Raw genomic sequence first — 61,254 nt, forward strand, 5'->3', positions numbered from 1 at the left:
ATTTATTTTTGGTGAGGTATGTTTTTATGTATTTAAAAAATACATTTTCGTATAATATATTATTACCTTGTTATAATCATAAAATATAATTTTATGTTTTCTTAACATCTTTAGTTAATTTAAAGCGAATATAGAGTACTTTTTTTATTTACATAAATACATTAACGTGATAACATATTTTACGAAAATGCATTTTTACGTTATGTTAACGTCTTTAGTTTTTTTTACATAAAAAAATATATGTCATTTTGCTTTGATCCTAAAACATATTTTTATGTTATGTTTAAGATCTTGGCAATGTAATAACATACTATACAAAAAACGTATTTCTTTCTATATATTTAAAAAATACGTTTTTTTGTATAATATGTTATTATGATTTTTTAAGATTGTAACATTCCGTTAAAAATAAATTAATAATAAATAAATAAATAAATAAATAAATAATCCATAAAACCTCAAGATGTATTTTATATATATTTTTATTTTAACCATAAATCCATAATAATTTAACAGTGTTAGCCAAAAGGAGTTAAATGTTATAATTTCCAGAGATTGGGATCTATATTGTAACTTTTGGACTTGGATTGTAATGAAATCTAGAAGCTAGGGGTTGTTTGGTAATTAATGGGCTTAATTTGAAAACAAAAGGGGATGGAGGGACTGGAATTGGTAAAAGGGAAAAGTTATAATTTCGAGAGATTGGGATCTACGTGAAAGCAACAAAAAATAAAAAATTAAAAAATTAAAAAATAAAAAATAAAAAAAACCTTATTTCTTTATGAAAACATAAAAGTATTGTTTAGGATCATAGCAATGTATTAACATATTATACGAAAACGTATTTTTTTTAAATACATAAAAACATATATTTTACATAAAACAAATACTTCAAAAAATATATAAATTGTTTCTAATTTCTTTACAATATGCTAAAAATATATTTTGTTTTATTAAAAAAAGTTTTTCTTTTTGTAAAAATATGTTTTTTATTTTTATTATTAATTTATTTACGATTTGTAGATAACAGTAATTTGTTTTCGAAAATATAAAACAAGTGTGACTCTAGTTTAGTTGGCTAAGGTTTTGGCTAAATAAAGGAGAGGGGGAGGAAGTATCAAGTTTGAATCTTACTCCCCTCATTTTCTATAATTTATATTATTTTAAGACAAATTACAAAAATGGTTCCAATGGTTACCAAATGACACGAATTCACTTCCTTTATATTTGAAAAGAAGGAAATGCCCTTACGAATTCATTCCCTATCCGTTGAATTGTAATAAAGTTAGTAAAAAGAGTCATTTGTGCAAGTTTTGCAAACCTTAAGGACCATTTGCATCAAAAAAATTAGCAGAGACTGACTTTGTGACTTTTGGTAAACTACAAGGACCATTTTTGTAATCTTGTCTAAATAATATTAACAACGAATAATAAAAATAAAAATAAAAGTAATAATAATCATAATCATAATAATAAAACAATTGCTTACAGAATACTCACACTAATAATAATAATAATAATAATAATAATAATAATTGAATATAATAAATGTCAATAATAATAAAATATGTAAAGAAATAATAATTAATAAATAATAATAATAATAAAAGAGAGAGAAATGAAAATAGTTTCCTATGGATTATCTACGAAAATTAAAAAATCTCATATTGTTTTCACTATTTTTTCACTTTTGTAAGTAGTCTGTAGGTACTTTCCTATGAAATACCTATGGATTATTAAACTGGAATGAAAAAATCGCTTCTCCAAATTTTCATCGTTATTCCATAGGTAATTTCTTACGGAATAACTACAGATTATTAATCTGGAAAAAAATTATATTTCGTAGGTAATGTTTAAGTAATTACTAAGATTACCTACAGAACATATTTATATCGCTAATTGGTAGCTTTTTTGTAGGTAATATAGGGCAAAAGTTTTTGTGGTTAATTTGTAGCTAAATTGGCCGGTCTTGAAAAATAAATTATTATTAAAGGCTCAGAACAAACAAGAAAAAAGAGTCATTATCTTTATTATAATTTTGTATTTTTAAATAAAAATATATAATGAAAAAAATTGGACCTTTGGCCCCCTCTAAGCCCCCATGTAAATTGTAGGTAATTACCTACACATTTTTTCCCGTAGGTGATCTCTTCTATTGATAAATTGCATTTTTCTAGTAGTGTTGTGGCAATATGAAACTTCTGATCTTTTGGTTGATATCGAACTATCTAAGAGGGCTCTCAACTGAATGGCTAACTAATTTAAACAGATTGAATGGCAATTTAAACGCTTCCTGTAACTTATCCTACCAAGTACATCATTGGACTTGTGAGGATTGCATTTATTGATAGGACCATTTGTGTTTACTAAAAGAATAGAATATCGGTTACCTTGTTTTGTGTTACCTTTGCTTCCTGTAGATGCCACCTGAGTATAATCATGTATTAGTTTAAGCTTGTCTTGATTTATAGAAGTGGGTCATAGCAGTTTTAAAGTTTGCACGGACATATTTTAATTGTTCAACTTATTTTCCTAAATTTGGTTAGTGTCAGATTCCTACACCTATCACATCGAGTATCAATTCTGCTCTGATTCTTCTCTTTTTTCCTGAATTGCATATTGTAATCTCGGTTGAACTACAAGTTGCATTAACTTTGAATTTTGGAAAAAAAATCTTTTGACTCAATTAAGTGCAACGATTTTCAATTTTTACTTTAGAACGCCACAAATTCAAGTGGTTGTACTATAAATTGGCTGCTAGAGTGTCATTAAACTTGTTGCTTATGTGATTGACCCATTTGGATCAACCTACTGGTTTTTGTTAATTCATTATCTTTTTTTAATCTCCTCCATGCATTCTTTCTCTCTCTCTTTTTAGCATATGCTTCTGGACACAAAGCTTAAACTTTAACTTGTATTCATGAACTTTTCGGGGCTACTGAAGATAGTGCCAACATGAAGATGTTGGTACTCAGAAAGCTCAATATTTTGGTTTGAATATATTTTTGCAGGTGATTTGATTACAACCTGAAAGATTGTAGATCACATCTTATTTCAAGTGGAAACCAGTTGATATAAGATTTGATACACAAAACATTGTTTCATATGAATACTTAAGTTATATACCTTTCACTCTGAAATCATGCAGCAGCGCACCTACACTTTTCTTTTATTGTAGCATCCTATTGTTAATTCTTCCTGTCATAGCATTGTATTTTTAAAAGTCTACCTAATTATAGCAATGTCATCTAAATAGAAAAGGTTACCCTCATCTTTACAATTGATGTAGATTACTCACACCTACCTCAAGATAATTAAAATGGTTTATGCAACAAATAGGAATTTATTTTCACTTATGTGTATTATAACATCAATTTTTTTTTTATTTTTTTTTAAATTTCTATTACAGTGTTGTACTTTCTATTTATGAATTAGTTTCCTCGACTTGCCTATGTAGTCGTAAAGAGTTTTTAATTGGGTGTACAATATATAAAAGCAAAGTTTAAATGTGTATTATAATTATGAACTTTTTTATGTTTTACTTAAACATTAGAAAAACTTATAAAGAGGTTTTAAAGTAAGCCTGAGCATACCTTAAACCTTGTTTGGATCTGTTCTTGGCTTTTCTGGGTTTGATTCAAATCGGATTATAAAAAGATACAGTGGATGTAACTGTCAAGGCCTAAGGGAATACGATAACATGACGGATAAATTAGTACATAACAAACGAGTTTGAAGGGTTTGTGACATGATTTAAGACATGTTATGTTTAAATGCCAACATGTACATAATAAAAAATAATACTACCTCCGTCCCAATTTAATAGTCTATTTTTGATTTTTGAAGTTTTTTTCTTTAGTTTTGATCTTAAATATTTTTGTTTTTAATAAATAATACTTAATGCAAAATATATGAATGAATTGTATTTTAAATGTTTTTTCAATGTTATAAGTTTTATCAAGTAATATATATCACAAATAAAAATATTTACGGTCAAAGTTGAAGAAAAAAGACTTGAAAAGTCAAAAATGGACTATTAATTTAGGACGGAGGGAGTATATTAATTAAAAACTAAATATATAAAAGTGTAAAAGAAATAATAATGGTAAATTTGTCTTTTTATTTTGATTAGGGACTGAAGACTCAACAAAACGAAATCTTAATCCGAGTTAAAAATATAAGTCCCTGTTAACAATATAAGTAAAGACCAAATATATACATTACCCCAAACCACAAAACTATACAGTATACACAGACTATTCGTGTAGTTTAACGTAGAAAACATAAACAGAGTAAACGAGGATTTTTGTGTTAGGGTTTCAGGGTATTTGCCTTGTGATTTCTTGGAAGGTTAAGAGGTACGTCTCTCTCAAACCCAGGTTTCCATCATACACTCATTGATTTATCAACTTCCATTTGCTAACTGCACAATTTAGAAATCAGGGCATTCGAGTTTCATACTTCGTGATGATTTTACTTAAATCATTATCGTTTTTCATTTGATTAAAGATTGATAAATCAAGACAATACCAAATAAGCAAACGACTGTACTATCAGGAGAAGATGTTTTTCTTCTTCTATAGAGTTTTTGTTTGATGTATTAGTAAAATTGCAATGATGTGTGGGGTATTTGATATTTATATAATCAAATAGTTCTTATTAAGTCTTAAAGCAACCCATTTGACATTATTGTTATTATTTTAATGCTAGTCAATATTTTTTACCTGTTAATTGGTGATCTCACAATAATACTATTAGTATATCAATTTGGAATTGGGAATTTATTTTGTCTAAGCAGACGAAAATTCCTATTTCATCATTCATATATCACTTCTTTTATATAGTTATGTATATGAAACACAATTCTGTGTCTGTTCTTATGGTGTTAAAGCACAAAACCTTATTTAGGGCATTTATTCACTCGTATTGTAAGTGTAAAATTGGGTTCCCAGTTTGTTAGAAGGGGAAAATGCAGAGTACGATATATATATATATATATATATATATATATATATATATATATATATATATATATATATATTCTTGTCACCTTTAGAAGAAAGCATGCATATATGGTTTCATCATGAGACTTATGTTAACAATCATATACTTATCAGCTAGCTAGAAGAGTTATCAAATTTGCATACAGCCTGAATCCATCTACATAAGTGATATAAATATTCAAGATGTGATTTGATGATGAACTGATGAGGTTAGAAAATCAAATTTTGTTCATGAGATCCGTGAGGGAGACCATCAAATGATAAGACCAACCTTATAAGGAGCACTACCTGTTGAATTACTACTGATGTGTACTAATATGTGTTCGATCTCCATATTTAGTTGCATTAGGACTCAACATGTATAAGAAGTATTCTTCTTTAGTATCCAATCAATTGATTTTAATTTTACACTTTGAAGTGCAGACTATCATTTGCATGTGCTTTACCGGATAGCAGAGAATGGAGTTTGATCGCAATAAAGTTGGACGAGTGGTAAAAGAAGATAGATTGAGCAGCTTACCAGATGAGCTTATTCATAATATCCTGTCTTCTTTTGACATGAAATTTGTTGTTCAAACATGCTTGTTGTCATCGAGATGGAAGCTTCTATGGACATCAATGCCATGTCTCAACTTCACTAGTTGGCAGTTTACTTCTTTACCAAAGTTTGCCAAATTTGTGAATCATGTTTTGTCTCATCACAACCATCAAGTAGAAGTGTCTTCTGTAAAGCTACATTTCAGTGGAGCAGCTAGTCATGTTTTTGTGAGAAAGATTGCAAAATATGCATTCTCTCACAATGTCCAACAACTAACTATCACTAGTTGTCCCAAATACCGCCTTAAAAGTTACCATGCTTCCCTATTCAGCTCTCACTCCCTTAAACATTTCACATTGACTTGCCATCATATGCAACTTTGCACTACAACTAAAGCACCTCTGGATTTTCCAGCATTAACAACTCTGCGTCTCAGTAGGTTCGTATTGTGTAGTGATCTTTTCTCCAATTGTGTAAACTTAAAGAATCTCACATTAGAAGATTTCTCTGTCAAGGATGTGGAAGTATTTGACATCATTACCCCTCGACTTTCTAGTCTCAGGCTTGCCCATGGCAGCAGTTGTTCAGCAGTCATCAATCTGATTGCCCCTCAACTCGAGAAACTCACCGTAATTTGTTGCTCATTCAAGTACTTGAATGCTCCACCAGGACTTTCATCTTTCGACTACTGGGGCGATTTTCCCTTGAAATTCTGTAAAGATCGATTTTACTCTCTAAACAAAGTGTCTGTCTGTTTCAATTGTTTTGGTTTGCCATATAAAGAGAAAGATGCAATCAAGACTATTAACCTGCTTCAAGAGCTCCATAGTGCGAAATATCTTACACTTAACGTGGACATAGTTAAGGTATGTTGATACAATAGCGGGTATACAATCTATATATATACTTTTATCCATCTTTTATATACATATTTCTTGTAATTTCTTTGCAGTGTATTTCCTCATTTCCGGATTTGTTGTTGCACCATGCATCACCTTTTAGCAACTTAATCAGCTTGACCATAGATTACCGCTTGAATAGGGATGAATATGGAGAAGAAATATCTACCGAAGCTAGAAACTTCTTGCTTGAGAACTCTCCAAGTGCCGCTTTAATCATGAAATCACCCTGAGGTGTCGCTTTTATCGGAATGATATACTCATAACAATAATTTTCAAGTATCTCGTTTATATTTGTTTATAGCTTTTAACTGTTCTTTACTTGCAACTTTGCTCATTTTATGTAGTCTTTGGCATCATAATATTGCTTTTTTTTTTTTTTTTTTTGGTTTTTAGTGGCAATATGAAACTTCGTCTTTTGGCTGATGTCTAACTTTCTAAAGAGGGTTCTGGATTGAATGGCTAACTAATTTAAACAAATTGAATGGCAATTTAAACTTATCCTACCAAGTACATCATTGGACTTGTGTGGGTTGCATTTATTGATAGGACCTTTTGTGTTTATTTCAACACTACAAGAAGTGTTGGCATTATACACGACGCCTTTAGCGGCGACATAGGGCAATAGCGGCGACATGTAATTGACGCGTTACATGTCGCCGCTATTGCCCTCTGTCGCCGGTAATGCTCGCAAACGGCGATCCGCGTCAAATTACCCCATCCGTCCAATTTGTTTTCAATCCAATGGTTGTAGAAAACGCGCTGATTTTTCCCTCCAATGTGTTGCCGTTATTGCCCTAATGTTGCCGCTAATACCCTTCCGTCGTCGCTATTACTAATGCCGATCACAGATAACCCCCTCCAGTTCCTTTTTCGGTGACAGTTTTTTATGTTCTCTCCTTTCGTTCTCTCGTTTCTGTTGCTGCTTCTCATTGTCATCACTTGAACGAGTCGACTAAGTGGAGGATGAAGGTAAAAGCTGGTGCTAGCCCATCCTACCGCCACAAGAGCGCCACACCTTCCCCCAAAACCTCCAAAACCGGCGACCCTTGAGCTCAATTCTGAAATTGCCCATATTCAAGGTCAAATACTTCCTATTTTCTATTATTTTTCTGTTTTGGTGCTATGTTGGATGATACATTGTTAGTAATTTTGAGATAAGAAGTATTTGTGCATTTTGTTGGATAGTATGCATTTTGTAATTTTTGTTATACCACCTATGTTGCTGCTTCCTTATTTGTAAGTCCACTCCATCCATCCCCTTTTAATCTGTTGATTTGTTTGTAGATCACTGATAAACACAAGACCATTCATATTTTTTTTCTTGCTTCTTATTTGCGCATGAACGACGAGGAGGAATCGGGAGGTATCAAACCTCCTGATTTAACCAAACTTCGTTACAAAATATATATGATCACCCCCTCAACTTCTGATTTGTACGGTTTTGGTCCCTGGCTCTAATCAAACTCCATGGATTTGGATTTCGACTGGGAGATCACATATTCTTCTATCGGGAAGCGTGGTAATTGGTTCACATGAAATTGGGATGTATTTGTGGAACAACGTCCCTTTCAACGTATCTGGTTGGGACAATGTTTCCCCCGCCTTAAGGAACGCAACAGTTGTGCATCTAAAGGTAACTTGGATACAATTTTAAGTTTAGTTGTGATTGTTATTTAATTAACTAATTTTTTTATATTTTGCAAAATAAATTTGATTTGGATAAGGTTAACATGGATCCGGAGCGTGTTCAATTGTTGCAGAGCATTGATTCGAGTCTTGCAAAAGTTTACAAAGGCCGAAAAAGTAAAGCTTATTCTTATTTTAAGGAAAACGGGGGGCCTGTAGATATCTCAGCCGCATTAAACAACCCCCCCCCCTAAGGGTATGTCACATGAAAATTAGGCGAAGGCAGTCGAACATTTTCAAACACCAGAATTTTTAAGGCGTTCGGCGTCAAACACAGAATGATGTGCAAAACAAGTAGTTGTAAACAGAGGGGGGTCGAGCTCATACAACAAGGCATGTTTCAAAGAAGTAAGTTATGATATATTTAATTATTTATTTAAAGTATAAGTAATCTAATTTTTAATGTTAAATAAGATATCAGTCGAATCGAAGTTTTTCATAAGGCTAATTCGAATCGCCAAGGGGTATTTTATAGTCCTGTGGTCGAACAACAATACGTAAGTGGTTAATTTGTATTTTCATATAAGTGTTTATATCATCAAGGGTATTTAGTAATCTAATTTTTATGATTTTTATTATTTTTTAAAAATACAGAATGTTTTACTCGAGGAGATCAACCAATGAACCCAAGCTACTTCTGAAGCAAGCGGTCTAACACCAACTGATATAAAAAACTGTTTTAAAAGAATATGAGGTGTTCGACGCGGACATATCAGAGGCATTAGGCGTAAACCCCCTACCGTTGTGTTCATGTACGATCAGGAACAACCAGTGACACAAGAACAACCACAATCATAGGTAATTGTTAGTTATGATTTGATATGTTGATATTTTGTAGTTTGGTAATTTTTGGAAATACAATGCTATAATGGAAAGTAGAATGCTATAATGATATGTTGGTTATGATTTGATATGTTGATATTTTGTAGTTTGGTAATTTTTGGAAATACAATGCTATAATGGAAAGTAGAATGCTATAATGGTATGTTGGTTATGATTTGATATGTTGATCTTTTGTAGTTTGGTCATTTTTAAAAAGTACGATGCTATAATGGAAAGTAGAATGGTATAATGATATGTTGGTTATGGTTTGATATAATGGAAAGTGCATTTGATATTTTGATATTTTGTAGAATGGTATAATTATAATGCTATTATAATATGTTGGTAATATATTTTGTTTTCTTTATAGTTGAAAATGTTGCAAACAATACTAAAGGACTCGGCCTGTTCTGCAGCAATGGAAGAGTTGTAACACCCGAAATCAGAAAGATCAAGAAAGGAAAGGAAAACCATAAGTTAAAGAGGGTCGAATCGTCGAGTCCAGGGAGGAACTCGGCGAGTCGGAGCGGGATCCGGGTGTAAAGTAAGTGACCGACAAGGCGAGTCTGGTCTGTGTTGGGAAACCCTAATTTTGGGACTTGGTACCCTATTTAAGCATCTTATTCTCTTCCCTAGAGCTCATTTGCGGCCCCTATAGTCCAGAACCCCAAACCCTAGCCACCATAACCGTTTTTGGAGCAAGATCTACCCTTGGTGAAGTAATTTGGAGCTTGGAAGAGAAGAGATTCATAGTGGTGCAAGAGGAGGCCTTGGATCTAGAGTTGGTGGAACTTTTTCCAGCATTTGGAGGTAATGAATCATTATCCTTGGCTTTCTCCTTTCTAGATCCATCTTTCATGGAGTTTTAAGGTTTCTTTGAGAGTATGTGATGAGAAGTGGGTGCACAAGTTAGATCTGGAGTTGAAACTCCAGATCTGAGCTCTATTTGGACCAAAGATGCAGAAAGCCCTGTTAGTTGCTATGCAAAAGCCATTCCCCATGAGTTAAGTTCCTTTCTATCTTGGTTTTGGTATTATGAGACAAGAAGCATGTAAAGGTAGCAACTTTATGTTGCTAATGGACTATAGGAACCCATATCTATTGTTTGGAGCAAAGGAGTAGCTTTGTGACTCGAGATCATGAGAATACACGAAAGGACTCGGCGAGTCGGGCTAGATACCAGACTTAAATCGCATAGCAACTCGGTCTGTTGAAGATTGCCTTGGACTCGGCGAGTCAAGTCATGAAACCCCAAAACCTTCTAGTTAAGACTCAGATTAGTGAGTTGAGTGAAGACTCAGTAAGTTGGACAGGACCGAACTCGGAAATCAGTAGACTCGGCGAGTCATGGTCTGACTCGGCAAGTCGAGTCGCGAATGAAAGGGGTTTATGAGCTTATGAACTCGGCGAGTCAGTAGGCTGACTCGGCGAGTAAGGTCAACCTGGAAGGTTGACTGTCACCAGGACTTTGACCTTGACCAGAGTTGACTTAGTTGACTTTTCGAGGACTGTCAGACTAAGTGTCATGTTGATATTGGTAGCTCGGAGAGTTAGAGGAGCAGCGACTCAGAGGGTTGTCGGTTAGCAGCCAGAGGGTTATCAGCAGAGCTCAGCAGTTCATGTGAGTTTCCTTCCAGTAGGAACGGGTCTAAGGCCACAATGCCGGCCCTTCTAGCTAGCAGTAGTTTCCGGACTTCAGTCCGATGTAGTAGTTAGTATGTTTGATGCCTTTGTGGCTCAGACAGGATTTATGTGTTTTGTGTTTCGGGCTACGGCCTGATGCAGTATGCAGTTTATGTGTTCATGCTAGTGGATATGTTTATGCTATGCTATGTTTAGTCAGTTTTCGAATTTCGGTCCGATGCAGGGGGCAAGGCCCCAGTTAGTCTGGACTTCAGTCCGATGCAGGGGACAAGGTCCCAGTTAGTTTCCGGACTTCAGTCCGATGTAGGGGGAAGCCCCAGTTAGTCCGGACTTCGGTCCGATGCAGGGGACAAGATCCCAGTTAGTTTCCAGACTTCGATCCGATGCAGGGGGCAAGGCCCCAGTTAGTCCGGACCTCGGTCCGATGCAGTGGGCAAGGCCCAGTTTGTGCTTTATATGTTTGAATGGTATGTGGTAGTTTGGGGGAGCTCACTAAGCTTCGTGCTTACGGTTTTCTGTTTTTGGTTTCAGGTACTCAGTTTTTAAAAGAGGAGCTCGGAGAGGTTGCAGTGCACACACCATACTCAGTTAGCCTGGGAATGTTTTACTCTGATAATAAGATTATGTTTTAAATTGATACTCGGAAACTATGTTATGACTTATCATACGGTTTTTTTTATAAATATGGTTTTAGTAATGTTTTAAAAGAAATTTTTAGTCGTGATTTTGGGTCGTTACAAGTTGGTATCAGAGCCTTGGTTTGAGGGATTCGGACACATTTGAGATTGTGTCTGGACTCAAACTAAGGGAGCGATAAAAAGGTTTTCAAAAGAAGAACATTTTTGAAAAGAATTTTGGTAAAAGGAGTTGAGAAAAGAAAAGAGTTTTAGAAAAAGCGAAAGGAATATTTAGAAAGAAAATAACTTGAAAAAAGAAAAAGGGTGGGGTGCAAGCAATCAGCCGAGCTCAAGTAAGTACTCCCAAATTACCCATACAAGTTTATGATCATCAGTTTCAGTTTCAGTTTTAGTTCCAGTTTCAGTAGAATAGCATGCTAGTATAGGACTAAGGATCTAGGAGGATGCCTTATGTGTCTGCTTTATGTGTTTCAGCTTGATAAGAATTGCATGTTAGTATTGAGTAGACAGTAGTAGGATATCTTGTGTAGGTTATGTATGATAGTATGAGCTTAGCATTGTATGCTAGTACAGTTTCTTGTTATGAGAATAGTTTTGCATGAGTATGTTTCCTTTATCCGAATGTTGCTTGCTTTGGGCTTTGTGGGACTCTGAGTGATGGGAGTTAGCCATTAGGTGAATACGTCACATCACATGTGATCAGGGTTGAATAATCACAGAGTGCTGGATTTGGCCCTACTGCGCAACTCTCGTTTGAGTCTAACCGTTGTAGGGACGAGTCTTTTACTCGAAGGATTATCCGAGCCTCATTACATGTGATGGTATTCAAGTGGTGGCTAATTGGCATTACAAGGAGGCCTTCAGCAGCTGAGGACTGGTTTGGGTGGAGTCAGAAGTTCCCTAGGGCAAGCCTAGGAAGGTAGTAGCAGAGATCAATAGCAGTAGAGTGACTTGGTGGAGTTGAGGTAACTCTTGAGGAAAGTACGGATAGATGTGGAAGGTACTATGGGCCCGTACTACTAAAAGCAGAGGATCTGTACTCGAATCAAGAGGGGCCGAGACAAGACTAGGGAACTTTTAGAGTATGTGAGAGATCCCTCAGCTGCGGTGTGTATATTGATCAGGAAGTGTTATATTTTCAGCATGGTGACATTGCGCGAGTTACCAGTTAGCAGGTCAGGTACCGGGGAGGGATCTGGCTCGGGCTCTGGAGCCAGGCAGCTTGATAATCAGATGAGGAATTTCATTTCTGCAGAGATTATGAGCAACATCATTGATCAGACTCCAGTAATTTTCGGCTCGGTTAGAGAGGTCATCGTGGAGCTTATGGACAGTCATCTTGAGGCCTTTAGGGCCGGGATCGTTTCAGGACAGATTGGGGCTCGTCTAGATCCCGATTCTTATGGAGTTCAGGGATCCATCAAGGAGGGAGATCCCATTTCTAGTTTTTGCCATCAGGGTACATGAGTGAGTGGGGCACATTGTCTCCAAGAGAGACCTCTGCATGATTGGATAGTTGAGGAGGTTTCGCGAGCCATTCGCGAGGATCTGCCCGACATGGTCATGAGGATCACTGATAGGTTGACCGTGAAGCTCCAGGATCAGACAGTTGTTGTTTAGATGACGGATAGGGTGACGAGGTAACGCAGGAGCGAGAGACGGGTAGGGAGTCGGAAAGGAAGAGGAAAACGGATGAGACTTAGGTAGCCACAGGTTCGGGCAAGAGGCCCAAGGGGTCGGATTTGAGATCGAGGGACTATCAGAGTTGCAGTCAATGCGGGAAGTGTGGTAGGGCGCACAAGGGTGCGTGCAGGCGTAGAAGTGGTGGCGATGCTGGATGTTTCAAGTGTGGCCGGATTGGCCATTTTAGCAGAGATTGTACTGTTACCATCGCCTAGGAACTTGACCCGATATGTTTCCATTGCAGTCGGAGGGGCCACAAGAAGGCCCACTGTCCGTGTTTGTATACAGCAGAGCAGGTGATAGCTCCTGCCCCTGTGACTTCGAGTACCACCAACGATTGTCGGGGTCGGGCAAGGGCACCCACGGCTCGGAGCAGAGTATTCCGGATGATTTCAACAAGGATTCGTGCAGCACTTGCTGTTGGGGGTACGTATCTTTTACCTTCCTGTCAATTATTATTCATGATATTATTGTTATGTTGTTGCATTGATATCAATAAGCATATGTGTTGGGGTATTATATTACCTGCTTGTGACAGAGTTTTATGCTATCTGCATACCTTGGAATTAGAATGGCAAATTGGAGGTCGTCCCCTCTAGATCAGGTTACTTCAGATGCGGTGACTGTAGCATGTATGTGTAAGAATCAGTGATGTCTCACTACTTTCGAAAGGTGTCATTCGGGATTGATCAGTTAAATCTTTAGTAGTGACAATTTAGAGCTTCTATTGAGGTAGCCAGCGGACAGTAGGGAAGTGGGTTGGGGATGTGCACCCCAAATGCAGGTTCTCAGGATGTAGTCCCTAAAGCAAATACAGTTAAGGATTGAAGGGTGCTCAGTTAGATAGCAAGAATGGTTCGGATTTGGTAAAAGTTAGTTGGAGCGCCGACAGAGGTAAACGTTGGCGGATAGCATATCGCCCTTTTAATGGAAGGAAGGTTAGGGAATCCTTTCAATCAGTGAGCAGTAAGGAGTTAGCCGAATCAAGTAGGGGAGAACCCTCCGAGTATACAAGGGTAAGAGCACGCAGACCCAGAATGAGTACACGACCTCGGAGAAGAAAAGATAGTAGTGCATTGATTGATGGATTGAGGAGTTCAGGATTGGGAGTTTGAGGAACTTCCCAACAGTTAGTTCATGTAATCGAGATGGTTAGTAGCTGGTTGGGAATCCAGGATTGTAGGAACGTCTGTAGTACTCTAGTGATTCGGAATGAGGATCTTGAGAACGGTTAGCAAGAGATGCTTTCGTGTTAGTAGCCAGTGGCAGAGACGGCATGCAAGGTTGTGTGGATTGAGGAGTTGGGGGTTTGGAAACTTCCCAACGATAGTTTCATGTATCCGGATTAGTAGAAGGTTGGTTTGGGAACCAAGCCGAAGAATTCCTCGACGGAACGCTAAGTGTATCAAGGATATAAGATGTCGAGGTTGATGCAGCATTCGATGATTAAGGGTTGGTTTTGAGAAATTAGGATGAGGAATCACTAGCAGGACTAGGGATAGTCAGGATTTCCTCGGAATAGTAGTTAGTAAAGCAATCAGATAGTAGTAGAGTGTTGTAAGTTTGCGGGTGTTGCCGTAGCATTCACTAGCAATCAGATAGTAGTAGTGTTGTAAGTCTGCGGGGGTAGCCGTAGCATTCACTAGCAGTCAGATAGTAGTAGTGTTGTAAGTCTACGGGGGTAGCCGTAGCATTCACTAGCAATCAGATAGTAGTAGAGTGTTGTAAGTTTGCGGATTTAGCTGTAGCATTTGTCAGGTTAGTAGATAGCATGAGCACGTTGTTTGGACGCGGGGGAAACAGTAGTACCCACCAGTTCGGGTGCAACAGTGAAGATATGGGAATCCACGGGTTAGATTTCGGATTTCCCAATTGGTTCAGTTATGGTTAAGCCGGTGATTCGACAGTCGGATCGTCACCACAGTTAAGAGATCAAGGTAGCAGTGGACCGTTTAGGTTCGTGTATGTTAAGGGCTACCATTAGTCTGGGAGCCATCATGTTTTTAGTCAGAGGCAGTAACGACAAGGGAAGTATTGTAAGAGGCAGCAAGTTGACAGAGGGTGCTACGCCTCTCACGGCAGGGTTGGATGAATCTTTTTGCGCAGCTCTCGTATGAGTCTTAACCGTTGCAGAGATGAATCTTTCACTCGAAGGATCATCTGATCCATTCGCTAGGACGGGTGCTCAGCACCAAGTTATGGAAATAAGAAGCATTCAGTATGTACCAGCAGTAGTGACCAGCACTAAGAGTGGCTGGAGTGATGGACAAAAGGGTTAAAGTCACCAGGTAGGGTGTTTGAGGCGAATTGCAGGTCAGTTGACCATAGAGAACTTCGAGGACGAAGTTTAGTTTAAGTGGGGGAGAGTTGTAACACCCGAAATCAGAAAGGTCAAGAAAGGAAAGCAAAACCATAAGTTAAAGAGGGTCGACTCGTCGATTCCAGGGAGGAACTCGGCGAGTCGGAGCGGGATCCGGGTGTAAAGTAAGTGACCGACTCGGCGAGTCGGCAAGTTGACTCGGCAAGTCTGGTCTGGGTAGGGAAACCCTAATTTCGGGACTTGGTACCCTATTTAAGCATCTTATTATCTTCCCTAGGGCTCATTTGCGGCCCCTATAGTCCAGAACCCCCAACCCTAGCCACCATAACCGTTTTTGGAGCAAGATCTACCCTTGGTGAAGTAATTTGGAGCTTGGAAGAGAAGAGATTCATAATGGTGCAAGAGGAGGCCTTGGATCCAGAGTTAGTGGAACTTTTTCGAGCATTTGGAGGTAATGAATCACTATCCTTGGCTTTCTCCTTTCTAGATCCATCTTTCATGGATTTTTAGGGTTTCTTTGAGAGTATGTGATGAGAAGTGGGTGCACAAGTTAGATCTGGAGTTAAAACTCCAAATCTGAGCTCTATTTGGACCAAAGATGCAGAAAACCCTATTAGTTGCTATGCAAAAGTCATTCCCCATGAGTTAAGTTCCTTTCTAGCTTGGTTTTGGTATTATGAGACAAGAAGCACGTAAAGGTAGCAACTTTATGTTGCTAATGGACTATAGGAACCCAGATCTATTGTTTGGAGCAAAGGAGTAGCTTTGTGACTCGAGATCATGAGAATACACGAAAGGACTCGGCGAGTCTGGGAGATGACTCGGCGAGCCGGGCTAGATACCATACTTAAATCGCATAACAACTCGGTGAGTAACATGGGTGGACTCGGCGAGTTAGATGAAGATAGGCAGGAACTCGACGAGTTGGAAGAAGAACTCGGTGAGTCTGTTGAAGATTGCCTTGGACTCGGTGAGTCAAGTTGCGAAACCCCAAAACCATCTAGTTAAGACTCAGATCAGTGAGTTGGACAGGACCAAACTCGGAAATTAGTAGACTCGTCGAGTCATGGTCTGACTCGGCGAGTCGATTCACGAATGAAAGGGGTTTCTGAGCTTTTGAACTCGGCGAGTCAGTAGGCTGACTCGGCGAGTAGGGTCAACCTGGAAGGTTAACTATCACAAGGACTTTGACCTTGACCAGAGTTGACTTAGTTGACTTTTGGAGGACTGTCAGACTAAGTGTCATGTTGATATTGTTGGATTAGTGTCTAAGCCTGTAACCATAATTGGTAAGTACTTGACCCGATTGTGCATGATCCTTTTGGGTTGCCTTCACCAAAGCAACTTGACTGGAGAAATAATAGAGAAAGAGGTTATTATGATTTATTGATATGTTATAAGAATAATATATTAAAGGAGAAATCATATTTGTTTAATTAATATTGGTCAATAATTAATTAGGAATTAATTTTGTGATCAAATGTAATTAATTAAACTAGAGGGGCTGAATTGTAATTATGTGATAGTTACAAAGTAGGATAAGGATTATCCTAGAATATGGGTGGACGAAATCTAAAGGATATGTATCCTTGAAATCGTCCAAAGATATGGGCTTCCAAGGCTTATCTTATTGTTACTTGTTGGGCAAGCAACTAGATAAGGATAAGGACTGAAACCCTAATCTCCACACCTATATAAACATCCCTTTGCCATAAGAATTCGCCGAGGCTTCCTAACGGGTTCTTAGGGCCGATTTCTACCTCCTTCATTCTCTCTCTCTATAGCCTCTCCAATTGCTTGTGGTGTTTGTGAGTCATTAGAGGCACTACACTTGTGGTGCTTGCTTTCAAGACTTAGGGTTTGAAGATTTAAGTTGTTATTACAATATAACAACAAGAGGTATGTAATCTAATCTTCTTGGTTAATTTCGAAAATAATAATCATCATTAGGATTTTATTATGTGTTCATAATGTTATGTATCTAATAGTGAAAACATAGATCCAATTCTAGGGTTGCATGCACACATATGATTGTTTGTATAAAACCCATCAGTGGTATCGGAGCGTTTGGCTAACTTGTTTTCAATTAGTATTATACAATTGTATGAACTTGACATATTAGGGTTTATTGCCAATAAACCCTAGGAGGCTAGGATTTTCGAGATTAGGGTTTCCAAACCCTAATTTGCAAAAGTTTGAAAAAGATTTTCAAATCCTTTCCTTAAGCCTTAAGATTTCGAAATCTACGGTTTTTCAAAAACCCTTGATTTTCAAAATTAGCCTCCTCCCCAAGATAAGATCCTAAATTTTAGGGATTTGGATTATCCCATATCTTGTAATTATCCTTTAATTGTTATATATGGTAATTAAAGATTTTGCATTATCCTATCCTTATTTTCGAAATCTATGTAGAAGTTTAAAGGATTAGGATAAGTTAAATGTTTAAATGGTAATTATCCTTATGATTTAGATAATCCCTTATGATTTGATAATTTAAATTAATAGTTTAATTCAAGATAATTATTAAATCAAGAGTTTTAATATTTAAAATTTTAATCTAAATGTCTTAAATTCGAAAATTTTAAATGAGATAAAAATCTAATTGTTTTGGAATTTAAATTGTTGATTAAAAGTTTAATTTTGAAAGTCTAAATTCTAAAACCCTAATTTTGAAAAGTTCAAATTAAACCCTTATGGTTTTATTAAATTAATTAAGTGGATAATTAAAAGAGAGTTAATAAATCCATAATAATATTGGTTAATTAAAAGTATAATTTAAACCACCTAGTATTTTAAAAAGTGTAAAATACTCCCTTATACTATGTATAACATTAAAAGTTTAAAATTATATATGTATAACTAAAATGCTAGTCTTACCGTTAGTATGCTTCATTCACGAAGCTGATCTAAAAGGGGGGTATAAGGTTATGGCCTATAAAATGGCCGTTTAATGGGTATCCACTCTTACCCACCGCTTCCTTGATTGGTGGAGGGTCGTTAGCCGAACGGGTAGGATAGGGCAATCCTCTTTTCATTAATAAGTATAATGAATCTACGTAAAGTAACTAAACGCTTTTACAAATTCCCAATCCTAGTTACTTTAGGCAAAAGTGAAATTGATGTAATCCCATGAAATTACACTTTGCACCCTTGCTAAGAAGTTAGTGGTGTGTGTGTGGTTAACCGGCACACTAATTGGTTCTAAGCAAAGGTGGCAAAGGGTGACTCAATGTTTGTCATAGTTCGATGGAGCATGTGTGGTTTACCGGCACATCGAATAGGTGACTGTAACAATGAGAGCACCATGTAGATTTGCATGGTTATTCACACCCACTTTGTGATCCTCGGCATCCCAGTCACAAACAAGTGGGGTATATCGAGATTTAAACATGCCATTGAAAAGTTCAATGAATCTCAAAGGAAATCTAGGAATTCTTAATACATTTAAAACTTAAGCCTTTATGTTTTTCATGGTGAAAAATTAGTGAATCGTCATTCACTTACCTCCAAATTATTTGCATGTTGGATTACAACATCCCTCTTCTAATGTGTAAATAATGTTGTTGGATCCTAGCCTTAATGACTCATTTGGGTGTTTCATTAAGGATTCAATCAACTAACTTGAATTTTCTCCCGTTTTGTAGATGTCTGACTCTAACCGTGGTCTTCCCGGATCCCAAGGAAAAGGTGTTCCTATTGAAAGTGATAGCTTGTTCCAAAGTGAAGGATCAATGTGGACTAGCTTGATCTCACTCCCTCCTCCTCCTCCCGTTGTTCTCCCCGACCCACAAGATCGAAGATTTGAAAGGTTCAAGATCACCGAGACCCTATTGGCAATGCAACATGAAGATGGTAAACCCGTGTGTGCTCACGTCCTTGGGATGAAATCACAAATCGATAGGTTGATTATGTTGGGTGCGTCTTTCCCCAATAAGGTGGCTATGGACTGGGTTCTTCATTCACTCCCTGAATTATATGATAAGTTCATAAGAGAGTATCATATGATGAATATTGACGTGACCCTCACTGACTTAACTTACATGCTTATTGTTGCTGAGTCAGAAATGATTTGGCGAAGTAATGGAGCATATTTGTCTAGTGAATCAACCAACCATGCTTCCATGGACGTTCTAGGAGAAGCCACGTGTTTCTGCTGCCAAGGGAAAGGGAAATGGATACGAAGCTGCCCAAAGGAACTAAAGAGTCTAAGAGATGGAAGAGTCAAGAAGTATGGCTCCGCTTCAGGTACAAAATCCACTATCTAACTCCATTAAATTCCTATTCTTTACATAATGTGATAAGATTACATTTGCATGTTTTGCAGGATCAAAGAAAAGAAAGGAAGGTTGATGGAACAGCAAGATGAGTCTGATCACGAAGAAATGGATTACGATCGCATGGATTCGAATATCATATTTTGAGCTTAGGAAGTTATGATAGATTTGTTAGGAGTATTTGAAAACATTGTTTTTCATTTGAATTTTGCGTTGTAAGGTCATGTTTTCCGCTGCTTTGATGAATAAAATAAATTTTGAATTTTATCTTATTTGTTTATCCTTGCAATGGCATATATGAAAAAAATTGATGTTTGTGTACTTCTACTATTAGCAATATGGATTTGATTCTTAATTAGGTTACTTGTGGAAGTATCAAAAGTTTACCAAATAGGGAGAGTTTCTCATCGCCCGAGTTTCAAGTGGATAGGAACTTGGAATCGTGCAACAAGTATTGCATGATGAATGAAAACTATCACATTTGGGAAATTTAGACTAGCTTTTGACAAAGTGTCAAGTGAAGAACTATGAGATCAAGTACACAAAGTTGTGTGTTGATAAAGTCCACCACAAGAGTGACAAAGATATTCGTCATGATTTACTAAAGTTTAGTGAATATGGTTATACTTATAAGATTAAGTATAATTCTGAATTGATTAAAAGAGTTTCAATCAATAGTAGAACGAATAAGAAGAATCAAGTAGGCAGAAAGATAAAAGTTTCTCCATTCTAAGAAGAAGGGATAGTAACTTTTATTGTGTTTTATGATAGGACTTAATGATTAAGAACCATATCTCAAATTATCCTATAAGTGATTCTTAGTACAATTTGTATGTCTAAGAAGAGGAGACAAGAATTTTGAAAATGGTTAAATTAAGAAGTCAATCATACTTCGTTCAAATGTCAAGTCTTAGAGTTATACTCCAAGATTGTGAATTAGGTGATAAGTCTTAAGAAGGGCTATAACATTCGTCAAATGTGAAGTTTGGAAAAAGGGTTTTCTTGTTCTGGCACATTTGAAATTGGTAAATTGTGATGTCTTGGATAAGACAAAGACCAACTAGGACCAATTATGTGAAGAGTTTTGTCTTGATAAAAACTACACTAACTCTTGAATATTTGTTTGTCGAGAAATGTTTCTTAACATGGGAATCTTATATGTCAAGGAGTCAGTGGGAGTCTTAATAGTCTTGAAAGGTTTCAAGAACAAATCAAGAATAGACCTTATAATACATCACTAGCACACGACTTGAGGTTTACAACCTATCGTGATTTTGTTTCTGTGCCATTCCAAATTGAGTTAATTATGCATGTGAGTTCTACGAGTTCTCAATAGATTGTATAGGGGCAAGGCACCTTGTTCAATGGAAAGTAAATTGAAATAAAGGGGTGAGCTGCTAAATAACTTGGAAGCAATGGTGGGACCCTTGATGGCAAGAAATTAAGAAGAGCAAGTTCTATCCATAAGAGTTTTGTCACTAACATTATCTTGTGATTATGGTTATGAAAAATTCACATGGATAAGAACGAATACACCACAAAATCTAAGTGTCATAAGGTTTCTTTCATTCATAAGAATGATTGTAAGGAAACACTTTCACTAAGAGAGATTTTGAGGATGGCATCATGTGATTTGGGTTTCTCAAATTCAACTTTGATTACGGCATACCTCTTCATAGTTCGAATTGTGGGAAATGGCAAATGGGTCTGAACATTTTAGACTTATTTATATGACTCCTAGAATCGTTTAGACATATACATATGAGTTGTCCAAGGAAAAGTGTATGAATTTGAGAAGCTTAGATAAAGTCTTATCGAAGCATCTAGTATTAGAAATATGAACTTAAGAAATTGTTTTCTAGAAGTTCAGCTGATTTCTGAATACATGTCGAAGCTAGTGGGAGCATAAGTGTTATGCTGGTAAAGAAATAATCATCATGTAAGTGGGAGCATGATTATTATGGTAAGTATTGCAAGTTAGTAATATTAATTATAGAAAACAAGAGTTATACTTTGCAAAGTTGTAAGAGTTGAAAAGTTGTTTTGCTATAATTAAGGGAGAGAATATTGTACTTTGTTCAAAATCTAAAGCTTAGATTGAGAAATTTTAATAAATTTAGTCAAAGGATACATAGTGTGTTCTTAAATTCCGATCATGATTACGGTATCCCTCTTCATAGTTTAAATTGTAAGAACGTGACACAAAATATTATGGCAGAAGATTGATAGAGTATCGTATCTTTATGTAAGACATTATGCATCATGTCCCATACACTTCGGGTATAGGAATAATTGCATATGCTATAATATTTTACCATTCTAAATTTTTCCAAATGTCTAGCGCATTAAGAAGGAAAAAGGACAAGAATTGGTATTGATTAAGATAATTAAACAACCATCAAAGGACGATCTAAAGTTCGCTGAGGATTGGTCGCTTGTGAGTAGTTGGAAGTATGGTATTGAATGGACCATATCGACATTATTATGAATAGATAAGATTCTATTAAGAATTAGTTGTCATATGGTAAATATGAAAATGTTTCCATAATTGGGAGTTGGAAATTAAGAGTTTATGTCTAGATTAGAAAATTTTATGCAAAAGGATGTTCAAAGGAATGTACTTTGATTAAGAGACATCACATCTATAGAATTGTTCTGTAACAATTTTGATAGAGTACCTTGTGATTTAGTTGGCTGAGTCTTTGTGATTTTTGTGTCGTGACTTCACAAGAGGATCATTGCATAAAATATTAGAATTTGACATATTCTAAAAGATGGCAAGAATTTGGTATTCTTAGACTAATTATAAGGATTGAGGATTGTGAAATGAGTTGCATTTGAAAAGTTTCAATTGAATAATTTCACAAAGTATGAACCATAGGAAACCAAAGTGTGCATGCTTGGAGCATGGGACAATTGTGGTTATGATTCAAGATATAAAGTTGATTATATGAAACATTAAACAATGGATAATGAGTAATCGATATGATGATTAAATAAAGGTGTTTTATTTATACTCAAGGGTTTGGGACCATATGGGATTAGTATTACTTTTTTGTTTCACTTTGCATGTTTTGACTTCCAGAATAATTGAGTTGATTAAGAATAATCGAATTATTCAAATGGACCACAGTCGGTCATACGTTGGAAATAGGTATAAATGAAGACTGTCATGAATTGGTTGTAGATTGTCTAAAGTGTATTAGACATAGCAAAGGTTTCCTGCAACATTCATGAGTGCTTATGAATATGATTTTGAGCATTGGATTAAACCCACGCTCACTTGGATCGCTTCATGGACTTTATCATGAGCGATTGGTGAGATGATAATATCTTGTATTCTTGAAACTGAGATGTGTGAGTTGTATCTTGCGAATCGGTTACATATTGATAATATGTAAACGCACCAGTAACTTGGTGTTATAAAACATATTGTTGTGTGTAATTTGGTGAGTGAGTGCAAGCAAACATTGAGTCGAAGTTTATCCGATATTTGTGGGCCCCTCGATGATTTAGTGATGACAAACGTAAATGCTCGGCCAGGCTAGGGCTAACGGACATCGGGAAACAACACACAGACTAAGAGAATGATTTCAATCCATGTCTCACGTCTATATGATATCTTGAATGGAGGAATATATGATCCCTTATCTAAAGGACAGGTTACTGATAAGATCAGAGTTCGACGGCGTCTTTGAGAGCTACGATTGCTAATCGGGTAGTACTTACTATTATAGTTACTAGACTTATCCAAGTGGGAGACTGTTGGATTAGTGTCTAAGCCTGTAACCATAATTGGTAAGTACTTGACCCGATTGTGCATGGTCCTTTTGGGTTGCCTTCACCAAAGCAACTTGACTGGAGAAATAATAGAGAAAGAGGTTATTATGATTTATTGATATGTTATAAGAATAATATATTAAAGGAGAAATTATATTTGTTTAGTTAATATTGGTCAATAATTAATTAGGAATTAATTTTGTGATCAAATGTAATTAATTAAACTAGAGGGGTTGAATTGTAATTATGTGATAGTTACAAAGTAGGATAAGGATTATCCTAGAATATGGGTGGACGAAATCTAAATGATATGTATCCTTGAAATCGTCCAAAGATATGGGCTTTCAAGGCTTATCTTATTGTTACTTGTTGGGCAAGAAACTAGATAAGGATAAGGACTGAAACCCTAATCTCCACACCTATATAAACATCCCTTTTCCATAAGAACTCGTCGAGGCTTCCTAAAGGGTTCTTAGGGCCGATTTCTACCTCCTTCATTCTCTCTCTATAGCCTCTCCAATTGCTTGTGGTGTTTGTGAGCCATTAGAGGCACTACACTTGTGGTGCTTTCTTTCAAGACTTAGGGTTTGAAGATTTAAGTTGTTATTACAATATAACAACAAGAGGTATGTAATATAATCTTCTTGGTTAATTTAGAAAATAATAATCATCATTAGGGTTTTATTATGTGTTCATAATGTTGTGTATCTAATAGTGAAAACATAGATCCAATTCTAAGGTTGCATGCACACATAGGATTGTTTGTATAAAACCATCAGATATTGGTAGCTCGGAGAGCTAGAGGAGCAGTGACTCAGAGGGTTGTCGGTTAGCAGCCAGAGGGTTATCAGCAAAGCTCAGCAGTTCATGTGAGTCTCCTTCCAGTAGGAACGGGTCTAAGGCCACAATGTCGGCCCGTCTAGCTAGCAGTAGTTTCTGGACTTCGGTCTGATGTAGTAGTTAGTATGTTTGATTCCTTTGTGGCTCAGACAGGATTTATGTGTTATGTGTTTCGGGCTATGGCCCGATGCAGTATGTAGTTTATGTGTTCATGCTAGTGGATATGTTTATGCTATGCTATGTTTAGTCAGTTTCCAAATTTCAGTCCGATGCAGGGGGCAAGGCCCCAGTTAGTCCGGACTTCAGTTCGATGCAGGGGGCAAGGTCCCAGTTAGTTTCCTAACTTCGGTCCGATGCAGAGGGAAAGGCCCCAGTTAGTCCGGACCTCGGTCCGATGCAGTGGGCAAGGCCCAGTATGTGCTTTATATGTTTGTATGGTATGTGGTAGTTTGGGGGAGCTCACTAAGCTTCGTGCTTACGGTTTTCTGTTTTTGGTTTCAGGTACTCAGTTTTCAAAAGAGGAGCTCGGAGAGGTTGCAGTGCACACACCATAGTCAGTTAGTCTGGGAATGGTTTACTCTGATAATAAGATTATGTTTTGAATTGATACTCGGAAACTATGTTATGACTTATCATACGGTTTTTATAAATATGATTTTAGTAATGTTTTAAAAGAAATTTTTAGGCGTGATTTTGGGTCGTTACAATAGTGGTTTCGCTCATTGCCGCCACCAAATAATGAAGACGAGTAGTTACTTTAGGATTTTATGAAATGTTTTGTAATTTGGAAGAATACTTTAGAATGTGGTATGGATTAATATTTTGGATTTGTTGTGTATCGATTAATATTTTGGATTGGTTGTGTATGGATTAATATTTCTATTAAAAGTTATCAGATTTTATAAATGCTATATTGTTTTTTTTTTATAAATTTAATGTTAAATAAAAAAAAAACTAAAACTGTTTTTGCGGCGACATCTTTTGTGGCGGCATACATGTATTAGCGGCGACTGGTCAATAGCGGCGACGATCTCCCTTTAGCAGTCTATAGAAGAATTCTAGCGGCTTTATGAAGAATTTTGTTGCGTTTTCAATGAAGTATCACTCTGTCAACATTCTTTTCTATAGTTATTTCTCTTATTTTCTATATAGATGTGTGTCACAACAATAAGACATAAAGAGGTGTTAGTGAACATAAATTGTAGCTTTATGATATTTATTTCAATGAAAAATTAGGTTACATATTTGGTTTTTTTTATTATTTTTTTATAATTTAATTTTGATAAGTTTGATCTAAATTTGATAATTGAAGCAGATAGGAAAGATATGTGCTAACGATTTTGAATTTGCATTGCCCTATAGAAACCAACTGTAGTCTCGCAGATCATTCCCTCATATCTTAGTAAGTCTTAACATTTCCCAAAATTCAGCTACAAGAAGTCATGGATGCACTTCTTGAATCAATCCTCTAAACCGATTTCATTTGTTTGTTGGATGTAGTGCCCAAAATACAAGATTTGTGAAATTTCATTATTATTTATTAGTGTTAACCTTTAGCAAATTATGAAACTAATATTATATTTTTGTTCATAACATGTTTTTTTTGTAATAATTTATTTGATCGGAAGATATGTATATGTGATTGGGTGTAGCCTGAAAAATCATATTTTAATTTTTATAAGGAAAAAATACTTTGAAATTGACCAAATTACAATGTCTGAATTTGATGCTTATGGTTATGACAATTCACTTTATTTGTAATGTTTATCGAATTTCTTTGCGGAATTTAATGTTGCTAGTACATGTAACAACTTATTGTTGCTTTTGGTTTTTACAGAGCTAATATGAAAAGAGCCACATGATCCTCCATGGGGGTTAGTACACCGAACAAAGTCAATTCATAAAGATACTACACAACATGTTTTAATCAAGAAGTCATATTATGTTGTAATAAAACAAAGATCACATAGATCATTTATGTTAAAAATTACTATATTAAAAAGCCAAATTGCTCTAATATAAATATTAAATATTTTTATCTAATAACTTTTGTTAAAAAACTTTAAAAATGAATCTAACATTTTTTTATTAAAATTCAACCTAAGACAAAGCCACATATTAATATGATATATATTTAATTTATGTTTTCCGTGTTTAACGTGGGTAATAATCTAGTGTTATGTTTAAATGCCATATTTTTCTTTTTTGAACATGTACATAATAAAAAATAATATATTAATTAAAAACTAAATATCTAAAGGGATAATGAATTAAAAGGGTAATATATTTTCTGATTCGTACACATTTAGTCACTAGATTTTTTTTCCGTCCACATTTATCCTTTCAACTTGTTAAATTGTACACATTTAGTCCTTATGACCGGCTACTTCAGGTTAGCCGGTAAAAATGACTTAATAGGGTAATATATTTCTCACTTTGTGCACATTTAGTCCTTAATGTTTTTGTACATATTTAATCCTTAATATTTTTTTGTTGCAAAATAAGTTATTTTAGTACTTATAAATAATTTCTTTAGGTTTTTCTCACAACATCTTACGTAGATAGCCCTGTGGTGGTGGGATAGGTTGAGGTGGGTCTGTTATATGTTGTAGTGCGGTCCAGCTATAAGCTATAGGCACGGATGCTCGAGAAGAGCGGTTGGGTTAAGGCGACATGCCGACAAATCCTAGGCATTCCAGTCCGATGACTGATTGGACCTGTTGCATGTTGGCATTCCAGTCCAATGACTGCTTGGGCCAAGGTATTCCAATCTGATGAGTGTGGGGCCGTTATACATGATAATACATTTGTTGTATCACGTATTTTGGGGGGAAACTCACTAAACTTTGTGCTTATCCAGTTGTTTATGTTTTCAGGTTTTGTCGTTGATCGTGGGAAGGTGAAAACATGACAATACACACTCATCAACAGTATTGAGGATTCCATGTTACTTATATTACTCTAATTTTCGATAAATGTATTTTGGAATAAACGTTTTTTCTTAATAATAGATTTATAACTAGAGAGTTTTGTCTTATTTAAAAATGAATTTTTTTTTTTTGTGAAAATGAGACGTTATATTTAAACATCAACAACCCCACACACTTCATCAATGATTATCCCACGTAAGATGTCGTGAGAAAAACCTAAAGAAACCATTCATAAGTACTGAATGAGTATAAAAACAAAAATGACTTATTTTGAAACAAAAAAGTATTAAGGACTAAATGTGTACAAAAATATTAAGGACTAAATGTGTACAAAATGAGAAATATATTACCCTATTAAGTCATTTTTACCGGCTAACCTAGAGTAATCGGTCATAAGGACTGAATGTGTACAGTTTAACAAGTTGAAGGGGTAAATGTGGACGAAAAAAAACTCAGTGACCAAATGTGTACAAATCGAAAAATATATTACCCTTTTAAGTCATTATCCCTTTCTTATATTACTCTTATTTTCGATAAATGTATTTTGGAATAAACGTTTTTTCTTAATAATTGATTTATAACTAGAGAGTTTTGTCTTATTTAAAAATGAAAATTTTTTGTTGTGAAAATGAGACGTTACATTTAAACATCAACAACCCCACACACTTCATCAATGATTGTCCCACGTAAGATGTCATGAGAAAAACCTAAAGAAATCATTCATAAGTACTGAATGAGTATAAAAACAAAAATGACTTATTTTGAAACAAAAAAATATTAAGGACTAAATGTGTACAAAAATATTAACGACTAAATGTGTACAAAATGAGAAATATATTACCCTATTAAGTCATTTTTACCGGCTAACCTGGAGTAACCGGTCATAAGGACTGAATGTGTACGAAAAAAAAAGACTGATATCCGACAGTTTGTATCTACCTAGCGATGTGATATTGTTCTGGAGTTACAGGAGGTCGCTAGACGGCGAGAGTTAAAGATTGAGCTGCAACTGAGGGAGCAGCGGCCGGCCCCGGCACAGTCGCAGCCAGCGCCGAAGCGGTCAAAGACCGCTGATTTGAGGTTTGGGAGTCAGTAGAGCCGCTCTTGTGGAAAGTGCGGCAGGGTTCATTCCGGGATTTGTCGAGCCAGTAGTGGGTGCCACAGGTGTGGCAAAGAGGGGCACTATGCGAAGGATATTCTCCAGGCCGCTCCGATACCGAGTATGAAGTTATGTTACTATTGCGATCAGGTTGGCCATGTGAAGGTCATCTGTCCGTTACTCGCCGCCAAACCAGCGCAGGCTCCAGCGCCGGCTACTTTGAGGATCACGGATGGGAGACCAGTCAGGGCAGAGCCTCCAAAGGCTCAGGGTCGTGCTTTCCAGCTTACAGCGGAGGAGGCCAGAGCAGCACCAGATGTGGTTGCTAGTATGTGTCTATCCTTTATCTCGTTTTCTATATCTGTTGTATGCTTATCTGTTGTACCTGTGATTAGGTACGTTTTTAGTGAACTCCTTGCTTGCTTGGGTCTTATTTGACTCGGGGGCGAGTCGGTCCTTCGTATCTCAGTCATTTAGTAGGGAGTTCAGTGCGCCAGTGGGCGAGTTAGAGTGTCCGTTGCGAGTATCTATCGCCAATGAACACGGGGCTTCTGCTTATTTACTTTATCGAGGGTGTGAATTGGAGATTTTTGGGGTGTCCTTTCTGATAGATTTGATTCCGATCCCCATGGGGGAAGTGTGCATGTTTGTGGGTATGGATTGGCTTAGTCGGTTCGGTGCTATGATTGATTGCAAGGGTCAACGAGTGGTAGTTCAAATCCCGAGTGGGGGAGAACTGACTGTATATGGCGAGGGCACCAGAGTAGGATCAGGGTTTTGTTCAGCTGCCAGGGCTCGGCAATACATTCAACACGGGTGTGCGGGTTATCTAGCGTATGTGGTAGATACGCAAGTCAGGGATCAGATTTCGGTTTCCGATGTATCGGTGGTCATGGAGTTTGTGGATGTGTTTCCGGAGGAGTTGCCAGGGATACCTCCAGAGAGGCAGGACGAGTTCAGGATCGACCTGGTGCCAGGTGCGGCCCCTATCGCTAAGGCACCGTACCGATTGGCACCACCAGAGATGCAGGAGCTATCGTCGCAGCTACAGGAACTGCTGGGCAAGCAGTTCATTCGACCTAAGTTCTCCATGGGAGCGCCGATTCTTTTTGTCCGGAAGAAGTACGGTTAGCACCGGATGTGTATTGATTACCGGGAGTTGAGTTAACGGTGAAGAACCATTACCCACTCTCGAGGATAGACGATCTATTTGATCAATTGCAGGGCGCATCTTGGTTTTACAAGATAGACTTGAGGTCTGGGTATCATCAGGTCAGGGTCAGAGAGGAGGATGTGGAGAAGACTGCGTTCCAAACTCGATGGGCATTACGAGTTCGTGGTGATGCCGTTTGGGCTCACCAACGCACCAACAGTGTTCATGGACCTGATGAATCGGGTCTGCAGACTGATGCTTGATCGCTCGGTCATAGTGTTTATAGATGATATCTTGGTGTAGTCCAAGACCCAAGAGCAGCATGAGGAGCATCTGCGAGAGCTGTTGGGAGTTCTAAGACGAGAACGGTTGTACGCCAAGTTCTCGAAGTGTGAGTTTTGGTTACGAGAGGTCCAGTTCCTCGGACATCTCGTTAACCAGGAAGGGATTTTGGTCGATCCGGCCAAAATCGAGGCGGTTATGCAGTGGGAGATTCCAAAATCCCCCTCAGATATTAGGAGTTTTCTGGGATTGGCAGGGTACTACCGGAGGTTCATACATGATTTTTCCAAGATTGCAGTACCCCTCACTCGTCTGACGAGGAAGGGGGTGGATTTCCGGTGGGGCCCCGAGGGTTTTTGAGACCCTCCGTCAGCGTTTGTGTGAGGCACCAGTCTTGACACTCCCGGAGGGAGTTGAGGATTTTGTGGTGTTCTGTGATGCATCGATCATATGTTTAGGGGCGGTCCTCATGCAGAGAGGACGAGTGATAGCCTACGCATCGCGACAGTTGAAGCCGCATGAGACGAGATACCCCACGCATGACTTGGAGCTGGGGGCGATGGTGTTCACCCTCAAGATATGGAGATATTACCTCTATGGGGTCCGTTGTACCATTTACACGAATCACAAGAGCTTGAGACATATCATGGATCAGCGGAACCTGAACATGAGGCAGAGCAGGTGGCTGGATGTAGTCAAGGACTACGATTGTGAGATCCTTTACCATCCTGGTAAAGCAAATGTGGTTGCGGATGCCTTAAGCCACAAGTCAGCTGGGTCTTCCACCCCCACGGTGTGTATGAGGATAGTAGTGGATTCTCCACTTGTGAGTAAGAGGGCATGCGACCGGAAAATTGGAAGTTGGAGAGGATCAAGGTGAGAATACCCGGTTCGTGTAGGATAGTCAGGGACTGTTGACTCGATGTGGTCCGGATTGGGTTCCGATGTCTGGTGGGGTTAGACAGACGGTTATGGAGGAGGCTCATAAGTCTCATTTCTCTATTCACCCATGGGCCACCAAGATGTACCGGAATTTGAGTTTGAGTTATTGGTGGCCGTGCATGAAGCGAGAGATTGCTTGGTTCGTCGAGAGATGCTTGACCTGTAGGATGGTCAAGATCGAGCATCAGAGGCCGCATGGGAAGCTGCAGCCTCTAGAGATTCCCATGTGGAAATAGGAACAGATCACAATGAATTTTATTACCAAGTTGCGGAGGACGGCAAAGGGGTTTGATGATATATGGGTCATCGTGGATTGATTGACCAAGAGTGCCCATTTCTTGGCTATTCAGGAGAGCTCATCGGCCGAGAAGTTGGCCGAAGTGTATGTTCGCGAGATCGTGTCTCGCCATGGGGTTCCCGTTTCCATTGTCTTTGATCGGGATGTTAGGTTTACCTCCCGCTTCTGGCAAAAGTTTCACGAAGAGCTGGGCACGCGGCTGCACTTCAGCACATCATTCCACCCGCAGACAGACGGTCAGAGCGAGCGGACTATTCAGACCCTCGAGGACATGTTGAGGGCGTGTGTCATTGATTTCGGTGGGAGTTGGAATTCTCACCTACCGATTGCGGAGTTCGCCTACAGCAACAACTATCATTCTAGCCTCGGCGCCTCGCCTTTCGAGCTGTTGTACGGGCAGAGATGTTGCACCCCGGTTTGTTGGGGTGAGCTTGGCCACAGGGTAATGGGTAGGACGGAGGTGGTCTTGCAGACTACAGAGAAGATTCAGCAGATTAGGCAGTGGCTACAGACCGCTCAGAGTAGGAAGAAGAGTTTTGCCGACCGGCGCCGCTCCGAGTTAGAGTTTTAGGTCGGTGACATGGTACTCCTGAAGGTTTCGCCCTGGAAAGGCGTGATCCGCTTCAGGAAGATGGGAAAATTGGGTCCCCGATATATTGGGCCGTTCAGAATCATTGCTAGGGTCGGCAAGGTAGTTTACAGGCTAGAGCTGCCGGAGGAGCTTAGTCGGATACACAACACTTTACACGTGTCGCAGCTGCGAAAGTGCATTATGGATCAAGAGGAGGTGGTGCCGCTGGATGATATTCAGGTTGATGAACGTCTGAATTACGTAGAGAGGCCTGTGGCCGTACTGGAGAAGAATATGAAGATTTTGAGGAATAAGGAGATACCTTTAGTGAAAGTTCAGTGGAAGCATCGGAGAGGGTCCGAGTGGAAGTGGGAGTCGGAGGTTGAAATGCGGGAGCATTACCCTGAGTTATTCGCTGCAGTAGACTTCGAGGTATTGACCTACTCGCCGAGTCCAAGAAGGGACTCGACGAGTAGGAGCTGGCAGATGAAACCTTAAATCTCGGGGTTTTGCACCCTATTTAAAGGATCATTGGCCTCCCCCAGCCTCCCCTTTACTGTCCTTTGTCCCTCTCAAACCCTAAATCGTGTGTGTGTGTGTTCTTTTGGTGCATTCAATCTTGAAGGAGGAACTTTGAAGAAGGAAACACTTGGGGAAGCAAGGAAATCAAGGCTAGGAACTCGTGGGGAGATAAGAGGTTCATCAGTTGTCACTCTCTGGAACGTATTAAGCTATTCCTTTAGCTTATCTCTCTTTTGACCTCTTTTGGATGGGTTTTATGAAAGGATCCCCATGTTTAAGCTAAGATCTGAAGTTGTAACTTCAGATCTGGACTCCCTTTGACCTTTAGATCCATAAAGTCATCAGCCTTTGCTGGTAGGAGCCTTCCCTCAAGTGTGAGAATTCATTGCAATCTTAGTTTTTCCATTTAAGGGTCTTAAAGCCTTGCATGCATGTAAAGTTTGCGACTTTACGTGATAAACATGACCTAGAAGCTTGGATATGTAATTTGGAACCTTTCCATGGCTTAAAAAGCGTCTGCATAGATGAAGGTCTGCAAGGACACGGCGAGTTGGATGAACAACTCGGTGAGCCCGTTGAAGATAGGCATGAACTCGACGAGTTGGATGAACACCTCGGCGAGTTGGCTAGGGTTTCTCCCAATTCTTGGATGTATGAACTCGGCAAGTTAAAAGGGAACTCGATGAGCCAGTCAGGGATTTCATGACTTCTCGAGTTCAGGAAGGACTCGATGAGTCGGTGAACTGTACTCGACGAGTCAAGTCAGCATGGACTGTTGACTTTGACTGTGGACTTTGACTTGGACCAAGGGTTGACCAGTTGACTTCTAAGGGTAATCTGGTAATTTGGAGATTTATAAAAAAGGGTTTTATGGTAACTATAGGTGGTGGAGTTCGTGTTGGTGATCCGGGAGTCGAGCTTTCTAATTTCAGACGACAGTTGCAAGGTGAGTTATCCTCACTATACTAACGGGTCTAAGGCACCAAGGCTGGCCCATTGGATATGTTATCCTAGCAACGTTAGATGTTGAGTATGAGTTAGTGTTGCATGCTAGTGGTTATGCCAGGTAGGTAGACATGTGGGACTACCTGTGATGTCATATGATTATTGCATGCTCAGTGGTTATGTTATGTGTTTGTTATATGGGATGGGTTGAGTTTGTACTGCTTCGTGTGGTAGCCAACAAACCCTAGGAGCATTCCAGTTACGAGCTAAGGGAGACTCGTATTGTGGGCTCGGGAGCATTCCAGTTACGGGCTGAGGGAGACTTGTACTGTGGGGTCGTGGGAGTTACAGTCTATAGGGTTGTGGATGCGTTATGTGTTGTTATGTTCAGTTTGTTATGATATGTTATTGCTAACATGGTTATGTGGACTGTATGTGTATCGGTATTTTGGGGGTAACTCACGCTTTCGGGCTTACAGTTTCAGTTTATTGTTTCAGGTACATTAAGGGATCGCGGCAAGGCGAAGGCATGATCGTACAACTCCTCATATTATGTTTATGTTTCTGGGAATACTCTGATAAATAATATTTTGAAAACAAGGTTGTAATGTTTTGATGAACTTGATATGTTTTAAAGCTTAAATTGGTTTGAAATTTTTAGGTGTTACAAAAACATGACATCAAGACCATGTTTTCAAGAAAACATATCTCAAATCACCACAATCATATTATAAATTTACAAATCTGTAACTAAAAATGGGTCGAATTGTGAAAAAGGAAAAACTTGGTATAACATACATGCAATAGCAGGTAACATTGACTAATTTGGAACAATTGCTATGGTTGATTAATAATTGAAGTAACCTAGAAGCGAGTAAATTGGTGATTTAAAGGCTTTTAAAATAGTGTGTTGTTTATAATTGTACTGTTTGAAAACCTTTTGTAAGTTTTTTAGTCAAATATATGTAAAAAAAATACTAAATGTGTATAATTACAAAAGTTTCTCACAAATTTTTTATTCATTGGAAACTCAGAAAACCTTTGATCATCGTTTATAATAGTCTTTGAATATTTTATATAAACTCATTGGAAAATTATATAAAATTATTAAAAATAAATACGTAAACTACAAAATTTGATTACCTTGTGTAATATCATATGGTGGTTATTTTGCAAATATCCCTTATAAATTAATGTTTTAATTTTTTCTTACAACTTTTTTTGTTGGTATATGTTTTTGGTAACTTTCATATATCCATTTTTTTACAACATTTTAAAAATGTTTAATAGATTTTTTTATAGGGTTTTAATATATTTTTATAATATTTAAAAATATTTTCGTTGAAGATAAGTCATATGAAAGTGTCAAAATATATTTTAAAAAATAACAAGTTTAAAACATTGTATTAAAAAAGTTATAAAAAATAATATAAACTTTTAGTTAAAATATGTAAAAAAAAGTTATAAATTTTTTTAAGAAAAAACATCATAAATGGTCCCCGTGTTTTCCCAGATTCTCAAGTTTAGTCCCCGTGGTTTAAAAACCTCATAGATGGTCCCTGTGTTTTCAAAATTTTTGATGTTTGGTCCTTTTTGTTAACTCCGTTAAGTTTGTCCGTTAATTGAAGGGTATTTTCGTCATATCACCACCATAAGGACCATTTATGATGTTTTCTTTTCTTTTATTTTTTTAAATTAAATTTAATATATATATATATATATATATATATATATATATATATATATATATATATATATATATATATATATATATATATCGAAACATATAACCCTCCCTCCTCCGAGTAGTCGTCGGCGACGGATGTAAGTAAAATCCTTTCTCTGCAACCGCCTTTTCTTCAGCCTCAACGTCCAAATTTGGGCAACAATCATTCGCCGAAGACCTATTAAACGGATCGGAAAGAAGAGGTGTGACTAGACTAAGCACCAATGACGGAAAATCAAGAAGACTTGGGGACATAATCTCCGGCGCGTTGGGATTCCATGGGGATCCGGAGAACCCTCTGTCGTTTGTGAATCCAGGAGCCAACGGATTGATTTTAAAGTTCTTCAGACTGCTCTGCCGCTCGTACAACTTCGATGGTTTTTTGTTCGGACCCATTTTCATGGCAGGGATAAGGTTTCTCACAGCTAAGTCTGGCCTGGTGGTGGTTGTGGATTGTTTGACTGTTTCAAATGATCCGGTTAGCATTTGAACTACCTTTTTGAAGGATGTTGTGTCGGCTTGGACGAAGCTTGTTGGGTACGGATTGTTTGGATTGGAGATCGTAACGGGGGTTGTCGGCGGTGATGGGTGGTTGATGGTGTTGGTGGAGCCGGAGGTGGAAGCAAGGTAATTCTCCATTTTAATCTGATTGCTTGATCTGATTTTGTTTCTGTAAATGGAAGAGAGTAAGGGTGAGGGTTTTTCATTCATCTGCTCAGCTTTGATTTTCTTTTCTCAATTGCACGTATGCTTGGAGCAGCTCGATTTTGTGGATTTAGAAAAATGAGAAGAGAAAGGGAAATGGTGGGGTGGGAGTGGATCATAGACAAAGATTTTGGTTGTAGGGAGTATTGGTTTTAATGTCTTTATATGTGTTCTGAGAGAGAGAGAGAGAGAGAGAGAGAGAGATTTTATATATTAAATAATTATATTTAGTTTTTTCTTTTTAAAAAAAAATAACTGAAAAGATCATAAATGGTCCCCGTGGTGTGAAATGACGAAAATACCCCTCAAATAACGGACAAAAGTTAACGGAGTTAGTAATAAGGACCATCTGTCAAAAGTTTTGAAAGCACAGAGACCATTTATGAGATTTTTAAACCATAGGGACTAAACTTCAGAATCTGGGAAAACACAAGGACCATTTATGATGTTTTTTCTTTTTTAAAATATTTGCAATTTTTTTTTGTTTAAAATCAACTTTATTAAAATAATATGAGAGTGTCAAAAAAATTAAAAAAAAAAATTATAACTCAAGTTTATCGTTGTATTAAAAAATATAAAACAAGTTTATAATTTTTTTGTAAATAAATATAATAGGTAGTGAAATTTATAGAAATAATTATAAAAATGTTACAAAAGAATTTAAAAAAAAAAACTATAAAAAAAGTATTAAAAAAGATTTTAAAAACTTCTAAAAATATCTTAAAATTAAAAAATAAAAAAAAATAAAAAAAAGTAACTACATGAATTCGTAATAAAACTTAAAGACAAAATTGTAAAATTGTCTATGTAGTTATCAAAAATATGTGGTTCTAATCAATGGTCCAATTTTGGATCCTTTTAGTGATTTTGATCCTTATCTACTCTAATAAATAAATGTTTTTTTGATACATATAATAATCTTATTCAATTTGTTAAATGTCATTTTGTGGTTATTTTGAATTAACTTTTTTCCACATGTCATTTTATGAGTTTTTCTATTTTATTAAATTTCATATAATATTTTAATGTAATAATTGAAATAAATGTAGTAATAAATGGATATTAATTTCTTTATTGAACTTAATTTTTAATCTTATATTTTTCAAATTAAAGTTCATTAGTTTCTTTTGTTTATTTATTTAAATTATTTGTTTAAATTTAAAAGATAAAAAACATTTCAATTATAATAATTCATTATTTTTTTTATTTTGTTATAAATTCAAAGTTCTTAAATACTTTAACCTTTATATTTAACTTTTTTTTTTTAAAATAACCCTTATAATACATGGTTCTTACAACTAGTACACTTCTAAAGACGATTATACCACTTATATTTGTTTTTTTGTTTTTTATATTAATTTTAATGATTTTAAGTAATTAATGTGACAAATAGTAAATTTAGGGTCAAATAAAATGTAGATTGTAACCATGTACAAATGAATACATAGTGTAACCTTGTTACAATTGATTCTTGTAAATGAAAAAGGGCATTGTCTGTATGGATACACATATAAGGATACATTGAGAAACAAGTTCATAACAAATAGTTAAAGCCAAAATATGAATTAAAAATGGGATTTTCTTTAGGGTTTTCGGCCATGGAAACCCTAAGACCGAAATCACCCTTAATGGGTGATCTATAAAACCAAAAACCCACCCATGAAAAGCCAAAAACCGCAGACCTTTTCCATGGACCACCATTAGGCCGAAAACCTCCCTCCCTTGACTAAGTAATTTCGGTATGGGTGTAACACCCAAGGTATTGACTTGCGAGTGACACCTCAACACTTTACATCCCATTACCCTCCAAACATCCATACCATGCATATCAAAATACTCCATGCTTCCATGCAAGACACCCTAGCAACCAACATGTATCAAAAGGCGGGGGGGGGGGGGGGGGGGGGGGGGGGGATACAAGTAAAACTTGCCCAATGTGAGTTCATACCCCCACATTTTCAAGCTTTTTCATGTTTTAGGGGGGGGGATACAAGTAAAACTTTGTTTATCCCACAAATATTTACATGTTTGTATCTTTTTGTTAAAGATAAGATATTATTTGCATAAGGCATGGTTAACACTAGTTTTTGGTATAACTATTTGTGATATACATATATGTTTGAATAGCAAAACTAATAAAACACACATAATCTATGTCACAACTAGCATTTTAGCTAAGAAATTCCACTCTCATATAATAATTCAACTAGTATAATAATTGGTACTCTAAGCGAATATCATACTATATTCTCGTTCAAATACATCTCATATGTTCAACTAAGGGTTGGAAACCCTAAAAATCCCGACTCAAGTTCATTATGGACTAGGATTCTCTTATTGGGTCTAATCGACCAATAAATCTCCAACTTCACCATCTTGGGCCTAGGAACCCTATTTGGGCTCTAATTGGACCCACAATCATGAAACTAGAGTATTTTGGGCCATGTGGGCCTAAAATAATTCATTTTATCTCTAATAGGCATTGTTGGGCCATAAATGTGACAACCCAAAATTTTCCGTTAGTTTTAACGTCGAAATTAATTACGTCAAAAATTAACCAAATTTATCCCGAAAATATTTTGGACCGGATTTAAACCCGTTGGAATATTTTAAATAATATTCGTCAAGAAAACCAAAATTAAGGCGGTATAATTTTAAAATTTTCCGTGATTAACGATAGTCGTGAAAAACCCCGTTCGCGGTTGGTGTCAGGTGAATCCCAACCAGGCCATAAACTCCACCCTATTGAGTGGGTTTCATTCCCAACTTTTTCCCACCTTAGACACACTCTCTCTCTCTACTTTCTCTCTCTACAAAACGGGTTTTGGTCAAAAATCGCCCCTTCGAGCTTCAAATCGGTAAGTTAACCTGGTGGTTGTCGAGGCCAACACAAATAATAACCCTAAATATTACACACTAAAATAGTGTATAGTGATAAAGGGATTGAATCCACGGAGATTGGTTCAATTTATAACATCTCTTTGTGAAAATACTTGCTAAATGACAATAAATTAAAAATGGGGGTTTTGGTGTTTTGAAGTACTTGAAACAAACTAGAATTAAACTATGATTTAAATTGACAATTTAACAAAAACAATATTTGATGTAAATCAATAAAAGAAGGATGGTTGACTTAAGGTTTCCTCACATTGACTTTTGAAGAACATATCATTAGAATCCAATGGTGCAATACTTTGATTTAAATCCTTAATTGGCTATAGTAATCCAAGAAGCTTGAGATTACCTAGACTTTTCTTAGTTGTTAAAATGGTTAGAGAAGCTAATAACAATTTCCTTAGTTAAAGTCACAATTTCCATTAAGCATGTAATTAGTGAAAGTCAACTAGCATTAAGAACCAAAAAGTCACCAAATCCAACAGGGGTCAAATGCTTTCACCACCATGTTGGAGGAAATGGTTTTATGATTGTGTGAAGCCAAAACAACACAAAAATCATTTGTTTCTTGCTAATTTGAGGATCCTTTACTTAATCAAGAAATTAGCCAATTAATCACCACAAACACATTTAAACTCATGAACTAAAACATACAAGTAGTGATAAGATGTTAAAACATAAAACATTCCCATAAAGATTTAAGAACATGTTCATGGATTCTTCAACATTCAACAAAAGTTCAAAGGATTAACCAAAAGTCAACCAAGATTAGTTTAGCCAAGCATGGCTAAACCCAAAGAAAAAAAGTTAGAGAAGATTGTACCAAACATTAAGCAAGAATCAAGAGGTAAAAATATGATGTTCTTCAAGTGTTCTTGGCCTTCAAAAGTCTTCAAAACTCCAGAGAGAATCTCCAAAAATCGGATGTCCAAGAGTCTGCAAAAGATAGGCACCAACCTTCCCCATATAGCATAAAACATGAATTCCCGGAAATGCCCCTGCAGGGCCTTGCGCGACCTGCATGCTACTACGCGGGTGGGTTGCGCGGGTGGTGCTTGACAAGGGCTTCTTTGAGTTTTTGGGCCTCCAAAACATATCCCACTAGCCCAGATTGAATCCAATCAACTCCTAGCCCATTTTCTTCAAGTTTTTCTTCATTTTAAGCCCAATTTGGCCTCTCCAAATCCTCCAAACTCGCCCGATTAATAATCTATGCACGCTTGAATAAACTCCCATATCTTGCAAATTTAAAGTTTATTTCTCTCCAAGCCTTCAAATAATCATCAAGATCACTCCATGCATCATCTCCACTACCCATCAAGCCCAAAATCCTCGACGTCCTCTTATTCCAATTGCTTTCCATACGTCCCGAACATTCCTGCTCCACTAGTCTCCATGAAATCTGCAATAAAGCTCACAAAACTAGAAAGTACTCGAAATTGGCTATAAAATAACAAAAAAGAAAATATGCATGGAAATTATCTAAATTATGAATGAAATATGTTGAAATAAACAATAAAAAGAAGTAAATAAAATGAACTATCAAATCACCCCAAGCTTAAACCTTACTTGTCCTCAAGTAAGACAAGACTAAAATGAACTTAGGATGAACTATCCTAGAGAAAATAAAAAGAATGGATAAAGCCGCAGAACCTGATCACCGTTAGTCAAACTGGTCAGAATTGATCTTGCTATTACCTCACGAATTTTTCATCTGATGACAATGGAACCATAACGCACAACCAGGACAACTCCTTTAGGTGAGTAAGGAGGGATGAGCAGTCGCAGCCTCAATGGAACATGCATACAATGAAGAATATCTGTAGTAGGGAGAAAGCAGTTGGATGGGCTCGGGTGGAGCTCTTCTTTAAATGTACACTCTGATCTCACGTTTTCCGGTTTCTCTCATGTGTAACTAGGTTTAATCGCTCGAGCACCGTTGTAGGAATCGGCTCACTTGGTGTTGGCCCAAACCTACCGTAGTATCCGACTCGACAGTCTCCCTAACATCACCAATTTGCGAAAAACAACTCGATCTATATACAATAAAACATACCTAAATAAATGAATATCAAACGCCGGGTGACCAAAATGTTAGAAAATTTAGTTCAATAATTGAACTGGTCACCCTTCTCAGATTTCTGCAGCTGGGAATTTGCCTGCCCTTTTTTTTTGTTTTGTTTTGTTTTTGTTACCATACTTGAAGGTAATGTAATAACAACCATTTGACTCAATTTGGTTCCTAAAGTGTGTAAGTGGAACCGAAAGGGTAGTAATATAATCCGAATGGTCTAAGCGAGAAAATGACCATGTGTGGAGCATAAAGATATAATTTAAGCTCGTCTTCAAACTTGTGATTTTTTTTTCAAAAATAATGAAAATGTCCACATGCGGACTAAAAGACTTCTCTAAAATCCTAAGAAAATCTCAAAAAGATATGGTGATGTAAAGAGATCGGATATGGATTCTACTTGGGGACAAGCACTAGTGCTTCATCCTAACGGTTCAAACATGATCAAGTGTGATCCTCTCGGCGGTAGTGACCGCAAGGCTAAGACATCCATTGCTATAGTATATCCTACAGTCATTAGTATTGTATGCATAATTCTTCATGAAAACTACCTGGCCATGATCAGTTACCCCTTTAAGCTACCAGCATCTGATCCCAAGTATGAAATCCCAAATTGCAGCTAATGGTCCCGGTTCGATGGGTGAGATAGCAACAAGATCCTGGACCAATAATGATACAATAATTGTGAGCCTGTTCCACGACATCCAAGAGAGGTGAGAATAAACAGACAACAAAAATGCATGAATGCTAATGCCCTAAGCTAAATGTTATGCAAAAATATAAAAGGTGAAAAAGAAGAAAATAAAATCTTTTTGGAATTTTATATAAATAAGAAAAAAAAATGAATGAAAATTAGCTTAAAACTAAAATGTTATGCAACCTAGTTAAAAATGCATGAAAAAGTAAAAGATAAGGGAAATGCCCCACCCCAAGCTTAAGAACAAGAATTGTCCTCAATGCTTAAGGAAAGGGCGGAAATGACCTAAATCGGAGGGTTGGATGACGGGAGATGTCTGTAGCGATGGTTTCGTGAAATTACGACCGGTAGAACTCCGACAATCTTGAATTTTCCAGCGAGGTGGGTGCTGGAAGGTTATATGAGAGGAATGGAGTGGGAGGTCAAGATGATTAAATGAAGAAGAAGGGAAACTGAACATTTTAATCTATGGGTCAACAAGGGTCAATTTCGGTCAATGTTGGTCAAGAAAAGTCAAAAGGTCAACTCATTAAAACCTTTGGTCAACACCTGGTCAAATAATAGCCAAAAATAGCCCAAATTGCCTAGCACAGTGCGCGGGTCGCGCAAACCTTGCAGTTAAGTCTTGGGCCAATGTCGCTTCATCACACCTGGCCGCGCAACCCACCCGCGCAACAGCACGCGGGCCGCGCAACCTGCTGATTTTGATCTTCATTTTTGCTTCATTTTTCTTCGTTTTTCACCCGTTCTTGCTTTGGAAGCCCCCAAACACCTAGAAACTCTTGATTTCTTCATAAACAACTCTTTTGAATCCCAAAAACATCTTCAAAACTCATTTATTCAAATTAAAAACACGAAAGCACAATTCTTTCCAAAAATGCCCTTCTTTAATGTCTTTGGCAAGACGTCTCCAAACTTCACTTTAACACTTTGGGGCGTCAAAATGGACGACATCTTGGACATTTGAATCAAAACCCTCGTTAAATGGCTTCAATCGATGTCCATTAACCTTGCAAATTTGCCCCGTGTCTACATTTTTTAGTTTCCACACCTCCATTGAGACTCTTTTCTTGTATTTGACTTTCTTTTTAGGGGAGAACCACACCGGACTTAGACCTTTGATACAAGCAATCATCCAACCATATTCTTTCTTATACTTTTTCATTAAGGTGACCAACTCTTCCCTCTTTGACATGGTTTTTGAGTAGGTGACCGGTTGGATGTCTTCTTTCTTGTGATACGTATCCTTTGAAGAGTCCGACAAATTTATCGCTTCTGGCTCTTTTGGTTGGTCTACCAATGGAGTTAGTTTCTCAATGGTAGTGGGTGGCTCAACCTTTCTTTCATTAACCCCCAACACTTCCTCTATAGTTTCATTGACAACTTTCTTAATTTATTTTTCTTCTTTGACAGCCTCTTCCACTTCTACTTCTTCCTCTTTTCATATAACACTCTCGGGCCATCAAAACTTTTCTCATCTTTCAATGGAATGGAACATGCGCTACGCGATGGGCTCTCTTCGGATGGTAGTTTGTCTTGAGCTTCCATTATACTAATTGATTGAGCAATTTGTGTTATTTGTTGCTCTAAGCTTTTGAGGCTAGCTTGGGTTGTTTCCTGGAAAATTTGGGTAGAAGTGGCAATGCTTTTAACAATTTCCTCTGATGACATGCTTGGCGTTTCAGTTTGTTGAGGAGGGTAAGGATAGAGTTCTTGGAACTGCGGAGTTGGTGGGTATTGGTTATTTCCCCAAGTTTGGTAAGGGTTTTGGTATTGGTTATTTCCCCAAAATTGGTTGTTGTCCCACCATTGATCATGTTGAGGTTGATCATAACTTGATTGGTTTGACCAATAGTAGCTTCCATTATCTTGCTCTTCTTCCCATCTTCCTTGTAAATATGGACACGTGTCAGAATGATGTCCATTTTGGGTGCAAAAATCGCAAAGAAGAGGCATGGGTTGCACACTTTGGTCAATTTCAATCATCAAAACTAACTGAGCGAGCTCAGAAAGTTGATCTTCAATGCAATAAGTGTTCATTTCCAAGACATACTTTTTTTTCAATTTTTTAGTAATGAACTAGAGTACCTACATAGTGAGATCTAGGCATAGAGAAACAAACTGATTAAATATAAACCAATCCCCAACAACGGCGCCAAAAATTTGGTGGTTGTCGAGGCCAACACAAATAATAACCCTAAATATTACACACTAAAATAATGTATAGTGGTAAAGGGATCGAATCCACGGAGATTGGTTCAATTTATAACTCTATGAAAGATCTCTTTGTGAAAATACTTGCTAAATGACAATAAATTAAAATTGGGGGTTTTGGTGTTTTGAAGTACTTGAAACAAACTAGAATTAAACTATGATTTAAATTGACAATCTAACAAAAAAAATATTTGATGTAAATCAATAAAAGAAGGATGGTTGACTTAAGGTTTCCTCACTTTGAATTTTGAAGAACATATCATTAGAATCCAATGGTGCAATACTTTGATTTAAATCCTTAATTGGCTATAGTAATCCAAGAAGCTTGAGATTACCTAGACTTTTCTTAGTTGTTAAAATGGTTAGAGAAGCTCATAACAATTTCCTTAGTTAAGGTCACAATTTCCATTAAGCTTGTAATTAGTGAAAGTCAACTAGCATTAAGAACCAAAAAGTCACCAAATCCGAGAGGGGTCAAATGCTTTCACCACCATGTTGGAGGAAATGGTTTTATGATTGTGTGAAGCAAAAACAACACAAAAATCATTTGTTGCTTGCTAATTTGAGGATCCTTTACTTAATCAAGAAATTAGCCAACTAATCACCACAAACACATTTAAACTCATGAACTAGAACATACAAGTAGTGATAAGATGTTAAAACACAAAACATTCCCATAAAGATTTAAGAACATGTTCATGGATTCTTCAACATTCAACAAAAGTTCAAAGGATTAACCAAAAGTCAACCAAGATTAGTTTAGCCAAGCATGGCTAAACCCAAAGAAACAAAGTTAGAGAAGATTGTACCAAACATTAAGCAAGAATCAAGAGGTAAAAATATGATGTTCTTCAAGTGTTCTTGGCCTTCAAAAGTCTTCAAAACTCCAGAGAGAATCTCCAAAAATCGGATGTCCAAGAGTCTGCAAAAGATAGGCACCAACCTTCCCCATATAGCATAAAACATGAATTTCCAGAAATGCCCCTGCAGGGCCTTGCGCGACCCGCGTGCTGCTGCGCGGGTGGGTTGCGCGGGTGGTGCCTGACAAGGGCTTCTTTGAGTTTTTGGGCCTCCAAATCATATCCCACTAGCCCAGATCGAATCCAATCACCTCCTAGCCCATTTTCTTCAAGTTTTTCTTCATTTTAAGCCCAATTTGGCCTCTCCAAATCTTCCAAACTCGCCCAGTTAATAATCTACGCACGCTTGAATAAACTCCCGTATCTTGCAAATTTAAAGTTTATTTCTCTCCAAGCCTACAAATAATCATCAAGATCACTCCATGCATCATCTCCACTACCCATCAAGCCCAAAATCCTCGACGTCCTCTTATTCCAATTGTTTTCCATACGTCCCGAACATTCCTGCTCCACTAGTCTCCATGAAATCTGCAATAAAGCTCACAAAACTAGAAAGTATCCGAAATTGGCCATAAAATAACAAAAAGGAAAATATGCATGGAAATTATCTAAATTATGAATGAAATATGTTAAAATAAACAATAAAAAGAAGTAAATAAAATGAACTATCATAACCTTCCTAGCTTGTTGTTTATCTTATCTAGCTTACAAATTCGTGTTTAAATTATTTCAAAACCCTCAAGAACATGAGTTTACGGTCCAAGAACACCTTCATGGACCGTAAACACTCATAAATGGGGTTTAATGCTCAAAAACCCTTCCAAACCACTTCTAATGCTTAGCAATGACTTAGAGGCTTGCATGAAAGGACTTAGAACACCAAAATCTTAGCAAATGGGGAGTAAACATGAGTTTACAGTCTAAGAACATCCTTAGACCGTAAACCCATCTTCATGGACCATAAACACATTTTTGGGTGTAAAACTACCCCTCAAACACCTCCAAAAGCTTCCATGAGTGCCTAGAGCCTTGTAAACCTTCATTTGATGCACCAAAACACATGATTCATGGACTAACATGAGTTTACTACCGTAAAATCATGTGTTTAAGCTAGTAAACTCCCCAAGAACACCTTCTTAGACCGTAAACACCTTTCCAAGGTGTTTAAGTGCCTTTAACACCTTCCTATGCTCTTCTAAGTGACTAGAACCTTGCATGCATGAGTTAGAACCACCAAACAACAAAAGAAATGGACTAACATGAGTTTACTACCATAAAATCATGTGTTTATGGCCGTAAACTCCTCAAGGAGTGGTCAATGAACCGTAAACACCCTAAAATGGTCCATTTGGAGCCTAAACCACTTCCTATGCCCTAGAATTGAACCTAGCCTAATTCCACGAGTGAGATAAGACCTTAAAGCATCCAAGGACACACCACCCATGAGTTTACGGCCGTAAACTCATGGGGATATGGTCATAGGGCCGTAAACTATATAAAGTGTTTACTCTTTAAGAGTAAACTCCCTAATTGGGCCATACACTCCCTTAGATGTTACCCGCGACACTCCTAGCACTTGACCAAAGTGTTTTCCGCTCATTAGGATGCGTATACGTGTTTAATTAGTATTATAATTACTAATTGTATATAAACATATGTCATCATATGTTAATAGGTCACTAAGTGTGTTTAAGTTTTCACTTGACACCAAGCACCCAACCGGCACCTCCGCCCGATCCACTTACAACAGGTGAGTTCATACCCCTGAATTAACCTTTTAAATGTTTTTACATGCTTTTATGGGGGGAATACAAGTTAAAACATGTCAGTTATCATATCAATCACATGTGATTGATAACCCGCATGCACAAGGATTTATTACACTGTCAACTATTTTACCAAGTATGATACTATAAATGGTTTTCCAAAACATCTTTACTTGTTCAAATCTTTTCTCAAATTGTCTCTCGCGTGGTATGTTTTACTTCAAATTCAGTTACAGCAGTATTTTAAACAAAGGTTTTCGTTACTTATATTGTTTTATCAAAGTTATAATCAAAACTTGTTTATGAAAGATTTTCAAGGGTTTCTAAAGGTTTTCAAACTTATTTTACAAAAGAATACCAAGTCATGATTTTCTTAAGTGTAAAGGTTTTCCAAAGTTTTCATCGAAGTCTTCTGCCATGTTTTTATACTTCTACTTCATTAGATACTACTACTTCGTTATGCCACTACTTCGTTAAATGCTACTACTTTGTAAACGCTTCTAGTTCGTGAAACACTTCTACTTTGTTAACGCTTCTACTTCGTGAACACTTCTACTTTGTTAACGCTTCTACTTCGTGAACGCTTCTAGTTCGTTAAATGTTACCGCTTCTACGCTTCTACTTCGTTAATGCTACTACTTCGTTAAATGCTTCTACATCGTTAAATGTATGTCTGTACTTGTATAGTTATATAAATAATGTTTAAAGGACTTAGGAAGGCTAATTCACCCTATTTCCTTTTCCTCGTTTGGATGTGGTCTGGTGGGATCGGATATCCGTCTGAAGGTCGTTTAATCATTAATTATATATTATGTATACATGTATAGACATAAAGGTTTACATCGGTCAATACATGTTCCTTGGGTAGCAAGGACGCCCTCCTACTCGTCACTCATAGATCAGAGACACTAGTAACTATTATAGGAATAGTTAGGAAGCTCTATTCACTCTTTCTAGCACGAGAATTCCACAAGAGTCAGTTCACACGCGAGTTTATATCATTCCTCCAGCGCCTCTAATAGAATTCAAAATCCGAGATGCATTTTCAAGACACGGATCTCCCCGTTGTCGAGTTGGTAACCAAAGTCTCCTGTAGGGATAACGGGCATTGTGTGTATAGATCTATACGGGACTGACACCCCCGCACCCTGACTGCTAGCTACAGTCCATGGCCTACCAATCCAAGGGGTGACAAATTTCATATTTATTCCGACGCTTGCAGGGCGTCAAGTACTCTAGTGTCAATCAGTATGGTTACGAGTATCTCCATGTTTATCTTATAATTCATGGCCTTAAGGTAACGAGAATTAACACTGTATTTCTGAAACAACACTCTTAGGATCACTCTTTGTTTTAGACCTTGCTAGATGTATCTTTCATTTGATACTGTCTGGGGTCTGTGTTTCTTTGTTTTAGACCTTGCTAGCTGTATCTTTCATTTGATACTGTCTGGGGTCTGTGTTCCTTTGTCTTAGACCTTGCTAGCTGTATCTTTCATTTGATACTGTCTGGGGTCTGTGTTTTTTTGTTTTAGACCTTGCTAGTTGTATCTTTCATTTGATACTGTCTGGGTGTGTGTTTATTTGTTTTAGACCTTGCTAGCCGTATCGTACATTTGATACTGTCTAGGGTTTGTGTTTCCTTTTGTTTGACTGAGCCAGGCGTATCATTCATTCGATACTCTCCTGGAGTCTATGATTTCTTTGCCTTAGTCAACAGTATTTTCTGCCGAGGCATATGTTATTTTCCCCTAGTACTTTTACTAGTGATATTCTCCTACTTTCTTTAAAGTCAAATACCATATTTTGGTAATGATAACATTTCATGGAAAATTTCTCTTTAAAACATAACACTGTCGAGTCTTGGTAGAAGACTGCTTTTAATAAGAAAATATAGGATTTTTTGGAAAGGACGCTAATACACCGTAGATTCTAAACTACTATTTTTATAAAGTTATTTTGAATAAAATGCTTACTTACACAAATGACACTAAATACTTATGAACTCACCAGCATTTATAGAAATGTTGATACTCGCTTTCAAAATAACTTGTATTCTCAGGTCAGCAATAGACAGGTACATCTCAGGAGCTTTTGTTGAAGACAGTTTAGTACTGAGCTGCAACTATATTAGTTTTTGTATTACTTCGATGTCTCTATTAAATGTAACTTATGTAAAACTATTACTATTAATGCAATGGTTGTTGTACTTTGATTACTATACTGCATATGTTGTGATACTTGACATGACGTCATCCACCCTAGAACATGAGCATGAAACAAACACACACACATAATTCATTTTCAAACACCTCCAAAAATCTCTCAAGAACTCATCCTCCTTCCTCTAAATTTTTGAGTTTTGGTGTGTGCTTTCAATAGGATCTTCATCTAGATCATCATCTTTGGTATGTTGTCACTTAGATCTATGAATTAACTTCTTGATCTCTTCAAAAATCTCGTTTTACACCCATATATTTATGGATCATGTTCTTAGAACCATCTAAGTTAAAGATCTACTCAAGAAAGCTTGCTAGGATCAAAAATCTTCTTCCACTTCTTCATGAAAACCGATCCATCACCCCAAGGTGAGTTCATACCCCCTATTTTCGATTTTTATTTAGTTTTGGGGCAGAATACAAGTTGCTTTATGTAGATCTATGTGTATATGCATGAATATGTGTGTTTTTCATGACTTATTTGTTGATTATGTGTTATTTACTTCATAAATCTAAAAATATGTTAAGAATATTAAGTTCATCACTTGGATCTAAATGAAAACCTCGAGAAAAGTATGTTTTATCACATATAATACATGTAAACTAGTAGATATGGGATTTATACACTCAAAATAGCAAAAATGAGTGTTGTGTTCAAAAATCTATAAACTAAACTAAAAATTTAGCCCTTGACAGAAAAATTTTGGTCCAATCTCGAACTGTTTTGACCACCTTAATGATAATATTTTTCAAAACATTTTTACATGCAAAAATTTCAGGTTTATACCTTTAAAACGACTACTCTCATGTTTTCATACGATTTTTCTATAATTTTTGGCTAATTTTACAAAACTGCCTATCAGATTTGAAATAATTTTGGACCAACCTGTAAAGGTGAAAATTTTCACACTTGTTAGAGGCCGTTAAAAATTATGAACAAAACAGACAAAATTTCCAAACTTCCAGAATTTACGGATCCAAATTTCGACTGACGGTGATTTTTCTACAAATTTTCCAACAACTAGGTCAGAAAAGCCAAAAACTAGAAAAATGTGTATTTTCACAAAAATCAAGCCAAAAATGATATTTTTGACAAAAATGAGTTTAAAATGTTATTTTTACCACAAACTAGTCGTAAACACAAGTTTTGAACAAAATGGGGACTAAAGTGTTATTTTAACAAAAATTGGGCCTTAATTGTCAATTTTTGGCTTATTGGGCCAAGAACGCCATTTTTACAAAAATTGGGCCTTTTATGCTATTTTAGTGAATACTTGAACCAAAACCAACAATAAACTAACAAACGGATAAATTTTGATCATTTCTAGGTTATTGGGCCTTAGTGGCCCATTTATATGTTTGATAGGTTTGGTATTCAATTTGCGTGCTATTTGGGCCTATAAATACTTTACATGTGAAATGGGCCTTAGTTGTCATTTTACATATATTTTGGGCCCATGTTATATAATCTCATTCATATTAGGTTTTGAAATGACTCACATGTTTAGCGATGCCCTAGTGGCTCACTTACATGGTTCATTGGGCCTGGAATGAGTTTTATACGTTTATCTTCGCGTAAATTCGATTAAGGATCTAGTGAGTTTTGTCGGTCGACAACTATTAAGTGTACGATTGTAGCCTGTAGTTATAATCAGAGTCTCATTGAGGGAGAGCGGGGTTTTGTGTATAGATCTATACGGAGATGACACCCCACACCTGAGCTGTTCGCTACAGTTAGACTACATCGGTCTAGGGTGACTATAACCTTATTTTATTTTTCAGTCGGTGTTCACTAATGGCAAGACATGTGAAATTTTCATTATTTAGTACGGTTATGACGGCTCACTTAGAGAAATTAATGTTAGGAAGCTTGTGGAAGACTATTTTCTTTTATGTTGGATTACTCGGAAGCTTACTCACACTGGTACCCCCACCTCGGTCTTGGTACAACAACATTATCTATTTCTTTTATGATTGGATTACTCAGAAAACTTCCTCACACTGGTACCCCCACCTCGGTGTTGGTACGGCAGCATCATCTATTTTCTTTTATGATTGGATTACTCGGAAACTTACTCACACCGGTACTCAGCCTCGGTGTTGGTACGACATCATTAACTATTATTCTTTTATGGGCAACATCGGGTTGTCCGGGGATATTCTATTTACATTTTCTTCAATCACTTTTGACATTCTATTAAACTATAACACTCATGCATTAATACAAGATCAGACATAAACATACCAAACTATTTTAAGAAAATACAGGATTTTCTTGTGATTACAAAGTTATACAAATCATTTTCTCAAATATACTTATGAACTCACCAACATTATATATGTTGACGTTTTCAAAATAACTTGTATTCTCAGGGACTCGTTAAGCAGAAAAATCAACAAGAATAGGGGACTTTGTTTTGTGTACTGTTAAACATCCTACATTGAGTGTTTTGGTCATGTTATTTAAAAGATTGTACCTGATGTAAACAATAGCAGTTTTATTATATTATGCATGGTATTGATGATGTCAAGTTTCATTTATATTCATTGTAATGATATTCAAGATGAAGTCACGCACAAGCCCCCGGACATTTCCGCCGTTTGGTTCGGGAGTGTGACAGATGGGTATCAGAGCATTGTTTATAGTGAACTGACATATCTAACCATACAAGATATGCAACTATAAAGACAATGGGACTAAACTACTCTGAACATAATAGTTAAAATACATACCTATGTGTGCATTTCAGAGCAATAACACAACAAGAACAGTAAAAGTCTTTGGAGGATTTGAACATTGCTATTAAACTCGGGTAGTTATGTAGTCGTATTGGGGATGAATGTAGCCTGATCAACTACATTCATTCAAAATACGACCAACATGTGCTCGGGAGTAATTGTGATGGACAATGAATCAAAAACTTACCATTTAATTACCCAAAGAGCTTATAGAATCAAACCTAAACAAAATTAAAATACTATAGGAGTATTTGGTGTGCTATTTGTTTCTAGTATTTATAACCCTTCGTGCAATACACTATAGACGGGGATCATTAGCCAGGAAACCCCTATCTCCCTAGTCAGGGAAAAACAGGGTGGCTCGACCAAGAGGAAGACCCAGAAGGAGACTTAGAGGAAGAACCAGAGGAGGAACATGAAGTAGAACTTACAGATGAACCCACCGAGCCAGTAGTGAACCTCGAAAAGGAAGATCTCATGGGCAATGATGATGATGCCTCGGATGCAGAATCCGAGGTCATCAATCCTCCATACATGGCCAGAGTTCCGACTTATCGTATGGGCCCCGGTGGCCCCACACCCCCATGGGCACACAATATTTGGAGATGGAGTCACCAGCATGGGATACGACCATACTACGGTAGGAACCGAGGTCTCTTCGATCCTAGTCATAGAGGACCAACTGTCCGGGCCCTCACTGTCATGGTCTGGCGCACCCGAGGTATTGATAACCAAGCTCAGGACACCCCAAATCGAACGGAACAAATGCGGTTGCTATTGAGAGAGATGAGAGACAAACACAGGAAGTGAACGGAGACTCCCGAGCAAGACAGTTAGTTTGGGAGGTACAACTACGAGATACCGAGCAACAAGTAGCTCATCTCCAGGGTTCATCTACTTCATCAGCACCACCACCAGAGACTTTCCGCCACAATTAGGATCAACCTTTTCTTTTCTACCCCCTACTCTCCGATATGACTCTCTTTCATGTACTAAGACGGTACTTACCAATGAAACAATTATGTGCCGTCTTTATTTCATGTTATTGCATAAATTCCAACCGACCCCTCGAAACCGCTAGATACTTGAGGATCTCGAAACCAAAACAACCCATGTACTCTAAGGATAGACATAACGATCGTGCCAAATCTACGATTATCTACTACCGTAAATACATCATAGGGATGTAGATGGAAACAATGAGAATCATAAGACAAGACGTGAAATTTATAGAGTACAACCAGGAATGACGATCATTACTTACGATATGGCTTATCAACATGCAGCAGGAAAATGTCATTCCACATAAATAACAAGCACCCCCGCAAGACACCGCTCCGACAGATGGACTTTGCTACGTTCCAAGCTACTGTAACAGCGGCAGTAACCGCTGCTATGGCACAACTCAATGTTAACAACACCAACAAAGGTAGAAATATCGTCGACAACTCCAGCCGAAGAAACGAGAATGGAAACCAACAAGTGACAGCTTATCAAGACACTCCAAACCCCAAGCTTAAGAGCAGGAAGTGAAAGTCTGGAAGTAAGAGAAAGGGACAACCACCTCAAGGGTTCTCAAAGAAGCAACATGTTGTTGCTGTCCATGCAACCATGACACCTACTACACCATAAGGTGGTGGCTGTGTTGTGTTACTGCGTAAAATCACCACTACCACCGTAAGGTGGTCGCTGTCATCGTAAAATCACCACTACCACCGCCTTATGCTACCAAATGGTTGGTTGGCTTCCCTTCTTGAGCAAAGAAGTGAAGATGTGCATGTTTTAGTTGGTGAGTGCGTGTATGTATGGCTGAAGTTCTCGGAAATGGCATCACTGCCACTATAGGGTGGTGGCTACCGCCATCCACCACCACCGGCCACCACAAGGGTGGTTGTGTCTGTGTTTAGTGTTTACGTTTTATTGTGTATTTATTTTTAGGATTAAAGCTTTGTAAATTGTAACAAAAAAATATGAATAATGGAAAGAAACTCAAAACCACCACCGGCTGCCATGTCGGGTGGTGGTGTGCCTCATTTGCATTGTGACTCGTTTGGGATGTTTGGACAAAGGGACTAAAACCCTAATAGGCCTAATAAAACCTAATGGGCCCAATGAAAGCCTAATAGGCCCAATAAAGCCCTAAATGGCCTAAAAGCCCAAACATGTGACTAATGGAACTAATGAACCCTAATTGATCAAAAGACCTAACTATTGGGCCTATTGGGCTAATATGGGGTTGGAAACCCTAATTAGGGTTTAGAAAACCCTAATATTAGATTTATGGGCTTGGACTTATCAGGACCCACATATGTGTCATTGGAATGGAAGTGTGTATTAAGCCCAATCACACCATATGATTTATTTAGGAGTGTGATGGACTTAATGGATTAAGTCCTTAATGGGTTAAGTGAGAAACATTTAACCCTAATCATCATTTTATGTGAAACCCTAATTTCATTTGGGTTTATTGTTGGGCCTTCCTATTGGGCCTTGATGATTGGGTTATTAATGGGCTATCCAAAATTAAGCAAATGGATTAGTAAATTAATGGGCTTTGAGGTAAGGCCTATATGAGGAGCTGGGCCTAATTTGGGAAATTGGGCCATAGATGGGCCATAGTTTGGGCCTTTATGATTGTGTGATATTAGGCCATAGATGAGCCATAGTTTGGGCCTTTATGATCATGTGATATTGGGCCATTAGAATGTTGAATGTTGTATTGGACTAAACGGTTGGGCCTTATGGTAAGACCTTATAAAGGTTTGGGCCCAATTTGGAAAATTAGGCCATGTGTTGGGCTTTGACTCATAGTTGACTTTTGGGCCTTTGGATTGCGCCTTGGGCTTGAATCAAGCCAATATAGGGGTAAAGCAGTAATTTACCCCAACATGGACTTATGGACATGTATTGGAACCCAATTATTAATTGGGTGATGTTTGATATTGACAGTTCGAGAATCTGTCATCCATCTGTTGGGATTGGGTCTACAAGACTTCAGCAGTGTGAGGTGAGTTACCTTCCAGTAGAAGTGGGTCTAAGGCCACAATGTCGGCCCACTAGTAGGAGTTGTTTGTTAGATGATTTTCTTTGTGATAATTATCTGGTATGTTGCTATTTGTTATGATTATGTGCTAGTATGCTATGATGTTATATGTTATGTGATAAGAAGGGGTAGGTTAGACCCCAGTACCGGTCGAAAGGACCGAAGGGGTAGTTAGTACCCAGTTACGTTAAACAGTTTATGATATATGTGTTATGTTATTATATGGTAGTGATAGGGGTGAAATAGTCCTCGGTTACCGGTTGAAAGATACCGAAGGGGAGGCCAGCACCCAGATATACTAGGCAGTTACCGGTTGAAAGATACTGAAGGGGAGGCCAACACCCATATATGCTAGGCAGTTACCGGTTGAAAGATACTGAAGGGGAGGCCAACACCCAACTATGTTAGACAGTTATCGGTTGAAAGATACCGAAGGGGAGGCCAGTACCCAGATATGTTAGGCATTATGTGTTTATATGGTATGTGGTATGATAGGGGAACTTACTAAGCTTTATGCTTATAGTTTTCAGTTTTGTTTCAGGTACTTCGTTTTCAAAGGAAAGCAGCCGGCTCGATCGCAACGCATTACACCATGTTTTCCGCACACAAGATCTTTGGGATTACACTCTGATATGATTTTATGATACTATGTTTTGAATCATTGACACTTTCGTTTTGACATGAGATATTATTATGAATGTTTTTATACTGATTGTTTTATATAATAACTTAATTAAAACGAAATTGTTTGCCTGTATTTTTGGGATGTTACATAACATATATATATATATATATATATATATATATATATATATATATATATATATATATATATATATATATATAAATATGTAAAATACTTAAAATACATATAAATACGAAAGAAATATGTTTATACATTTAAAATAAATAAAAATACATAAACATCTATATAAAAAAACCTAAAAAATACATAAATACGTAAAAATGCATATAAATAAATAGTACATAAAAAATAACACTTAAGAATGCATAAAAAAAATGTAAAATACTTAAAAATACATATAAATTGTAACATTCATAAAATTCTTGAAAATTTTAAACTTTTTAAACAACCCAAAAAAACCATCATTGTTTAAAACTATTTTCAAAATAAGTTTTACATCAGAGAAGTCCCAAAATCATAACTAAAATAAACATGAGGAGGTGCATAATCAAGCCTTCGCCTTGTCGTAATCCCCTGAGGTACCTGAAACACAATCCATAACTGTAAGCCCAAAGTTTAGTGAGTTCCCCCAAAATACCTATACATAAGAAATAAGACAAATATAATAACATGTTATGGTTCCACAGCTTAACATACTAGATTACTCCTTAGCCCACAACATAAGTCTGGCTCGCCCTCGGCCCACAACTTATGTATGGCTTGCTCCCTGGCCTGATCATTCCTTAGATTGAACACCGCTAAGCTCTTAGTACGAGTCTAACATGGCCTTCTCGGCCCTTATTCCGTATCTAGAATGCCTGTAAGTCCTCAGTATGAGTCTAACATGTCCTCCCTGGCCCTTAGCTCATATCTGGCATACTCCAGGGTTTGTTGGCCACACCATGGAGCAGTACAACCTCAACCCAACCCATACAATATGTTGACATATAACAAATAATATTATATATAGATAGTCACACAATATCACAGGTAGTCCTACTGGTATACCAGACTACCATTTCAAATTCTCAACCAATGGGTCGGCCTTGGTGCCTTAGACCCGTAAGTAAAGTGAGGAAAACTCACCTCACAAGAAGTGCAGAACTGATAAGATCTAACTCTAAATATTAGCTCCCGACTCAAATACATACAACCACCATCTGACCAATTCCCCTGAACCCCGAAATACCCAAAATGCCCTCAAGTCAACTTGGTCAACCATGGTCAAAGTCAAAGGTCAACAGTCCATGTTGACCCAACTCGTCGAGTGCACCCACAAATCGTCAAGTTCCCACGGTATTCAGAAGGTCGGGAAAACCCTAGCCAACTTTCCGAGTTGGTTGGAAAACTCACCGAGTTTTCCCAACGTAACACATCCAGCCCTTTTTATCGAATCTAATGCTTCAAGATGTAGATCTGATACTCTAGGCATGGAAAACCACATAAAGTTGCCAACTTTATGTTCATGCATGCCAAAAGAAGCTCTAGAACTCATGAAAGGCTTAATAAAGAACTTAATGCATGGATGAGGTCTTGAACCTAATAAAGCTTGCAAATTTAAGCCAAATGAGGCCGAAAAATGGCCAAATCTAAGGTGACAATCCATGAAAAACTTAACCCTATGAACAATCCAACAACGAGCCAAAAAATCGCAATAATCTTTCCAAGGAAGAGATCTAAGATATAAGGAAGCAAGGTGTCAACTTTATACCTCAAAACGACTGCAACATTAGAGGGGGTTCTAGATCTATAGCTTTCCTTTCAATCTAGCCACTTCAAACTTTAAGCTCCTTCAAAAGAACACCAAGAAATCACTCTTCAAGCTCATACACGCTAAACTTTGGAAGGGGATGCACAAAACTAGGTTTTCTGGACAGAGGAGGCTGGTAGGGAGGCCAGCCAAAGGGCTTAAGGCCTTTAAATAGGGTGCAACACCTTAAAAATTAGGGTTTCATACTTAGCTGCAAACTCGTCGAGTTTAGGCACCTCGACTCGCCGAGTTGGCTCATTAATATTCGCGGCCCAAAGTCGCCTCAACACGCCAAGTTGATGCTTCTAACTCGCCAAGTTGATCCAAGAAAATGTGCTAAAGGAATTAAATTTCATACCTAAGGATTGGGATGTTACATAAATACGTAAAAAAATATGTTTATATATTTAAAACACATAAAAATACGTAAACATATACATAAAAAAAACTTTAAAAAATACATAAATACGTAAAAATACATATAAATACGTAAAAAAATATGTTTATACATTTATATACAATATTAATAGACATGGTCATTAGCAATAGTATATTTTCTATCCTTTAAGAATTTATACTTTGATAATTTTGGTCCTTTTGTGTATACTTTGACAATTTTGGTCCTTACTTTATATCTTGTAAGAATTTACCACAATACTTTGTATACTTTGATAATTTTGGTCTTTTTGTGTATACTTTGACAATTTTGGTACTTTTGTTTATACTTTGACAATTTTGGTCATTTTTTGTATACTTTGACAATTTTGGTTCCTCGCCTGTTGTAATTAGAAATTGGCCACATGCTTTTTTTTTTTTTTCATTTGCCACTTTATGTTGACCATTTTCCCCTTCCATTTGTCCCTTTTTTTCGTCTTACTACTCATTTTTCATTACAGATTGACCACACGTGTTTTAATATTTCTTACTTTCAGTCCCTTTGACCATTTTGACATTCCTATTGTCCCTTTTCCGTCTATATATTTGTGCTTCTGTTTTAGGCTTCATTTTGTCATTGTTTTCTCATTGTCATCATTTGTGATTAAAACAAGACACCTTTTAGTAATAACGGGTTCAATAAACGTACAAGAACAGCCACAATGGTGACCCGTGGTTCACCATGGGCTCACCCACTAGTTATATATAAATTTTGACAAAATATACAGAAAAGTCTCACTCTCATAATCTGTTGAACATGTCAAAAAAAGTTAAAATGAATAAATTAACCGGTTTCTTAGACTTTTCTATTAAAAAATATAAATAGTGGGACTTTTCTGTTCAAAATTTTTTTATAACTTTATTAAAAAATTTCTCAAGATATTGAGACTCTAAAGATTTAACGAATTTAACTTTGAGTCCTTAAATTAAAAACACTTATAAATTCTTGTGAGGCATGAACGTAGCAAATTATGTGGGTTTTGGTGTCAGGGTTTAGGAGGAAATTGGCCTTGTAAAAAACTAAAAGGTACGTCTCTCTCAAACCCTAGTTTCTCGTCATCCATGCATTACAATATCAATTTCCACTTGCTAACCTTACAATTCAGAGACCTGAGCATTAACTCGAGTTTCATCCATCGGGATGTTTTTACTTTGCAATTCCTTTTAATCATTATCGTGTATTAGTTGATTGGAGGTTCACAGATTAAGATATTTAAACAAGCAAGCGACCATACTATCAGGAACAGAGTAGATCTTTTATGTTTATTTCGCTGATGTGTGTGGAGTGGTTAGTATCTATATGATCAATACTGCATTACTTACAAAAGACTACGACCTCTGTCAAAGAGGCAGTGACATTTTGATTATAAGAAGTTCTTAACCCTCTACTGTTCAAATTCTAAGATTGACACGGATGTTTAAGATTTTTAGTTTTAATTTGTTATTTTTCATGGTGATGGCTATTTATTTGTTTGATGTAATCGTCATTAACACCTCTAATCAAAATAATTATGAAGCTCTTGAAGTTCATTAAATAACGTATTTCACATCATAGTTGTACTATAAACATTAGTTTAATAGGTCATCAGACTATTATTACCCTATTGGAATTGGGGATTTTCTTGTTTCTCCCATTTCATCATTCGTATATCACGTAATTTATATATATTTAGTTGTGTTATATGAAATTACTTTTCTATATTTGTTCTCGTGGTATCAATTCTACTTCTTATGGGCATTTATACACTTGTATCATAAGTGCAAAATTGGTTTCCTAATATGTTTGAAAAGGAAGGCTAGGCGTAGGATGTAGAATTATATCATTGTTGTGGATCTTAACTTCACTAGCAGAAAAGAAAGAATGCATGTATTGTTTAGAATAACAATCATACACTTATCAGCTAGCTAAAAGATCTATCAAATTTACAAATAACCTTAATACATTTACAGAAGTGGTAAAAATATTCAAGATGTGATTTGATGTCAGTGTTGCAAAATAATTTTTGTTCATTAGAATAGATCCGCAAGGGAGCCGATGGGACGATAAGACCAGGCTTATAAGCAGCACTACCTGATGCATTATTGATGCTATGTTCTAAACTGTGTTCATTATTTAGTAGGTGTTGTTTGCATTAGGACGCAACATGTATAAGAAGTTGTATTCTTCTCTGCTATCCAAGTCATCCATTTAACTTTTACATTATGAAGTGCAGATTATCATTAGATATATGATTGTGATTCGTGGAGCCAAAAAAGAAGGAATGACGGTAGAAGATAGATTGAGCAGCTTGCCAGATGAGCTTATTCATAAGATTCTGTTTTGTTATGACATGAAATTTGCTGTTCAGACATGTTTGTTGTCATCAAGATGGAAGCTTGTCTGGACATCGTTGCCCTGTCTCAACTTCTCAAGTCGGCAGTTCCATATTTTACATAAGTTTGCCAAATTTGTGACTCATGTTCTGTCTCATCGCAACCATCAAATAGAAGTGTCTACCGTAAAGCTACGTTTCCATGCAGGAGTTAATCAGGATTTTGTGAGAAAGATTGCAGAATATGCCTTCTCTCACAATGTCCAACAATTAACTGTCTTTGGTCCGTCCTCATGCCGCCATGTTTACCCTTCTTGCCTATTTAGCTCTCAGTCTCTTAAGCATTTCACATTCACTTGCATTAGTTATACACGACTTCTCATTGCAACTGAAGCACCTTTGGATTTTCCATCTTTAACAACTTTGAATCTTTGTAATATCATATTGTCGAGTGATGTTTTCTCCAAGTGCGTGAACTTAAAGAATCTCACTTTAGAAGATTTCTGTGTCATGGATATGGAAGTATTTGACATCATTACCCCTCAACTTTCTAATCTCAAGCTTATCGATGGCCGTTGTTCAAATTCCATCAATGTGATTGCACCTCAACTTGAGAATCTTACTGTAATTAATTGCTCAATCGGGTACTTGAATGCTCCACCAAGACTTTTGTCTTTCTGCTACACGTTTCAGCTGTGGCCTTGTAGGCTTGTGCAATTCTCTAATGATCAGTTTCCTTCACTAAATAAAGTGACGATCTACTTGTCTAAGTCTAAAGATTATCCAACTGTGCTATATAAGGAGGAAGATGCTCGCATGATTATTAACATGCTTCAACACATCCATAGTGTCAAATATCTTACACTTGACGCAGACACTATTGAGGTATGTTGATATCATATCACTTGTTTATGACATTTTGTTGAACTATGGATATGCCTTGTGCATTCCAAAAAGCATGGCATATTTCTTTTAATATCCTTTAAGAAAGATCTAGAGGCAGTTCTAGCATTTCATATACATGACTTGTTCTCACTTGGACTTCAATCATAGAACATTGTTTCCACCGGTAGACTTCAAATATTGATTTCTAGTACCATGTTTTTAGTCACATGAAAATTGTGTCTGTCTTCTTTTGTTTCTGGAATGCGAAGATTATATTTTTATACTCACAACAGCAAATTACCAGCTACACATACACTACCGATATATATATATATATATATATATATATATATATATATATATATATATATATATATATATATATATATATATATATATATATATATATATATATTCGTGCATCTTTTATGAATATAATGTTTTGTCATTTTTGTGCAGTGTATTTCCTCATTTCCAGATTTGTTATCGCAGCATTCTTCACCCTTTAGCAACTTGGTTTGCTTGACTATAGACTACAGTAAGAAGAAGGATGCATTGATAGTAACAATGTCTAGTGAAGCTAGAAACTTCTTCCTTGAGAACTCTCCAAGCACCACTTTTACCATGAAATTACCCAAGGTACATACTTTAATCAGAATCATATATTCGTCTCTTCCCTGTTCATGACCTTGCATTGATTTAAAGTTTATGCATTTCATTCATCCATTACATGTTACTCTACTCGTAAGGGTTATATAGCCCAACACTTGTATTATCTTAATAGTGTATTTGTATCGTAGGTTCATAGTAGAAGATGATGGGTGCTTGAAAGTGGCTTTTGTTTACCTATGGATTGGACGATTGGTAGATTAGAGTATACTATTTAAGGGATTTTGTTTGCGTATGGTGGATTTGCCTTTTGAGAAGACAATGTATATACTTGTATTCTAAAAATGTTATTATGCTAGTCTGAAAATTACAAGTTTTACAAAACCCCTACCAAACTTTCAGCAGCCAGGTGGGCATAATAGAACCCACACAATTTCCTCACCATAATGGATCAATACACTCCTTACTCTTTAAACGACTTTATCATCACCGGATATACACACTCAAGAATTCAAAGCCAAAATTTACCTTAATTCACTACTGATTTTGCACCAAACTTCATCAATTCTGGACATGAACATAAACTTAAAGAATATTTGAGAAAAGCTAAAGCTCGGAATGGGAGAGAAACATGTGTAAAACTTTATTAGGGAAAGTAGGTTACAAAATGACCCTTAACGAAAGGCCCGTAATACACTTTATGCCATATTATTCCTTTATTAGGGAAATGACACAAATGCCCTAAGAACTTCTTAGGGTTGGTCATTTGAGT

The 61,254-nt window shown here is 36.9% G+C and overlaps 3 protein-coding genes across 3 annotated transcripts; 2 read left to right on the plus strand and 1 right to left on the minus strand.

Annotated features, from left to right (window-relative positions):
- The first annotated feature begins 5,462 nt into the window (after positions 1-5,462).
- On the plus strand, positions 5,463-7,141 carry LOC111905245 (putative F-box/FBD/LRR-repeat protein At4g03220). The gene is made up of 2 exons (XM_023900934.2): positions 5,463-6,407; positions 6,494-7,141. The coding sequence occupies exons 1-2, from the start codon at positions 5,463-5,465 to the stop codon at positions 6,671-6,673; spliced, it is 1,125 nt and encodes a 374-aa protein (XP_023756702.1). The 3' UTR covers positions 6,674-7,141.
- Positions 7,142-7,229: 88 nt separating this feature from the next.
- On the minus strand, positions 7,230-35,316 carry LOC111905246 (VQ motif-containing protein 4). The gene is made up of 2 exons (XM_023900935.2): positions 34,664-35,316; positions 7,230-7,501 (listed from the first exon to the last, which is right to left on the minus strand). The coding sequence occupies exons 1-2, from the start codon at positions 35,307-35,309 to the stop codon at positions 7,230-7,232; spliced, it is 918 nt and encodes a 305-aa protein (XP_023756703.2). The 5' UTR covers positions 35,310-35,316.
- Positions 35,317-57,630: 22,314 nt separating this feature from the next.
- LOC111905229 (putative F-box/FBD/LRR-repeat protein At4g03220) lies at positions 57,631-60,866 on the plus strand. The gene is made up of 4 exons (XM_023900920.2): positions 57,631-57,703; positions 58,890-59,873; positions 60,333-60,512; positions 60,674-60,866. Exons 2-4 carry the CDS (start codon positions 58,905-58,907, stop codon positions 60,689-60,691), a joined length of 1,167 nt encoding a protein of 388 aa, XP_023756688.1. The 5' UTR covers positions 57,631-57,703; positions 58,890-58,904; the 3' UTR covers positions 60,692-60,866.
- The last annotated feature ends 388 nt before the right edge of the window (positions 60,867-61,254 follow it).

Source organism: Lactuca sativa, chromosome 3, assembly GCF_002870075.4.
Source record: "Lactuca sativa cultivar Salinas chromosome 3, Lsat_Salinas_v11, whole genome shotgun sequence".
Lineage (NCBI taxonomy): Eukaryota > Viridiplantae > Streptophyta > Magnoliopsida > Asterales > Asteraceae > Lactuca > Lactuca sativa.

Bases quoted from the DNA above. Each gene is read 5' to 3' on its own strand.
- LOC111905245 (XM_023900934.2), top strand. From the start codon at position 5,463: ATGGAGTTTGATCGCAATAAAGTTGGACGAGTGGTAAAAGAAGATAGA. The intron at 6,408-6,493 runs GTATGTTGATAC...ATTTCTTTGCAG, and splicing joins TTAACGTGGACATAGTTAAG to TGTATTTCCTCATTTCCGGA.
- LOC111905246 (XM_023900935.2), bottom strand. From the start codon at position 35,309: ATGAATGAAAAACCCTCACCCTTACTCTCTTCCATTTACAGAAACAAA. The intron at 7,502-34,663 runs GTTATATGTTTC...GGGCAATTTCAG, and splicing joins GACTACTCGGAGGAGGGAGG to AATTGAGCTCAAGGGTCGCC.
- LOC111905229 (XM_023900920.2), top strand. From the start codon at position 58,905: ATGATTGTGATTCGTGGAGCCAAAAAAGAAGGAATGACGGTAGAAGAT. The intron at 59,874-60,332 runs GTATGTTGATAT...ATTTTTGTGCAG, and splicing joins TTGACGCAGACACTATTGAG to TGTATTTCCTCATTTCCAGA.